The 60,948-nt window shown below is 39.1% G+C and overlaps 1 protein-coding gene across 1 annotated transcript; it reads left to right on the forward strand.

Annotated features, from left to right (window-relative positions):
- The first annotated feature begins 11,753 nt into the window (after positions 1-11,753).
- LOC126273021 (uncharacterized) lies at positions 11,754-60,697 on the forward strand. Its single transcript, XM_049976398.1, has 2 exons — positions 11,754-11,990; positions 60,324-60,697. Exons 1-2 carry the CDS (start codon positions 11,788-11,790, stop codon positions 60,463-60,465), a joined length of 345 nt encoding a protein of 114 aa, XP_049832355.1. The 5' UTR covers positions 11,754-11,787; the 3' UTR covers positions 60,466-60,697.
- The last annotated feature ends 251 nt before the right edge of the window (positions 60,698-60,948 follow it).

Genomic DNA, 60,948 nt, shown 5'->3' on the forward strand with positions numbered 1-60,948 from the left:
TGCACTTTACCTGTTGCAATTTTATAATTTACAGCACTTACTAATACACACTCCACTGCATATTCAAGTTTTCCTGCAGAAGTAGATTATCACTTCAAGATCTGTAATTGTAGCAGTGCATATCTGTATTGCCCTCCATATCTGCCTTTTTTAGATTTATGTGGTGATTGCCAGTACAGTCACTGAGTTACTGATCAGATGATTTTGATCTGCTTGTTGACTCTGCATAACACCAAAATTTCCTATGGAACTTGGCCACACCAGTTGGCAGACTATTTATTTTGAATTTGTCAGATGCTTCTCAGATTTATCCCCTAATCTCCATTTTGGCTTTGTTCAGATTTTGTTTGTCAGTAAGATTTTGACATTGCTGAAGCCGGTGGTGAAGATCTCTATACCTTTGTAACAGCTTTCTAAGACAATTATTAAATTTTGACAGGTCTTCCCTCCCCCTTCCCCCCTCCTTACAAATTTGCTTGTCCTATACTGAACTAAGGTGTATTGTACAGTTCCTTTGAGGTTAATCTACTTAAACTCTGTATCTTCATCCCCAGAGCTGAATATTTGATGTTAACTACTCAGTTACTCTACAGTTTGTTTCCTATCACTCTTTTCAAACAAAACTAATTTCCTGTGTTTCATATTATTCCTTGTAACATCAGTACTCTTTGATTTTATGACAGCCATATGCCTACTGATGCACTCCTCCAAATTAACTGATTCATAAAGTTCAACTGGGTAAGTTACTGAGAGATTTAAGACACTATCCTAATTAGTCTATTGTCTAACTAGCTGCTTGAAGTATTTTTCAGAAAGAAGCTCATAACAGTTTCACATGAATTCCTTCTCTGGCAACAGCAATACCCCATTCTGTACCAGCCAAGTTCAAGTCTCCCTCTATTACATAACATGATGTGGTAACATCCTTGCAATCTTCTCCAAGTTTTATTGGAAGCACTCTTCCACCACCACACCAGTAGCAGATGGTCTGTAAAAGGACCTGTTAACCAAGTATGACCATTCTTTGATTCCTGCTTCCATGTTTTTATATTCAGAAACTGTAGTAACTTCTCTATACATTATCAAGTTGTTCAAGGCTACAAATTTCCTTTCATGATGGGTGTCTATCCTTTGCTGCCACTCACTTCCCATTTTGGACAGCTTTCTGTTCCTGAAGCTAGACATTTTTTATTACCTGCAATAAGTAATACTAATGGTGGGAACTTAATGTGGATGCTCCTGCTGTTTGTTACTGCCATTTAAATGCTTTGAGCTTGTCTGGCCTTCATAGTGAAACTGATCACTAGTCCAACAGGCAAGGCGTCACATGGTACCTCATATGTGTTATCAACACTGGTCAGCACCTCATACAGCTACAAATGTATTAGCAGATAGCTGTGCTCCTGGTACTGCATTCACCTTCTGTCTATAAATCCATCACTCACGTTTGAGAAAGTACAAATCAGTCAGATATTGTCACTGGAGGCTCAATGACAGCAGTGTTTCCAGAGGATTCCAGTAGCATCAGATGTCTCACAGCTTTTGTCACAGGTGCCCCAGTATTGGTGCAGCTTAGCTTGAAGCTGTGTCATCCATGGCAAACACAGTCCCTAGATGTTAATGGAAAGCAGCTAACTCTCAATATGACCACACACAACAAACCCAGTCCTTATCTATTTCCTACTGTGCAAAACTATATAATATAACAAAAATGTATCGGTCAGGAATACAGATGTACTGACCACTTAGTAATGAAAGAAATAGGAAATGCAGGAAATCTCAGGTGAAATGGATACATGAAAAATGAAGAAACTGAAAAAGAAATGATTGTCAGAAAGACTGACTCAACACATGAAGAAACCAAAACAACCTTAGGTGAAGTTAATAGCAAGGGTGGTAACATTAAGAGTTCAGTGGAAATTCCACAGATAAATGCAGAGGAGAGAGTGAATAGGTGGAAAGAGTACAGCTCTTGTGCAGAAAGGTGCACAGTATACTGCTGCATCCATTTTCAATAAGCTGCCACAGGAATTCAAAAATCTTAGCAATAATCAACATGCTTTCAAATCAAAACTGAAGAGTTTCCACATGGGTCACTCCTTCTATTCTACTGAGGAGTTCATTGAAAAATTAAGCTGATTTCTGTGTTATATTGTTGATTGTGTTTACGTAAACTGATGGCTTGACTTTTTTTGGGTTCACAAACATTTTATTTTGTCTGTTATTACTTCTATACTTCTACATTGCAATTTCATGCACTAACACATTCCCTGACATTGGAGATTTGCTCCTCAATTTGGTCCTACAGAACTAGACGTAAATAAATAATTAAATAAAAGTACATTGAGGGCCTCTATGAGAAGGAGGACATATCTGATGACATGGTAGAGGAAGAAACAGGAGTTGATAGGAAGAGATACCATATTCAGTATTAGAATTGGAATTTAGAAGAGCTTTGTAACTGTAATTGTAATTTTATGTATCCTGTAGATCATACATTGTGTGGAGAGATGCACATGATGATATTGGACAAGATTTGGACTTGGAATACTTACAATCAAATAAGGCTGAAGGGATGGATAACATTCCATCAGAATTTCTAAAACCAGAGTGGAAGTAGCAAAAAACAATTACACCATCAAAAAAAGTTTTGCATCACCTCAATTCTGAGGTTTCCAGAACCTGTACATAAAATTGGAATAGATATGAACACAAACTCATTTCTGCCCTTTTTATTGCTCATGAAAACCACACATAGAATGTTGTACCACCATACAGTGAGACCTTCAGAGGTGGTGGTCCAGATTGCTGTACACACCGGTACCTCTAATACCCAGTAGTACATCCTCTTGCATTGATGAATTCCTCTATTCATCATGGCATACTATCCACAAGTTCATCAAGGCACTGTTGGTCCAGATTGTCCCACTCCTTAACAGCGATTTGGCATAGGTCTGTCAGAGAGGTTGGTGGATCACATTGTCCATAAACAGCCCTTTTAAACTTATCCCAGGCATGTCCAATAGGGTTCATGTCTGGAGAACATACTGACTCTAGTCGAGCAATGTTGTTATTCTGAAGGAAGTCATTCACAAGATGTGCATGATGGGGGCATGAATTGTTGTCCATGAAGATGAATGCCTCACCAATATGCTGCCGATGTGATTGCACTATCGGCTGGAGGATGGCATTCACATATCATACAGCCTTTACAGCACCTTCCATGATCACCAGCGGTGTACGTCAGCCCCATATATTGCCACCCCAAAAGAGTGGGGAACCTCCACCTTGCTGCACTTTCTGGACAGTGCGTCTAAGTTGTTCAGCCTAACCTGGTTGCCTCCAGACACGTCTCCCAAGGATTGTCTGGTTGAAGGCATATGCAACACTCATTGGTAAATAGAACATGATATCAGTCCTGATGGCCCATTCAGAATGTCGTTGGACCCATCTGTACCACTCTGCATGGTGTCATGGTTACAAAGATTGGAAATTCAATTGTGCATCATGCAACCCATTGTGCAGTTTTAGTCGTAACATGGTGTCCTGTGGCTGCACAAAAAGCATTATTCAACATTGTGTCAGGATTCCTCTGAGCCATAATCCATAGGTAGTGGTCACTCACTGCAGTAGTAGCCCATGTGTGGCCTGAGCGAGGCCTGTCATCAACAGTTCCTGTCTCACTGTATCTCCTACATGCTCGAACAACACTGCTATGGTTCACTCTGAGATGCCTGGACTCTTTCCTTGTTGAGAACCCTTTCTGGCACAAAGTAACAATGTGGACATGATCAAACCACAGTATTGACCGTCTAGACATGGTTGTACTTCAGACAACACAAGCCGTGTACCTCCTTCCTGGTGGAATGACTGGAACTGATTGGCTGTCAGACCCCCTACATCTACTAGGCTCTGCTCATGCATAGTTGTATCCATCTTTGGGCATGTTTAGTGACATCTCTGAACAGTCAAAGGGACTGTGTCTTTGATAAACATCCACAGTGAACATCTACCTTTAGGATTTCTGGGAACTGTGGTGATGCAAAACTTTTTTTGATGTGTGCATTTACATTGGTCTGTAGAATGTATGACACTGGTGATATACCACCAGACTTTTGGAGAAACATCATCCACACAATTCCCAAGGTTGCAAGACCTGACAAGTGTGAGAATTATTGCACAATCAGCTTGACAGTTCATGCATCCAAGTTGCTGTCAAGGATAGTATACAGAAAAAAGGAAAAGAAAATTGAGGATCTGTTATATAATGACCAGTTTGGCTTAGGTAAGGTAAAGGAACCAAAGAGGCAATTCTGATGTAGCAGTTGATAATGGAAGCAAGACTGAAGAAAAATTAAGACTTTTCATATTTTCTGTCAACCTGGAGAAAGTGTTCAACATTGTAAAATGGTACAAGATGTTTGAAATCCAGATAAAAATAGGGGTAAGCTATAGGTAAGAGGGATAATACAATGTGGACAATAAAAAATAGCAATAAGCTACAGGTAAAGATGGATAATACACAATTGTTAATGCATCAGGATTGGCCAGGAGGCGCTGAGGCTGAATGGGCTGCCACCAAAGAGAGCAGGAGAGGAGAACATCTGGTCGGGTCGGAAGCTACCAGGAGAAGAGAGCGGACACCGTGTCTGCTCCTAGCAGCTGGCCACGGTTCCACTCCCACATGACTGCCGCCAACCCTTCCTATTGTACAGCCAAGTTGTAGTTTGGTAGTGTCACCTTGTCAGCAGCATGTGAGATTAGCTGCTGATGGTTCAACACGTGAGTTTCAAAGTGGTTGTGTCCAGTTTTGAGCAATGTGACTGATATGCTGCAACTTGCCGCCAGGCAGAAGGCACTGGCGAACATCAAGTGAAAAATAAAAATCAAATTTCATATTATTAAATCCATTTAGTAACAGCCCCCACTGTACACCCTTCTCCCCCCCAGGTGCAGGAGTGAAAAAGGGGAGGGGGACCGATTGACAGTTACTATGGGGCTCCTGTGAAGGACAGCCTTACATAATTTTAACAATAAATTTTGGATTTTTTAAAATTTGCATTGAAAAAATTAGAATAAAGTAGAAATGAAATATTGCGTGGCAAAATTTTGGCAATGGCGGATGGTGTGGTGGTGGTTTGAGGCACTGTGAATGGCGGCACAAGGTGCTGCAATCAGCTGTTGGTGCTGGCAGCAGCAAAGGTCACTGGCCGTGGTGGGCACTGAAACTTATGCTGGAGCATATAAGTGGGGTGTTCCAGAAGGGATGATGCACAGATCACAAGGGGCGAAAGGGGGTTAACATTTTGCATCACTTCACACACATAAGCACTGCATCACTTACTTCCTTACTTCTAGAGGAGGGTCATGCTCCCTTTTGATTTTTTTTTTTTTTTTTTTTTTTTTTTTTTGGGTGGATTTTAATTATATTTTAATTATTTACCATTTATTCTCTATCCACATGGTACTCATACCATCATTATTTTTCTACGTTATGGGGCAACAAGGAACATTCCTGATCCCATTACAAGACTTAAGTGTGATATTCCCCATGAGGTTGCTGTCCAGGGGCAACCAAAGTCAATTTCTAAATGCTACCCATAGGGATCAACCAATTAGGATAATTATTAAACGGGTACATACAGAACTGGGAATAACTACATGACTGAGGTGGTGTCAATCTGTGATATGTGGGTGGCAAGGGCTAGCATAATCTGCCCTGGTTCTTTGTTTATCAGGTCAGTTAAAGACTGGACCAGCTGGGAATGAGAGTGATTGGGGAGAGATGGCCAATTGTCAGGTGACAGTAGTACCATCAGTTGCTCTGGTAAATGCCACAGGAGAGGAGCTACCATTAAGTAACACACGGTAGGACTGGGTTGCTCGAAAGTATTCATAACACATGATAGTGGCTGTTACTGGGTGGGTTACAGTGTATAAAATGCTGTTGCCTATAGCAACGATCTAATCTTGTTAGCTCCAGCTGGTAGTTATGTTACAAATGGGAAGTATTACAGTAGATGAAAAAATAGTAAGTAATTACCTGAGGTGGTAGTGACAGATAAAAAGTCGATGGTTAACTTAAATGCCAAATGTGCGCTATGTCACTGGGCAGGCCAAACTGGCAATTCCAAAGAACAGAAGAGGTATAAGTTGGTGGAGATAGGGTAATGGGGGTTAGTAGGGGAGGGGGGGGGGGGGTATGGTCATGCTGAAACGAGGCTTACTCATCATGAGTGCAAAAATGTGGGGTTGCATAAATAGGTGGAATTCATAGTATTTAGTGTTTTTGTAAGTGATTTGCTGAATAAGAAGCTTTAGTAATGGGTGTTGTGGCTTAGGAGGAAAAGGGATTTGGCCAATGGGAAAAATCATACTGCATTTAGCGCAGTTTTTTCTGGGTATATTCGCCGACAGCTGTCTGCAATCGCAACGCCAGGGTAGCCTGACATATTGAGCATTTAGGCCAAGTGGCCCACCAGTGGCGAACCAGAAGGGAGCTCATGTTAAAGAATAGGGAATTGGGTATAATTGGGAACAAGTTCAGGTAACGGGTTTCAAAATAAGATTGATTCAGTGGTGATATATCCACTAATCGCAGGGTACAGAGATACGAGATCAGACACACACGTCTACTGGGTGATCGGATACTTGCTCAGAAGACTAGCCAAGAAACAGGTTTTCCCCTATGGTAATACCTCAGAAAGTAGCTAATGGGCCACTGCAATCAAGGGAGGACTAATACCTTTATAAAACGGCTGGAAAAGCATGTCTAATATACAGTGTTATATTAGCTTTTGTGTTCCTACCAGAAGGCTGTGCTAAGCTACCCTTCCCTGACAAAAGAAAGGAAGAAAAACAGAATAGGGACATTAGCAGGAGGGTAAGAGAAAGAGGGGAGGACAAAAGAGAGTATCTGCAGCAACTGATATGACAGTGGGGCGCACTGTCCACAGGGACTTCCACAACAGAATCGGTCGCCTACCACTGGCCTTGCGGGAGAGTAAGGAACTGAGTCAACGTTATTTGGCCTCTACTAAACTGAGTTTACCATGGGTCAAAACAGGTCTGGTCTTAGTTAAATGGCAGTGAATTGACTACATAGTGCCATGGGGGGGGGGGGGGGGGATTTCCTTAGAAACAGACACAAGATAGATGGGGCACAGGTGTGAATCACTTGTGATGTAACCACCGTGTAGCAAATTTGCTCATGGGTGCAAGTAATTACTAATACTAAATGAAGATGGGTGGTGGAATTTTTGAGAAAACTTCCCTAGAGGCTTGTGAGTCATACAGTAAAATCAGTGACAAACCACGTCCTAGCTGGTTTGTAGGTGGGGCATCTCATTGCCCAAGACTATGAAACTTGCATAGCCTCGACAGTAGGAAGTGTTAATATGAGAGGAAAGTGTTAAATATTCGGGGCTGCTAGTGTGTGAATGTATGTTTGTGTTAACGGTCGAAAAACTGCTCTGCTTAAGTCCTATGCCAGGGAAAAGTAGAGGGAAGCAGTGCTGTAAAACAGCTCTGCTTAGCCCTCATGCCAGAGAAAAGTAGGGGGCAGGTGGGGATGAAGCCATATTGTTGCAGTTGTATCATCACTAAGTAAGTCTGTAACTAGATGGTACAGACAAGTTTCCATATAAGGGCCTTGGATTGGAATGGGTGGCTAGCCTAATGGCAGGCAGGGTGCAGGATGAGTGCTGCTAGAGGAGCCCAGTCACCAGCTGAATGTGATGACAATGGAGAGCTTCTGACTTTATTAGCCATGTTGGAATATAAAAGGCATCCTTCCTCCTCCCTTTGGGGGGGAGGGAGTGATGCATAGATAAAGAGATAGGTGGGCAATCGGTTTACGAAAGCAAAAACTGAAAGAATAAATCGATTAGCTGGGCACTCTGTGGGCACTAACCGCAACGTGTAAGGCACATGGCCCTGGAGGAGGGAGGTACAAAGTAATGATAGAGTCTGGAACAAATAAACGAGTGACTCAAAGTAATGGTAGTAACCCAGTGCAATGCATGGGCGAGGAAGGCACTGTGCTCTGTTCCAAAGGGCAATTACGTCTCGTGGGGGTTAACTACTACAAAACACCCAAAATCCCTGAAGTAACAGGGTGAGCTACAAAAAAGGGGGCATGAACTACTGCGACATTTTACAATAAAGCTTTTATTCATTTGCGTGGAAATCTCTTGTTAACTAAGTTTTCAACAAGATAACGCATTACTGCTCTTGGGAGATTACGTCACATCATCTGTGCTAATCATCAACAATCTAGTGCTTATTTCAGTGGGTGCTTCAATCATATTATGTCATGGGTGTGTTTGTTTGGACAAACAAATGAGTGTCTTTCACTTCCTAAACGCACGTCGGGGCACGGTACCCAAATGGTACCAGTGGCGACTTCCGTGCTCCCTCGTAACAGCTTCACTTCATCAATAAATTACTTTTTAAGAAGTAGGGTAAACAATAATGAAACCTGTATTCGTCTGGGTGAAGTCTTAAATGTGAAACATGCACATGGGGTGCTAACTACTATTCTTCAGTTACTTGGGTGAAACTTTATTACTTTTTACTACCACAAAATCTGTCTCACTGCTCTACAGCAAGAAGGTAGCACACTTCTTCTCATCTTCAGGGGTGCATTCAACTCTTCTCTATTGGGTTATTTTATATAACTTGGGTGCTTTACTCTCTTCTAAACATACCAGTCCGGCTCCAAGCATGAACATGGTGCATAATAGGATTCCTGAATCGCTATCTCATAAAGTCATGTATCACAACTGAAGGGGAATCTTATGTAATTGGAATGTAGCTGTAGTGCAAAATATCTACAATCCAGGACTGTGGTGGGTCTTACATACTGGAGTCATAAATATAAAATACATTTATGCAACACCAATGGCATACATTATAAAAAAACATGCATGACATAACATATATGATATATGAAGAGCGTTTCTGCACAGGAAAATGACTATGAAATGCTTAAACCTAACATAAAACCATAAGGGGAGAAAAATACAAGTTATTGGGTATCAATTATTAATCAGCTTACAACTGGCAACTCATAGTCGGTCAGACATAACTCAACACTTCTAATCATACAAAATGCACATAATACTGAGCCTCTGATATGTATCTGGGTGGAGAAGAAAGGGTTAGGTCTCTTATTGGTGGAGAAGCACGTATGGTAAGTATTTTTAGGGTGCTGCCAAAACTGAGTGGTAAAACAATTTATCAAACCCAGCACATGGTGAAGCAGGTAGTGTTATAAAACTGGCGAGAGACACAGGCAAACGTGCTGCAACAGCGGCAGGTTTCAAGTTAATGCTGAGATTGTGAAGCAGCAGCACAGCGAGTGCAGCACTGAGATAGCAGAACAGCTCCAGCATGTTCTAAATGAATGACTCCTTGGTGTGTTTGAATTAACCATTTACAAAATGCAGTTCACATAAATTAGTAATATTAGAGTGGCTTTAGTGATTGTTGCAAATAGTATTCCAACTCCTTTCTCCAATGAATAGATATATATGGGCTGAATAGGCTGTGATGAGCACATAATGGTGAAGCCATTTATGAATTTGGGAAAGGAGCAGGTAGTTGGTTCTTAAGATGCATCAAATGAGACGGAAGGTGGTAAGGTGGGACTATACTTCATAGGAGGCCACCAAACTAAATGATGGTGCACTGGAAGACACCCCATAATGGCGTTCTTCATTATTGCAATGTTTTTCCACTTCCTGTCCATCAGCTGGAGGTTGCTTGCTTCCAAACTCCCCTCAGAATTATAGTCTAGTCAGCAGACATGTTAAGGGCTTAGGTGTGCAAATAAGTCTACATATGGGACCTCAAGGTTTTGAAGTTAGCCAATTATTGAGATGGAAGGATGGAAGAAATCACATTTGAAATAGTTATTACGTAAGACAATGGTAAAGTTCTGTGGTAAGTTGCTATTAATTGGTTGATAGTGGAGATAGTATGTTTTAATACGCATAAGGTATGTGGCAGGCAGATGCACGGTCAGTGCGCGGAAAGAGGGGCAGGGGGGAGGGGAGGGGGGGATCAGGCAGTGACAGCCGGCATGACTAGTGGGATGGTGCATGTTGGGGAGTGGAGGGGAAGTAGCAGTAGTGTCAGGTGTTTGAAATGACTCCACCCTGCACAAAATGGCTGCTGTACGCACAACTCCCAGTTGACGAGTTGACAAATGACTCTGACAGGCAGAGCACATGTGTTTACCAGTATCAGTGTTCAAATGGGTAAATTACTTAACACAATCACTTCTTTATACACTATTCTTATTTAGAATTAACTGTATTGATACTGAACATAGAGCTGCTGTCCGACCATTAGGCAGGTCATAACACATAAATAACATAAATAAAAATAACATAAGTAAAATACTGGTTAGAACTAGGAGTTAATTAGGCTAGGCCAGCATTGCAGAACAGGCTGGGTGGGTAAAGCACTGATAATCTCTTTCAGAGAGGGGGGCTAGGATGACATCTTAGTTATGGGAGCATAAAATACATATTGTATGGGTAGAATGTTCATCTGCAATCGAAAATAATAAGGTGGTTACTTGAGCCTTGTTACTTTTTATTTTGGTTGATAAAACTGGGAATAAAATTATAAATAATGTAGCAACCAATCATGGAAACATAATTTATTTATCTTGCAGCAAATCAATTTTGGCTGATATCAGTCATCATCGTTGCATTTTTCTAGCTGATACAAGCCATAAGTTGAAGTACTGTCCTTGGCAGATTTCTATCATGATCAGTGTTAAGATTCACTGATGGAAATGGAAATGAGCATTTGGCATGATTGGCCAGGAGGCCCCTTGAGGGGCAGGTCCGGCCACCTTGGTGCAGGTCTTATTACATTTGATGCCACATTGGGCAACCTGGATGAAATGATGATGAAGACAGCACAACACCCTGTCCTGAGCAGAGACAATCCCCTACTGGGTATCGAACTTGGGCCCATAGGAAGCAATCGGTTATGCTGACCACTCACAAAAATAAACATTGCACATTCCCAAATGAGCATTAACTTCCTGTACACAAATGCAAAGCACACAGACAGACTAGAGCTCATAAGTTTTGTACGTTTACACTATAATGAGCGAAAACATTAACCTCATATGAGAATGCACTCCTTATATATTCTGTCAAGCTTTTGAATCAGTTCGTGTTGTATATTTCTTCACAAATTTAGATTCAGCATCATTCTGAAAGGTTTTATTATTATTATTATTATTTTGCACCAGCTGCAATTTACCTTCTTTTGTTTTTTTTATTCACAAGATAAATAAATTAAATTGTAGCTACTTTGGAATAGAAGATGTCTCTTTCCAAATTTATTAACCTCAACATAGAGAATTTATTAATTCTGATAACTAATAATTTTGACATAGACTGGTATCCTCTTTAACAAAAGAAATGAAATTTTGTAATGAAGTTAAACAAAATACATTACTGTAAATTTTTCTATATGTTAGATAAATGTACTGTATGCCTAAGATAGCAGTAACACCTTAGTTCTTCACATATTCTGATTCTTATTAACAGCTGAGCAGAAATGAAAATTTATTTCATTACTATATTTCATTTTTTACAGGTTGAAGTACCATGCAATATGCCATTTAATACATTTATTTTAGTTGATGGCACTAGCAGTGAAGTAAAAGCATTTCCATTGTTGCATGAGACTGATACAAGATCTGAACTCTACAAACTATCTGCTGATGAACCAACTAGCCAGCAATTACCACATAATCTTATGGCTTATATCAGATGCCAGTGCTCAGATTTCCTTGTGCCTTTTTTCCCTTTGCCATATGCAAATGACTCATTTCATCTAGAAGCTTTAAATGGAGAAAATTTTCAGGAAGATATCCCTGCTATAACATACAGAATCATAGATTTCATCAAACTACAAGCTGGATTGCAAGAAACTTCAGGCATTCGAAGAAAGAAGCAGAGGTAAACCACACAATTCATTGCTCATAACGTACTGTACTTTAGTTATTGGTACTTTTTATAAAATTAGAGACATAGTTTATAAATGTGCTGCTAAAAGTGATATGATCTCTTACAAATCGTGACCAAGTGATACTCAGCTAAAACCAACACAGAATTGTTAAATGTGGACATCAGTGTTACCATGTAAAACAGAAGGTTCCTCTATCAAAATCTGAACAAAAGAGAAAAGTCATAGAAAAAAGGTCACTTAAAAAGATGGAAAAATAAGCCGTTACTTTGATTGAATTTCTTTGTGGAGAGTAATTATTTTTAGTGTCAGTGTCTTGTGCCTAGTGTAAACATCATCTAAATACCACCACATTTCAGTTTTCAGTTGTTGCTTTCATGTCTTTTATCTTTTAGTTCAAGTTCTTAATAGTACAGATTTGCATTTGAGACAATGATTCTCATGACTACATGCTCTTTTAATGTTTTCTTGCCACATCAGATTGGAGTACAAGCTTAATATTTCTACAGTAATCTCCACTGTCTTTATCAGGAACAACTGACTGCCACAACTGCTAATTAATAAGTAGCCTACAGTTGGTTGACATACATCTTCTTGCTGCAGGAGGCTGTTTCAGTGTCAGTGATGATTACTGCTCTCATTGGAACATAAAATGCTCATTGAATTTGTATGTGGTTTCTCAGATTAGAGAGCCCATGCATTATTCAGATTAAAGCAGTTGTCCCAGTTGTAATTATTATTGTATCTTCTGATGATCACTTGCTCTCTGTGCTCAGCAGCTGCTGACTTTTCTGTATCTTAACTTTCTGTGTGCTCTTGGAGTTCAGCATAACATTCAGAAACTGTACAGAATGATTGATTGATATAATTTCTGGAGTTCAGCATAACATTCAGAAACTGTACAGAGTGATTGATTGATATAACACTTTAAACTAATTTATTACGTTAATTATAGTGCTCTGCAAGCGTACCATTAAAGGTTTTTGTCTTACTCGCGTATTTTCACAGTAATCACGTAAAGTTCGTTTTGTTTACATATCGCGGCCAGGCCGAACTTTTGAGTTTTCAGATTAAACTTCATACCGCAATCTTAAGTGCATTTACTGATAGTTTAGTGTGCTAAATACGTTTGCTGCCCCTTTATATCTGTAGAGTATCGTCATCTCTTAAGTAATTTCCAGTAAAAAACTTCTGAACCACTGTTTACATAGTCGCGAGTAGGCCTAATTTTTCGTACACCTATTTTCATTGTTTTCCGGTAACTTAATTGTCTTTCTGTCACTAAAATCGATTTGTACCATGAGTGTAAAGTGCCTGACATGCCGTAGGATCGTTAGCTCCGGGGTCTGGTGTGATGGATGTAGTAACTTTTTTCATTGGGGCGACTGTAGTGGCGTGGGAATTGGGAAAATGAGCGAGACTCATCAGTGGTTCTGTAGGCTATGCAGTAGAGATAGGAAGATTGTGGAACAGGAGGGGAAAATTGCTGCCCTTCAGGCTGAGTTAGATGAGGCTAGGCGAGAACTGGGCAGGTTAAGGGGGGAGAAGGGTAAACAGGGGTGGGAAGTGGCAACAGGCATGAGGAACAGGCCAAGAAATTCTTCTGACAGCTTTGTTATTAATGTACAAAATAGGTTTGACCTGTTGCCTCAGTCAGAAACTGATGAGCCTCTCACAGAAGTAGATGTAGACAGGGCTCAACAAGCTTTCAGCAGCAAATTGATTAAGAATGTAGGGAAGTCTGCAAAGAGAAAGAAAGTCTTGTTGCTAGGTAGTTCGCATGCTAGGGGTGTGGGCCAACTTCTGCAGGATGAATTAGGGTTGGATTACCAGGTCACAAGTTTTTTCAAACCTAGTGCTGAACTTGGGCAGGTTACAGAGGATTTAGGTTCACTATGTAAAGGTTTTACTAAGGAAGACACCGTGGTTATTGTGGGTGGGCCGGGCAACAGTATTGACAGAGATCCGGGGTACAGCATAAAGTGTGACCTGGCAAAGATTGCATCGGCATCGAATCATACAAGTGTTGGGTTTGTGTCGGTTCTGGAGCACCACGACCGACCTCATTTGACCTCTTCTGTCAGGAGAGTTAATTTGGAGTTGGAACGGCTACTTGGATCTGGTGCAGGGTCACACATTGGTGTGGTTCCTGTTGATTCACTCTGTAGGTGGGACTATACTAGACATGGCCTACACCTCAACAGGAAAGGGAAGAATAAACTGGCTGGGCTAATAGCAGGAAATTTAAAGGGGGGAGGAACTACATCTCATGGTGGAAACTCTTTTTTAGTGTAAGATCAGTGTCCAGTGGGAAACTCAGCCAGGCAAGTACTAAAGATGTTAAAAATGTTCAAGATACTCACAAAAGTAAAGTGAAAAATAATGTTAGTATATTTCATCAAAATATTGGGGGATTGAAAATAAAAGTACTAAAGATGTTAAAAAAGTTCAAGATACTCACAAAAGTAAAGTGAAAAATACTGTTAGTATATTTCATCAAAATATTGGGGGATTGAATAATAAAATTGATGAGCTTCTGCTTTGTTTAGAAGATATAGAAACCAAGAATGTAACAGATATACTATGCCTGTCTGAGCATCACATTGTCACTGATATGCAAAAGGTTAGCATCAATGGGTACAAATTAGCTGCACATGTAAGTAGAGATAATATGATGAGAGGAGGAGTTGCCATATATGTCAAAAGCTTCCACAGTGCAAAAAATTTAGAAACTAAGAAATTTTGTGTAGAGCAACATGTGCCACTGAACTTAAACTAAATGATGGCACTTTCATAATTGTAACAGTGTATAGGTCCCCCTCAGGGAATTTCCAGCTATTTCTAGATAACTTGGTTGCTTTGTTGTGCTATCTGTCAGACAGGGGAAGCAAATTATCATTTGTGGGGATTTCAATGTTGATTCCCTGAAAGAGTGTAATAGGAAGAATGACTTTTTAGTATTACTCAGTTCTTTCAATTTGAGCTCCGTCATTGATTTTCCTACTCGGATAACAAAGAACAGCAGTACATTGATAGATAACTTTTTTATAGACCAAGATAAGTTTAAGGACATAAATGCTTATCCTGTTGAGAATGGTCTTTCAGATCATAGTGCACAGCTTGTTACAGTACATGACATAGCTCCATGCAGTATAATAAATCAGACTTTCAAAGCAGTGCGTTCAATTAACAATATAAATATTGCAAACTTTAGGGAAAGCCTACAGCAGCTAGACTGGGATGAAGTGTATAAGTAACCCGATGCAAACTTGAAATATAACTTATTTCACAATACATTTTTAAGGGTATTTGAAAATTGTTTTCCCAAGAAAATAGTTAAACATAATTCCAAGAAAACATATAAAAAACCTTGGCTAACTAAAGGAATAAGAATATCTTGCAACCGTAAAAGAGAACTGTATCTAACAGCAAGAGGGAGTACTGACCCCGAAATTGTTCAATATTATAAAAACTATTGTGCGGTACTAAGAAAAGTTATTAAAAAGTCCAGAAGCATGTGTATCATGTCTGAGATCAGTAACTCTGATAATAAAATTAAAGCAATTTGGAATATTATTGAAAGGGAAACAGGGCAACCAAGAGCACAGGAAGACTTTAGTGCAATAAAACTGAATGACAAGTGCACTAACAAACAATCAGAAATTGAAAATATTTTGAATAATCATTTTTTAAATGTTGTGGAGAAAATAGGATCTAGATCTTCACTAGAAGAGGCAAGGCTATTAATAGAAGGGGCCATACCTGCGCAGTTTGAAACAACTGTAATTCCACCAACCTCTCCCTCTGAAATCAGTAAAATAATAAACTCACTGAAAAGTAAAAGCTCTTACGGAATTGATTGCATTTCCAGCAAAGTACTTAAAGCTTGTTCCCCACAGATAAGTAGGATTCTCAGCCACGTATGTAATAGCTCTTTGGAGCAGGGTGTTTTCCCTGATAGACTGAAATATGCCATTGTAAAACCATTGCATAAAAAGGGGGATACATTGGATGTCAACAACTACCACCCAATCTCTCTTCTGAAAGCGCTATCAAAAATTTTTGAGAAAGTAATGTATTCAAGAGTAGCCTCCCATATTTGTAAAAATAAAGTACTAACAAAATGTCAGTTTGGTTTTCAGAAAGGCTTTTCAACAGAAAATGCTATATATGCTTTCACTGATCAAATATTAAATGCTCTGAATAACCGGACATCACCCATTGGTATTTTTTGTGATCTCTCAAAGGCCTTTGATTGTGTAAATCATGGAATTCTTTTAGATAAGCTAAATCATTATGGTTTGAGTGGGGCAGTGCACAAATAGTTTAATTCATACTCAACTGGAAGAATGCAGAAAGTTGAAATAAGTGGTTCGTGTAATGTTAAAACAACAGCTGATTCCTCAAACTGGGGTGCTATCAAGCACGGGGTCCCACAGGGTTCGGTCTTAGGTCCTTTACTGTTCTTGATATACATTAATGACTTACCATTCCACATTGATGAAGATGCAAAGTTAGTTCTTTTTGCTGGTGATACAAGTATAGTAATAACATCCAAAAACCAAGAACTAAGTGATGTAATTGTAAATGATGTTTTTCACAAAATTATTAAGTGGTTCCCAGCAAACGGACTCTCTTTAAATTTTGATAAAACACAGTATATACAGTTCCGTACAGTAAATGGCAGAACTCCAGTAATAAATATAGAATTTGAACAGAAGTCTGTAGCTAAGGTAGAATTTTCAAAATTTTTAGGTGTGTCCATTGATGAGAGGTTAAACTGGAAGCAACACATTGATGGTCTGCTGAAACGTCTGAGTTCAGCTACGTATGCTATTAGGGTTATTGCAAATTTTGGTGATAAGAATCTCAGTAAATTAGCTTACTATGCCTACTTTCATTCACTGCTTTCGTATGGCATCATATTCTGGGGTAATTCATCGTTGAGTAGAAAAGTATTCATTGCACAAAAACGTGTAATCAGAATAATTGCTGGAGCCCACCCACGGTCATCCTGCAGACATCTATTTAAGGATCTAGGGATCCTCACAGTAACCTCACAGTATATATATTCCCTTATGAAATTTGTTGATAATAATCCAACCCAATTCAAAAGTAATAGCAGTGTGCATACCTATAACACCAGGAGAAAGGATGATCTTCACTATGCAGGGTTAAATCTGACTTTGGCACAGAAAGGGGTAAATTATGCTGCCACAAAAGTCTTTGGGCACCTACCAAACAGCATCAAAAGCCTGACAGATAGCCAAGTAACATTTAAAAATAAATTAAAAGAATTTCTAGATGACAACTCCTTCTACTCATTGGCTGAATTTTTAGATATAAACTAAGTAAAAAAAAAAAAAAAAAAAAAAAGAAAAAAAAAAAAAAAACTTAATCATTAGTGTCATGCAATATTTTGTGTAATGTAATTTCTTGTACAGACATCTTTTATTAACCTGACACGTTCCACATCATTACGAAGTGTCGTATTCATGATCTATGGAACAAGTATTAATCTAATCTAATCTAATCTGTGCACTGGCAAAGGTTGTTACAAATGCCAGGGACCCTAAGGCCAAGACTGTCTTTCATTTGGCACAACATCTCTCTTATTTTCATGTGTGGAAAATGGTGTCATACCATGGTTAGGTAGTTTGAACATCATAGACTTGAGTGCCATTACTTAAATTTGTCTGCCTATGTACAGTGCAGTGCCTGCTTAGAAGCTTGCATTTGTGCTTGTTTGGAAGAATCTCTTTGTTTGTAGTTAATATTTTCAATGGTGTAGCTTTGCTCTACCTGCAGAAACTAAATTATGTACTTCCACCTCTTGTTACAGTTGTATCCCTGTTGGCTTCAGTTCATCTCTATTGCTTCCATTCTTACTTTTCTATTATTAGATAACTGTATTTGGCAAATGATGGATGGGGGACAGTGCTACAATGCTTACTGTATGTTTGTTTTTGTTGTTGTTGTGGCCTTCAGTGCTGAGACTGGTTTGATGCAGCTGTCCATGCTACTCTATCCTGTGCAAGCTTCTTCATCTCCCAGTAACTACTGCAACCTACATCCTTCTGAATCTGTGTAGTGTATTCATCTCTTGGTCTCCTTCTACGGTTTTTACCCTCCACACTGCCCTCCAGTACTAAACTGGTGATCCCTTGATGCCTCAGAACATGTCCTACCAATCGATCCCTTCTGCTGGTCAAGTTGTGCCACAAACTCCTCTTCTCCCCAATTCTATTCAATACCTCCTCATTAGTTATGTTATCTACCCATCTAATCTTCAGCATTCTTCTGTAGCACCATATTTCAAATGCATCTATTCTATTCATGTCCAAACTGTTTATCGTCCATGTTTCACTTCCATACATGGCTACACTCCATACAAATACTTTCAGAAATGACTTCCTGACACTTAAAACTATACTTGATGTTAACAAATTTCTCTTCTTCAGAAACGCTTTCCTTGCCATTGCCAGTCTACCTTTTATTTCATCTCTACTTTGACCATCATCAATTATTTTGCTCCATAAATAGCAAAACTCCTTTACTATTTTAAGTGTCTCATTTCTTAATCTAATTCCCTCAGCATCACCCGACTTAATTCGACTACATTCCATTATCCTAGTTTTGCTTTTGTTGGCGTTCATCTTTTATCCTCCTTTCAAGACACTTTCTATTCCGTTCAACTGCTCTTCCAGGTCCTTTGTTGTCTCTGACATAATTACAATGTCATCAGCGAACCTCAAAGTTTTTATTTCTTCTCCATGGATTTTAATACCTACTCCAAATTTTTCTTTTGTTCCCTTTACTGCTTGCTCAAAATACAGATTGAATAACATTGGGGATAGGCAACAAGCCTGTCTCACTCTCTTCCCGACCACTGCTTCCCTTTCATGCCCCTTCACTCATATAACTGCCATCTGGTTTCTGTACAAATTGTAAATAGCCTTTTGCTCCCAGTATGTTACCCCTGCCACCTTGCGAATTTGAAAGAGAATATTCCAGTCAACATTGTCAAAAGATTTCTCTAAGTCTACAAATGGTAGAAACGTAAGTTTGCCTTTCCTTAATATATTTTCTAATATGAGTCTTATGGTCAGTATTGCCTCACGTGTTCCAACATTTCTACGGAATCCAAATTTATCTTCCCCGAAGTCAGTTTCTAACAGTTTTTCCATTCGTCTTTAAAGAATTGGTGTTAGTATTTTGTAGCCGTGGCTTATTAAACTGATACTTTGGTAATTTTCACATCTGTCAACACCTGCTCTCTTTGGAAATGGAATTATTATATTCTTCTTGAAGTCTGAGGGTATTTCGCCTGTCTCATACATCTTTCTCACCAAGTGGTAGAGTTTTGTCAAGACTGGCTCTCCCAAGGCTGTCAGTAGTTCTAATGAAATGTTGTTTACTCCCGGGGCCTTGTTTTGACTCAGGTCTTCCAGTGCTGTGTCAAACTCTTCACTCAGTATCATATCTCCCATTTCATATTTGTCTACATCCTATTCCATTTCCGTAATATTGTCCTCAAGTATATCACCCTTGTATAGACCCTCTATATACTTCTTCCACCTTTCTGCAATCCCTTCTTTGCTTAGAACTGGGTTCCCGTCTGAGCTATTGATATTCATACAAGTGTTTCTCTTTTCTCCAAAGGTCTCTTTAATTTTCCTGTAGGCAGTATCTATCTTACTCCCAGTGAGATAAGCCTCTACATCCTTACATTTGTCCTCTAGCCATCCCTGCTTAGCCATTTTGCACTTCCTATCAATCTCATTTTTGAGAAATTTATATTTCTTTTTGCCTGCTTCATTTACTGCATTTTTATATTTTCTCCTTTCATCAGTTCAATTCCTTATTTCTTCTGTTACCCAAGGATTTCTACTAGCCCTCGTCTTTTTACCTACTTGATCCTCTGCTGCCTTCACTACTTCATCACTCAGAGCTACCCATTCTTCTTCTACTGTATTTCTTTCCCCCATTCCTGTCAATTTTTCCCTTATGCTATCTCTGAAACTCTGTACAACCTCTGTTTTAGTCAGTTTATTCAGGTCCCATCTCCTTAAATTCCCACGTTTTTGCACTTTCTTCAGTTTTAATCTACAGTTCATAACCAATAGATTGTGGCCAGAGTCCACATCTGGCCCTGGAAATGTCTTACAATTTAAAACCTTGTTCCTAAATCTCTGTCTTATCATTATATAATCTATCTGATATCTTCTAGTATCTCCAGGCTTCTTCCATGTATACAAGCTTCTTTCATGATTCTTGAACCAAGTGTTAGCTATGATTAAGTTATATCTGTGCAACATTCTACCAGGCGGCTTCCTCTTTCATTTCTTCCCCCCCAATCCATGTTCACCTACTACGTTTCCTTCTCTCCCTTTTCCTACTAACAAATTCCAGTCACCCATGACTATTAAATTTTTATCTCCCTTCACTATCTGAATAATTTCTTTTATCTCATCATATATTTCATTAATTTCTTCATCATCTGCAGAGCTAGTTGGCATATAAACTTGTACTACTGTAGTAGCCATGGGCTTCTTGTCTATCTTGGCCACAATAATGAGTTCACTGTGCTGTTTGTAGTAGCTTACCCATACTCCTACTTTTTTATTCATTATTAAACCTACTCCTGCATTACCCCTATTTGATTTTGTATTAATAACTCTGTATTCACCTGACCAGAAGTCTTGTTCCTCCTGCCATCGAACTTCACTAATTCCCACTATATCTAACTTTAACCTATCCATTTCCCTTCTTAAATTTTCTAACCTACCTGCCTGATTAAGGGATCTGACATTCCACGCTCTGATCCGTAGAATGCCAGTTTTCTTTCTCCTGATAACAACATCCTCCTGAGTAGTCCTTGCCCGGAGATCTGAATGGGGGACTATTTTACCTCTGGAATATTTTACCCAAGAGGATGCCATCATCATTTAACCATACAGTAAAGCTGCATGCCCTCAGGAAAAATTACGGCTGTAGTTTCCCCTTGCTTTCAGCCATTTACAGTAGCAGCACAGCAAGGCCGTTTTGGTTAATGCTACAAGGCCAGATCAGTCACTCACCCAGACTGTTGCCCCTGCAACTACTGGAAAGGCTGCTGCCCCTCTTCAGGAACCACACATTTGTCTGGCCTCTCAACAGATACCCTTCTGTTTTGGTTCCACCTATGGTACAGCTATCTGTATCGCTGAGGTGTGCAAGCCTCCCCACCAATGGCAAGGTCCATGGTTCGTGGGAGGGACTGTGTGTTTATGCAGGAGAAATTGGGCACTGTCTTGGAACAGCTATAAAAGCTGCATTGGCTACGATCATGAATCTATAAACAGAAACATGTGAGTACTGGCTGCATGGCTGCCCCCTTGTACCTTAGCAACTGATACAATTTTTTCCCATTGATGATAATATATCTGAGCGAGCAAGTGATGCTCTACTGTTGGTACAGTTGATATCTTCTGAAAAAACTAAACAAGTGCAGGAAGACTGTGTGCTGCTGATAATTGGGAGCTCCAGTATTAAGTCCTTAATAGACTTTCCAGGGAACAGCTTGCAGCCAAGAAAGTCAAGTTAGTTTGACTTCTCACTCAGTAATGTTGATACCATTCACATAGTACCAAAAACATTCCAGGGCATTTTTATTTTTATTTCTATTGCTGTCGATCAAGTCACTGGTTTTATTTCCGGTATGTTAATTTCACTTATTTTTGATCTTGTTACACTTGAATTTCAGACTTATTTTCAAAATCTTCCTATTTAGATCTTCTATTAGCTGTAGACATTTATGTGCACTAGGGGCAAACAGTACAGTGTCTTTAGCAAAATGCAGGTGGTTCAGATAGCTTCTGTTAGCACATGTTCTCTCTTCCATATTCTATTTTGCAGCTTAAGGATCTGAAAATTTCCTTGGTGGCTGCTCAGAATAGTTTTGATGATAAAGCACTTCCTTGCATGATTGCCATGTGTTAATTTCTTGTTATGCTGGTGGAGTTTAATGGAAACTGTAGCACTGACATAGGTATACTTCTGTAAACTAACATAGTAGAACCAGTGCCTGTTTCCTAGTAGTAATAGTAGTAGTAGTAGTAGTAGTAGCAGTAATTTTTACGTACATGAATCACTTTTACAGACATATTGGACTTGAAACTTCCTGGCAGATTAAAACTGTGTGCCCGACTGAGACTCAAACTCAGGACCTTTGCCTTTCATGGGCAAGTGCTCTACCATCTGAGCTACCGAAGCATGACTCACGCCCGGTACTCATAGCTTTACTTCTGCCAATATCTCGTCTCCTACCTTCCAAACTTTACAGAAGCTTATTGAGCATTACAGTCTTAAGAACAGTAAACATAATTCACATACACCCCAGCATTCCTACAGAGGTATTTTTATACTTACAGTTCTTTTATGGAACAGGTTGTCAGTCATGGCCTTACAGTAAGAAGCAACATGATGGTTTGAAACTTCCTGGTAGTTTGAAACTTTTTGCTGAACCAGGAGTCAAACCTAGGACATTTGCATTTCATGGGCAAGTACTAACCAATTGAGCTATCCAAGAATGACTCACAACCCACACTCACAACTCTACTTCTGTCACTATCTCTTCTCCTACCTTTTGATCTTCCCGGAAGTTTTCTGCATACTTTGTAGGGTTAGCACTTCGTGGAGAAGAGAGTTGGTGGAATAAGGAAGTGGGAAGGTAGAAGAAGAGGTATTGGTCAAAATGAAGTTGTGAAGTTGGGTGTGGATTGTACTTACATTCCTCAGGTGATGAGCACTTACCCACAAAAGGCAGGTTCAAGTCTCAGCCCAACACACATGTTTAATCTGTCAAGAATTTCAAATCAGTGCACAGACTGCATAAAGTGAAACTTCATTTAGATTCCTACATTTTTAATTAATTTGTGGAAACCACATAAAACCTATAACAGAATGGCAGGATGGAGAAAACAGCCTCCCTCCTCTTAAATATAAGGTCAGTATGATTAAAACACTGCAACTCCATTTGATTTATCCCTTATGTTTTATTTGGTCAGAAAGAGGATAATCTATTGGTATTTTCCATTGTATAGTTTTGGTGTGAAGTTTGACAAAAACAAAGAAATAGTAGTGTGAAATATCAAACGCATTCTATTTTTATTTTCATATATTGTTTATTTTTCTTTATTTTTTTTTTTTTTACCAAGCCCTGCTCTGTGTTCCCTAAGATATCATTCACTGTTTGTTTTAGTATTTTCTTTAATGTCTTTATGCAGTTCGTTACACAATTTTGTTCCTTGGTAGAAATATTGTTTTCATTTTGACATTCACTCTTTCTTTGGAAATGTAAATGAGTCTAGATATTGGTCCATTGGCATATACAGAGATGTTTGTGCTATAATAATCAAAAGTTATTTTTATGGTCATTTTTGATTAGGTAATATACTCAAATGGTGTGATAAGTATTTCCATTGATGGAGCAGATCTTAACAGTATGCTGGATTGATATTTTTTGTTAATATTCTTATGACGATTTGCTGTAGTTTAAAGATTGTGTTCATTATTTGTTTCCAAGGAAAAAAATCAATTGCAAAAAAATCTGAGTGAATTTATGGATCATATACAACTAAAATGCACTTGCTGTAACACACTGTAGACAGGACTATAAGGTCATAACATATTGATTTCATTCTGTTTTTGCATGATCCTTATTGTAAACTTGTTTAAGGGTTTCATATCATTTTCGGCATGGAATTCAGTTGTTTTTTCAGTGACTGTAGTGCCATCATCAACAAAGAGAAATTTTTCCCCATGAGCTGTTTGTGGGCTATTTAGAGGAATCCTTTTTAGCCATCCAGAATCACAAACTCTTCATTGGGCTCAGATCTGTTTATGACATCTTTATGATCTGAACTGAGGATGAGGATTCCCCATCCACATTTCTTCATAACCTCAAAGCTTTCTCACCCATTTGCTTCACTTTGTCCTCCTCAGCCCAACAAACCACCTTCCTCAGGATTGACTTCCATGTCATGGATGGCACCCTGTCCTCAACAAACCTAACAGGTGCCAACAGTACCATCATTTTGATAGCTACCACCCATTCCATACCAAGAAGTTCCTTGCATACAGACTAGCCACCTGTAGTTGTTGCATCTGTAGTGATGAGCAGTCCCTCTCCAAATATGCCAAGGGTCTCACTGAGGCCTTTTCAGACCTAAAATACCCACCTAACCTTGTTCAGAAACATATCTCCTATTCATTGTTTATCAGTCATCTACCATCCCCCACATACCCACTGTCTGGCCACAAAGGAGCACTCCTTCTCATGATTCACTGCTACCAGGACTGAAGCAACTGAATCACATTCTCTGCCAAGATATTGACTAACTCCTGTCATGCCCTGAAATGATGAATATCTTAAGAACTATCCTCCCCACCCCTCCCGCATTGGTATTGCATTGCCCACTGACCCTAAGCAATATCCTTGTCAATCTCTACCCCAACCCCGCTCCTCACCAATTATCCCATGACTCACATCCCTGTAAAAGACCTATATCAAACAATGGAAAATCTACACTGTAATAATAATGACAATACTATGAAAAGGATAGATCACTGCTCACAATATAGAGGAGCTGATGTGCCTATTTGTGACTCAATATCTCCTCTAATATTAACTAGCAATCTGTCCTTTCATAAAAGATCTATATGCATGACCTGTCCCGCACATCATCCCCCTACCACATCCTCTAGTCCTGTCAGACATTTCCTACCCCACAAAAGGCAGGGCCACCTGTGAAAGCAGCTGTGTGGTGTATTAACTTAGCTGTAACCACTGGACAGTTTGACAGTATGTGGGCATGACCACTAATAAGTTGTCTGCCCACAAGGATGGCTACTGTCAAACTGTGACTTAGTGACAGCTGGACCATCCAGTTGCTGAGTGAACTGCACAACATGGTAGGCTTGACTTCAACCACTGCTTCACTGGTCAGGTGGGAACTCTTCCTGCAACATATCCTTCACTCCTGTCTCACTTTCAGCCCTTCACCAGTCTTTGTCTTCTACCTGCCTCTATGCCCTTCCCTGATCCCATCTGTACCTCAGACATGTCTTCTATCTCTCCATATCACCTATCCCCTCCCTACAGGACTACTGATAATGGTACTACATGTTGTAGTCCACCATCCTCCTCCCATCATGTTCTACACACACCCACAGAGAGCACTACAACATACTCTCCCACTACTACCCTGCTATGTATCACCTTTCCTGTGCCACACCTCTTCTGTAGCCCCACAACACATACCAGCCAAGATGGCTGCTCATCACATTTGGGAATCAGGTACCCAAAGATACATTTTAGTCTTCTTTTAAACATGCCTGTCTGCTGATCAACACGTCCCCTATGTGGTGAATAGCAATCTATTCTAATCCATATTGTGTTATTCCATCTTTGATTTTTCATTGTTTGACTTTTAAGAGTCATTGATGTATATCAGGAACAGTACTAGCCTAATGTGTTACATTGAGAAAGTCTCAGCTCCAAGTATTTTGCTTCCACTGGGCATTTCTTGGGATTTGTGTCATCTCTACTGATTTGACCCTCCCTGCTTGATGTGACCAGACTAGTCATTAGATAAAGCTTTCTTTCCTAATGATTGCTGCTAATTTAGTAGAATCTTATGGCCAGGAGTGTCAAAAGCCTCATACAGGTTTAACAAAATTCCTTCAACATAGTCACCCTTGCCAAGTTCATCATCTACTATTATAGAAAATTCTTCTATGGCAGACTGTACTTTTACCTCTTTGGAATTCAAACTGCCATGGGAGATCTGAATGCACATGTACAGAGTGAAAGACAAGGGTAAGAAAATGTACTGGGAGTAGAAGTACGGGGAAGTAGAAGTGAAGAAGGAAAGAGATTACTGGAATTCTGTAAGAAAAATGGTTTTGTGATAAGTAACTCATGGTTTCAGAAGAAAGAAAGCCACAAAATAATGTTTTGCAAAAACAGACATAATGTCTTGTGGGACAACAGCAATCAGTGAAATTATAATGTTACTTAAAAACCGTCTTGATTGCAAATATTTTTATTCATATGACCAGTTTCGGTTAATTCAGAACCATCTTCAGATCTGTAAAACTAATGATACTAATTTACTATTTCACAGAAGCAAATCTTTTTCATCTTATCTAATCAACATCAAATGTACCAGAGCGTACCTGATATTTCAGTTACAGGAGTAACCCGTCCAAATCCAACAGTTTTCACATGCTACGTCACATAAAATTGGTTGGCAGAGTGCACGTCATTTATATTAATTATAACACTATTACCGACAGGTGGCGTCTGGTACATTTGTTACGTTCCATTTGCACATACTATATTCAGTAGATCTTTTTTGTATTAATTAAAAATACTTAATTAAAATATGTAGATGTCAAGGTTAAAATCTGTACTTGTCAGCATTAATAAAAAAACATTAAAATTATCATTTTTCAGGTGTATATAAGATCAAATGTAATGACTGATGTAAACAATATATAGGGCAGACTGGTAGGAACTTTGAAACCAGATTCAGGGAGCACACCTACTCTCAAAACAAAACAGCTTTTGGGGCGAATATGGCTGCGACAAAGCACTCAGTCATGAACATTTAACACAATTTAGACATCCTGCATAGAGTCCATAAGGGACGGTTTCTTAACATTTTGGAAGAAATTGAAATATACACCCACAAAAATAAAGATCCGGATTTAATTCTCAACGAGCAAAGCGAATTCAATCATAATGCCTATTTTAGCATTTATGATGACCTACTAAGATGACAATTGTTGCGTGTGGAGAACCAGCCCAAGGGATGAGAGATGGTGCGCGGTGGAGAAGCCGGAAGACGCGTGCAGTGCCTGGCATCGTTGATGGGGCCCTCCTGTGCGGCCCTCTTGCCCACGGCGATGGACATCAGACGACTGAGTGGACCGCGGCATAACACCAAAATGGCGTGAAATACGGAAGCAGACCGTAGAGGAAAACAAGTTCACACCATCACCATAGATATATAAATCGCCCTATGTTTTTTTAGATCGTATAAAAATGATAATTTTACTGGTTTTTTTTTTTATTAATGCTGACAAGTACAGATTTTAACCTTGACATCTACATATTTTAATTAAGTATTTTTAATTAATAAAAAAAGATCTACTGAATATAGTATGTGCAAATGGAATGTAACAAATGTACCAGACGCCACCTGTCGGTAATAGTGTTATAATTAATATAAATGACGTGCACTCTGCCAACCAATTTTATGTGACGTAGCATGTGAAAACTGTTGGATTTGGACGGGTTACTCCTGTAACTGAAATATCAGGTACGCTCTGGTACATTTGATGTTGATTAGATAAGATGAAAAAGATTTGCTTCTGTGAAATAGTAAATTAGTATCATTATTTTTACAAATCTGAAGATGGTTCTGAATGAACCAAAACCGGTCATATGAATAAAAATATTTGCAATCAAGACGGTTTTTAAGTAACATTACAAAATAATGTGGTACAGCAGGAATCTAATGCAGACATCTTTGGTGAGTTACTACATATTCTATGATGGGGAAACAAAGAGGATTGTAACTGATATAAAGGTACTAACATTTGAGACATGGTATAGTGGCTACCAGCTACTGGTTATGAGCCTGAGAATCATGAAGAAATGGAAGAAGGCAAAGAACCAGGAAAGGAGAATTAGAGTAGGAATACTGAAAAAAATGGAAGTCAAAGAAGAATATAAGGAGATTATAAGGGAAAGGTTACCAAAAAATCAACCAAAAACTGGGGAAGAGGAATGAGGACAATTTCAAAATGCTATGGTAGAAGTTGCAGTGGTTATATGCCGAAGGACAAGTGGTAAATAATGGTGGAAGCAGACACTATGGTGGAATGAAAGAGTCTACAGGTAGTGCAAAGGAATAACAAGGCCTTCAGACTGTGGTTCTGAGAAAGGACCAAACTAGCAAGAGAAAAGTATAAGAAAAAGAAGACAGAGGCAAGCAAGAAAGACAAAAATGAGAATTATGTTTATGACAAAGGCACACCGAAGATAGTGTGTAAGGAGTACCTTGAGCATTTGCTAAATCCAAACACACTTAGAGATGATGATAACAGGCCAAAGGAGGTACAGGGAAATTGGGTGGGACAAGACTTGACATGGAAAAGACTGGAAATGGTGTTGGACAGGATAAAAGGAGGAAAGGTGCCAGATATGGATGAACTCTTGTAACTACATTTGTTTGTGTGGTCATCTTATGCAGCAGCTGTTAACATCTGTTATTATAGGTTATCTGACTTGAGCTGACTGCAAAGTAATTAAAAAGAATTACACCAGATGCATTTTACTTTTATTTACAAAGCATCTTCTGTGGTATACTGTAAATTGAATACACACATTTGTACATTAATTTTTTGATCCTTTATGGAGTTGGCCTACAAGCTACTTATGGTGTTTCTTTACATAGTCTACACCTTCCCCTCTTGCCAGCAGTGGTTGGTGTCAACAGGCTTCATTTCACATCTGAAGTTTTTGGAATTTTGCATTATTTCCTGTGCTGCACTATTTATAATTGACTCTTAACTGTTTATGAGTGTTTTCAACCACTGAAACAATTTTGTGTGTGTGTGTGTGTGTGTGTGTGTGTGTGTGTGTGTGTGTGTGTGTGTGTGTGTGTATGAGAGAGAGTGAGAGAGAGGTGAAACTGTCTTGCATGTAGATAGCAACATGAGAGGGGTGTTTTTTTCCCTCTGGGCAGGGGAGGGGGGGGGGAGGGGGGACACGACAGGGATGGCCTGGACAGTGACTATGGGACAGATCTGGGAGGAAATGGTAGTGGTAAATAGATCCTGTGGTTATATTTGTACTTTCAATGTTATATTAAGTGGCCAGTTGGTTTGAAGTGTATGCAGCTTGCCAAGTTGATCTGATCATTTATGAGTTGTTTCTTTTCTGTTATGGTTTTTTGGATGTGGTAGTTTTCTTGTAAGGTGAGTAGATGGTTTTTGTTGTTGTTTATCCTTATGATTTCCATGTCTGTGTCTCTGGTTGTAATTTTATGTTGGAGTTGGTGTAAGTGTTCCGCAAGAGTTGAATGATTTGTCCTAATTCCATGCTCTTACATGTTCTTTGTATCTAGTGTCAAATGTCCACCTGGCTTGACCTATGTATCTTCCATCACATGTATTGCATTTTAGTTGATATATTCCTGATTTCTGATACAGATCAGTTTTTCCTATTGCTTTTGGGAAGTATTTCTGAATTGAGTTGTTAGTTTGGTGTGCTATTTTTTGCCTCTCTTTTTTTAAAAAAAATATTGTATGGTATTCTGTGTGTGTATTTGTGGTTGTATGTCATTGTGTACCATCTTTTACTTTCTATTTCTTTCACACTTCGTGTTGTTTCTATTCCTGTATTTTGTGTATTTGTTTGTGTGTGATTTTGTCCGTGTGTTGGTGACAGTTGGTTGATTGTTCTTTTCAGTTCCTTGATTTTCTTGTTCAGCTTTGTTACTAATTCTCTTTGTATCAATTGTTTGTGGCTATTTGTATTAATATTCATTTCTTTTTTTAAAATTATCTTTATCTTACAGTACTGTGTGTAGTCTGTGGAGCATGTATCTAAGTGCTGCCTGCTTTTGGGAATTGGGGTGTTGTGATGTCTCATGTGCAATCGTGTCTGTTGTTGTCAGTTTTCAGTATATGGCAGATGTGTGTTGGTTGTTTTGAATATTTATGGTGATACCCAAGTAGTTCAATTGTCTATTTTGCTCATTCTCTTGTAAAATGTATCTTATCATGAACAGAATTCATATCAGTGTGTAACTGGTCAATTTTATTGTTTGGTTCATCTATCACACACAAAATATCATGTATGTATCTAATCCAGTATAGGATGTTGTACCTATTTGGCACAGTTTTGTTAAATTTAATCTGTTCTATATGGTTCATAAATATGTTTGCTATGGTTACAGACACTGGAGATTCCATTGGTAATCCTTCACTTTGTAAATAGAATTCATTATTGAACTGAAAATAACTCAGTTCTGTTATTAGCTCTAGAAGCCTGATTGTTTTTTTTTTTTTTTTATGTATTCATGTGGAAGTGTACTCAGTGTCTTAAGATTTTGTTCTATAATGTTTATTGTTTCAGTTGTTGGTATATTGGAATACATATTCTCTACATCAAATTAGAGGAGGGTGGCTATGTCTGGAAATTGTATGTCTTTTATGTACTGAATCAATTGTGTGGTGTTTCTTATAGTCCTATTTTCTTGTAATTTGTAGTTTTCTGATAAGATTTTGAACATGTATCTTGCTAGTGGGTAAGTGGGAGCAGTTCTATAATTCACAATAGCTCTGATGGGAAGATCTTTCTTGTGTAGCTTCCCTGTCTGGACTTTTCTCATCCCTTTCTATTTCTCTTTTCTTCTTTCCATCTCATTTACTAATCTTACCCTATTATTTCTCACTCTTTGTCTGAGAAGTCAGCAACTTCATCTTCACACTGATTCCTTCTACACTGTTGTCATATGTTTCTGTTTGATGTGACTACTCACATTTGACAAGAATAAAATGAGAATATGGTTTAATGTTAATAAGACTGACTATTTCTTAAAAATCCACAACTTTATTACTATAGATTATTATTATTATTACTATTATTGTGATGTTTAAAGCTTTCCTGGCGTACTGATTGTTCCATAAAAACACGGGAGAACTGCCGGATGTCAGTAAAGTCCTGCCACAATATTTCGGTGCAGAGTCTTCTGGCCATCTTCAGGTGAGTGCAACTGTAGTAGTACTACTACCCCATCCAGTACTACTACAGTGGCACTCACCTGAAGATGGCCAGAAGACTCTGCGCTGAAATATCGTGGCAGGACATTACTGATATCCGGCAGTTCTCCCATGTTTTTATGGAACAATTATTATTATTATTATTACTACTAGCTGTGGACCTGGCTTCAGTCAGGCTTTTGATATTAGATTGTTTGTAGTCGGAATAAAAGGATAAGCATAAGAGGTAAAAAAAAAATTATTGAAAACATGTTCTATCTATTTACAATACTTGTTAAAGTATAAGAGGTAAAAAAAAATTATTATTGAAAATATAATGTAACTATTTACAATACTTGTTTATAAATAACATTTTTCATTTTGTTATGTGAGGTATATATGAACAATTTTTTGGAATTTCCTACTCGAGAGCAACCCACATGTAGTTGACTGTGCGAGAAGTAGGAGTCTTTGAGGTTGATGCTGCAATATTTTAAAGTTTATCATTGCTCTTTTTTAATTATAAAACTGTAGGCTGATCTGATGGGAAATTGCATTCTTTCAAACTGAAATAACAGTTCAGTAGAGATCAGTGGTAGTCTGGGGATAAATAATGTGTGTCCTTTGCACTTTCCAGTCATAATTTCGGTTTTGATGATATTATTCGAAAGGTTTTTGATGAACATCCTTGTTCATTACATAGTTTTGGAATTGTGCATTTGTCCCAGAAGATAATTTTAGCTTGCTTTAAAAGTTCACCCCATCCAGATGCTCTTGAGGTTTTACACACTGGAAATTGTTCTTTGGCTATATAGATTGGTAATTGTAGGATGGAATGGGCAGTTCATCATTCTTCCATAAGTGTGGCTGCAATGCCAGATGATGCCAGTGTAATGCGTTGTTTAGCATGTACACTCCTGGAAATGGAAAAAAGAACACATTGACAACGGTGTGTCAGACCCACCATACTTGCTCCGGACACTGCGAGAGGGCTGTACAAGCAATGATCACACGCACGGCACAGAAGACACACCAGGAACCGCTGTGTTGGCCATCGAATGGCGCTAGCTGCACAGCATTTGTGCACCGCCGCCGTCAGTGTCAGCCAGTTTGCCGTGGCATACGGAGCTCCATCGCAGTCTTTAACACTGGTAGCATGCCGTGACAGCGTGGACGTGAACCGTATGTGAAGTTGACGGACAATGAGCGAGGGCGTATAGTGGGCATGCGGAAGGCCGGGTGGACGTACCGCTGAATTGCTCAACATGTGGGGCGTGAGGTCTCCACAGTACATCGATGTTGTAGGCCAGTGGTCGGTGGAAGGTGCACGTGCCCGTCGACCTGGGACCGGACCGCAGCAACGCACGGATGCACGCCAAGACCGTAGGATCCTACGCAGTGCCGTAGGGGACCGCACCGCCACTTCCCAGCAAATTAGGGACACTGTTGCTCCTGGGGTATCGGCGAGGACCATTCGCAACCGTCTCCATGAAGCTGGGCTACGGTCCCGCACACAGTTAGGCCGTCTTCTGCTCACACCCCAACATCGTGCAGCCCGCCTCCAGTGGTGTCGCGACAGGCGTGAATGGAGGGACGAATGGAGACGTGTCGTCTTCAGCGATGAGAGTCGCTTCTGCCTTGGTGCCAATGATGGTCGTATGCGTGTTTGGCGCCGTGCAGGTGAGCGCCACAATCAGGACTGCATACGACCGAGGCACACAGGGCCAACACCCGGCATCATGGTGTGGGCAGCGATCTCCTACACTGGCCGTACACCTCTGGTGATCGTCGAGGGGACACTGAATAGTGCACGGTACATCCAAACCGTCATCGAACCCATCGTTCTACCATTCCTAGACCGGCAAGGGAACTTGCTGTTCCAACAGGACAATGCATGTCCGCATATATCCCGTGCCACCTAATGTGCTCTAGAAGGTGTAAGTCAACTACCCTGGCCAGCAAGATCTCCGGATCTGTCCCCCATTGAGCATGTTTGGGACTGGATGAAGCGTCGTCTCACGTGGTCTGCACGTCCAGCACGAACGCTGGTCCAACTGAGGCTCCAGGTGGAAATGGCATGGCAAGCCGTTCCATAGGACTACATCCAGCATCTCTACGATCGTCTCCATGGGAGAATAGCAGCCTGCATTGCTGCAAAAGGTGGATATACACTGTACTAGTGCCGACATTGTGCATGCTCTGTTGCCTGTGTCTATGTGCCTGTGGTTCTGTCAGTGTGATCATGTGATGTATCTGACCCCAGGAATGTGTCAATAAAGTTTCCCCTTCCTGGGACAATGAATTCATGGTGTTCTTATTTCAATTTCCAGGAGTGTATTTCTGCCAGCAATAGATTTATTAAAAACGTTCTCTCGCTGCCTGGTGTGTCCAAGTAAATAATTCTGCCAGTGTTGTTGTCAATTCAGTCTATGATAATGTTGTAAATTTCCTTTTGATTGTTATTGAGGAGTGGTTTGTTATGAGCAATGTATTGAATAGTTCATTGATGCTGTAGCTTTTTTTCTTTGTAATTTCAAAATTTAGCACACTGATAGCATCCTTTCATGGTACTTGCATCCTAAGTCGTACTAAGGTCCAGTTGTTTATTGTTAAACATTAATCTTCTAGGTGTATAAGTGTTTCATTGAAGATGGTGTTGTTGAATCTGATGGGCAGTTCAGGATAAGGTTGTCAGATTTGGTACAGTATGTACAGTACGTCTTTGAAGGAGTCCAGTACCAGTTTTAGATTCGACGGGTTACATGTTAGAATTATGGTGAATAAGTCTCTCATTTGTTCAGCTGAGCTGTGAGTGAGGCTCCTTGTAGTGTTAATTCCACGTGACTGTTGTTTTCCAGTAGTGCTAATGTTGGCATGCTTCTCTGTACCTCTGTCATAGGTGAACATCAACAGTTTTGCAATCTGTGAAACGTGTTAGTTCCTGTATTTTGTATTGCGAAACATGTTGATTCCCGTATTTTGTGTAGAAACACCCGGAGATAAAAACATTTGGCATTATTTGGATGTACAGTATATACTTGGCCTAGTGCACCAGTTTTCATGATTTTTGGATGATCTCCTACTGGAATTGCCTTGTTTTTGTCACTGAAAGTTTTTCTTGTTGTGTTCCACGTATCATAGGTAGGGATATTGACATACAGTAATGTTTTTCCCAATGGATATCTTTGGCACAGTTGATAAAAAGCTGTAATGTTGTGTTCTGACCTGGTTTACTTGCAAATTTTCTGGTGGTGTCTTTTGTGAAGTAAACTCTGTCATTTCTTCAAATCTACTGTTACATGTTGCACAGTTGGTTCACGTTTGTGTATGAAAAACCAAAAACCAACCAAGCTGCTTCATTAATGTTAGTATATTTTCCCATTTGGTACATGAGGATCTCATAATTTCTTTTTTGTTGTTCACTGTCTCGAACTGTTTTAAATACTCCCATATCACTGCCTTTGTTCACATACTTACAGACATATCTGATAGATTTCACTGAATTGCAGTACTCTATGTGTGTTTGGAATATTTGAAAAGTAGTGTGTCATATGCCACTACCCACTGATTATCTGTTTCCATTTCATTGCTGCCTTGTATGTGTATTTTTGCTTTGAAGCCACACTCTTTGGGTGATTGTCTTCTGTATTTGGGACAGCCATCAACTCCAGTGTGTGTTACCCAAATACAGTTTTTTGTACATTTTCATCACTCATACAAGGATAATAGGAGTTTTATAGCCCACGTGGTTCGTGAGTCACATTTTTCACTACTATGTTATACAGTTATGGATCTTCTTGTGGACTGGGAAATTCAGCTGGGACAATTTTGTTGATATCCTCGATATCCTTGTGATGAAGTCTGTCGTGGGACCATATTAGATTGTGAATAAGGCAGCCCTTTTTTTTTTTTTTTGCAATTCATTGTGTACAGCTAGCATCTAAAAGTTACAAAGATCTACATCTACATCTACATCCATACTCTCCAAGCCACCTGATGGTGTGTGGCGTAGGGTACCTTCAGTACCTCTTTCGGTTCTCCCTTCTATTCCAGTCTCGTATTGTTCGAGGAAAGAAGGATTGTCGGTACGCTTCTGTGTGGGCTCAAATGTCTCTGATTTTATCCTCATGGTCTCTTCACAAGATATATGTAGGAGGGAGCAATATACTGCTTGACTCTTCGGTGAAGGTGCGTTCTCGAAACTTTAACTAAAGCCCGTACCGAGCTACTGAGCGTCTCTCCTGCAGAGTCCTCCACTGGAGTTTATCTATCATCTCCGTAACGCTTTCTCAATTACTAAATGATCCTGTAATGAAGCGCGCTGCTCTCCATTGGATCTTCTCTATCTCTTCTATCAACCCTATCTGGTACAGATCCCACACTGCTGAGCAGTATTCAAGCAGTGGGCGAACAAGCATACTATAACCTACTCCCTTTGTTTTCTGTTTGCATTTCCTTAGGATTCTTTCAATGAATCTCAGTCTGGCATCTGCTTTACCAATGATCAACTTTATATGATCATTCCATTTTAAATCACTCCTAATGCGTACTCCCAGATAATTTATGGAATTAACTGCTTCCAGTTGCTGGCCTGCTATTTTGTAGCTAAATGATAAGGGATCTGTCTTTCTATGTATTCGCAGCACATTACACTTGTCTACATTGAGATTCAATTGCCATTCCCTGCACCATGCGTCAATTCACTGCAGATCCTTCTGCATTTCAGTACAATTTTCCAATGTTACAACCTCTCGATACACCACAGCATCATCTGCAAAAAGCCTCAGTGAACTTCTGATGTCATCCACAAGGTCATTTATGTATATTGTGAATAGCAACAGTCCTATGACACTCCCCTCGGGCACACCTGAAATCACTCTTACTTCGGAAGACTTCTCTCCATTGAGAATAACATGCTGGGTTCTGTTATCTAGGAATTCTTCAATCCAATCACACAATTGGTCTGATAGTCCATATGCTCTTACTTTGTTCATTAAACAACTGTGGGGAACTGTATCGAATGCCTTGCGGAAGTCAAGAAACACAGCATCAACCTGTGAACCCTTGTCTATGGCCCTCTGAGTCTCGTGCACGAATAGCGCGAGCTGGATTTCACACGTCCGTCATTTTCGAAACCCAATCTGATTCCTACAGAGTAGATTTCTAGTCTCCAGAAAAGTCATTATACTCGAACATAATACATGTTCCAAAATTCTACAACTGATCAACGTTAGAGATACAGGTCTATAGTTCTGCATATTTGTTCGACATCCCTTCTTGAAAATGGGGATGACCTGTGCCCTTTTCCAATCATTTGGAACACTACACTCTTCTAGAGATCTACGGTACACTGCTGCAAGAAGGGGGGCAAGTTCCTGCGTGTACTCTGTGTAAAATCGAACTGGTATCCCATCAGGTCCAGCGGCCTTTCCTCTTTTGAGCGATTTTAATTGTTTCTCTATCCCTCTGTCGTCTTATTTTGATATCTACCATTTGGTCATCTGTACAACAATCTAGAGAAGGAACTACAGTGTAGTCTTCCTCTGTGAAACAGCTTTGGAAGAAGACATTTAGTATTTCGGCCTTTAGTCTGTCATCCTCTGTTTCAGTACCATTTTGGTCACAGAGTGCCTGGACATTTTGTTTTGATCCACCTACCTCTTTGACATAAGACCAAAATTTCTTAGGATTTTCTGCCAAGTCAGTACATAGAACTTTACTTTCGAATTCATTGAACGCCTCTCACATAGACCTCCTCACACTACATTTCGCTTCGTGTAATTTTTGTTTGTCTGCAAGGCTTTGGCTATGTTTATGTTTGCTGTGAAGTTCCCTTTGTTTCCGCAGCAGTTTTCTAACTTGGTTGTTGTACCACAGTGGCTCTTTTCCATCTCTTACGATCTTGCTTAGCACATACTCATCTAATGCATATTGTACGATGGTTTTGAACATTGTCCACTGATCCTCAACACTATCTCTACTTGAGACAAAACTTTTGTGTTGAGCCACCAGGTACTCTGTAATCTCCTTTTTGTCACTTTTGCTAGACAGAAAAATCTTCCTACCTTTTTTAATATTTCTATTTACGGCTGAAATCATCGATTCAATAACCGCTTTATGATAGCTGATTCCCTGTTCTGCATTAACTGTTTCAAATAGTCCAGGTCTGTTTGTCACCAGTATATCTAATATGTTATTGCCATGAGTCGGTTCTCTGTTTAACTGCTCAAGGTAGTTTTCAGATAAAGCACTTAAAAAAAATTCACTGGATTCTTTGTCCCTGCCACCCATTATGAACATTTGAGTCTCCCAGTCTATATCCGGCAAATTAAAATATCCACCCAGAACTATAACATGGTGGGGAAATCTACTCAAAATATTTTCCAAATTATCCTTCAGGTGTTCAGCCACAACAGCTGCTGAGCCAGGGAGCCTATAGAGACATCCAATCACCATGTCTCAGCCTGATTTAACTGTGACCTTCACCCAAATTATTTCACATTTCGGATCTTCGTCAATTTCCTTCGATACTATTGCACTTCTTATCACTATAAACACACCTCCCCCTTCACTGTCCAGCCTGTCTCTGCGGTGTACATTCCAACCTGAGTTTAGGATTTCATTACTGTTTACGTGTGGTTTCAACCAACTTTCTGTCCCTAGTACTATAAGGGCATTGTGACCGTTTATTAATGAGAGCAGTTCTGGGACCTTTCTATAGACACTCCTGCAATTTACTATTAGCTCATTAATATTGTTATTCCCTGTTGCATTTTACCTACTTCTACCTTGCCGCGTCTCAGGAGGTGTCTTGTCGGGCCTAGGGAGGGAGTTCTCTAACCTAAAGAACCCACATGTGCACTCCACACGTACTCTGGTACCCTTGTAGCCGCTTCCGGCGTGTAGTGCACACCTGACCTATTCAGGGGGACCCTACATTTCTCCATCCGTTGGCAGAGGTCGAGAAATTTGCACACCAGATCTCTGCAGAATCGTCTGAGCCTCTGTTTTAAGCCTTCTACTCGGCTTCAAACCACAGGACCATGATCGGTTCTGGAAATGATACTACAAATAGTTAGCTCAGATTCCACCCCATGAGCAAGGCTTTCCGCCTTCACCAATTCCGCCAACCGCCTGTACGAACTGAGGATGACCTCTGAACCCAGACGGCAGGAGTCATTGGTGACGACATGAGCAACAATTTGCAGTCGGGTGCACCCAGTGCTCTCTATCGCCACCGGCAGGGCCTCCTCCACATCTCGGATGAGACCCCCTGGCCAGCAGACAGAGTGAACACTGGCCTTCTTCCCCGACCTTTCCGCTATTTCCCTAAGGGGCTCCATCACCCACCTAACGTTGGAGCTCCCAATAAGTAATGAGTGTTATTTTGTGATAACTTCAATAAATCTCATTTGTTTTTGTGGGAAAATTTATGCTATTATGTCGTGTCAATGGATGGGGGCTTGGCTGTATCTTAATTGTTGTTTGATTCCTGGCCATGATGAGTGGCACGTGAATGTTTTGAAGAGGTCAGGTCAGCCATATTTTCTTATGTATTTCATGTCATCTTGAGTGTATTTGTGCAGGTTCTCAGGCTTCCTGTGTATGATAAGGGTAAGATTACCAATGGTCACATGTCATCTGTGTTTCTGTGTAGTCTTTCACTTCTTTATTGCACAGTTATGTCACAATTGCAATGGTGACTTTGTGTATCTGAGGTGCATTAAACTGTTGTTCATTTTCTCCAGGTGGTCTGTACATATTGGACTACTTTTTGTCTCAGTTCACTGATATATGTGCATCATTGATCAGTTTCTGTTTCTTCATTTCTGATGAAACATACTTGTAGAAATTTACGGTCATTGTCGAGTAGTAATAATAATCATCCCATGTTGTGATAGATTTGTCCTTGGCTGGAAAGAATGTAATGAGTTTCATCTACTTTAGTGTTGATCCAAGCAACTCCAAAAGAAGTCATTTGAAGGCAGGAGTAGTACACTTTTATATTTTGAAGAAAGTATTTTGATTCTGGGGTTTACCTGGTCATGTAATGTAAAAATTCATGTGGAGGTGCTTCCAGTTGTGATAACCGAATTTTTCCATTCATGCAGCTGAATCCTGATATTTCTCTACTGAATTTTTTGTGTTGCAAAATTGACAGATATTATCTATCTTCCCAAATGTTCCTAACTATTCTTGAACATTCCAGAACATCCCGGCTTAACATTCTCCTCAGAACATTAACACTTAACTTAAATTTCATTGCCTGGGATTCATTGATGATTGAAAACAAAAGTTTCAAGCTTCACAAAATTGATTGTCTATCAAACTACACACTCCACACATAAACAAAACAATGACTGACTCACCTTCTTGCAACATCACTGCATTGCTTTATATAGAATTTTAACAGTAAATTTCAAAATAACCAATTATTAATATTGTACAATTTTGATGTTACAATTAAAATTTACAAAACGTTAAGAAACTGATGTTGCAGCCAAATAAGGTAGAAAATACAATATCGAAAGACATAATTTTTTGTAGTAATATCTGTAGTTTTCCATAAGAAAATCAAAGAATTTAGCATTTTTACATAAGTTTGTTAATGACAACAGTCTATTGACAATTATGACAATTTGCATCCTTCCAGAATATTTTATATGTTTTCACAAAAACATTCAGTGTTTTAACAAATTGGATAGATTGGTACCTATAAAGATACATATATGAGGGGTGTTTGAAAAGTCCGTGCAAAAATAAGAACTACTTACGTGTTTGGGGTAAACCTTTCTTATTTTTCAACATAGTCTCCTTTTAGACTTATACACTTTGTCCAGCACTGTTCTAATTTGATGATCCCTTCTAAATAATAGGAATTATCCAACTCTGCAAAATAGCTATTGGTTGTGACTTTTCATGTTTTTCCTATGGATCTGTTGCAAATACGCTTCTCAGGTTTGCCGCTGGATTGTATTGTGTAAATCACACAATATTTCTTCGGTGCAACTGCTTGACATCATCAGGTGGTGGTAGCTGCTGCTGTCACTGCTGCAAGGCGCGACTGATGATAATCGCGCTATTAGTTGGTCCAATCACCTCCTTGTTTGAATAAAATCTTTGTCCCACCAGCCATTTCTTCAAACTGGGAACAAATAGTAGTCCAAGTGAGCCAAGTCTGAAGAACAGGGGGGAGGTGAAACGAGTTGGAATCCAATTTCCAATAATTTTGCAACCACAACTGCTGAGGCATGTGCTGGTGCATTGTGTGATGGAAAAAGACATTTTTGCAGTCCAGTCGCTGGTGTTTTTCTTGCAGCTCGGTTTTCAGGTGGTCCAATAATGATGAAAAATATGCACCTGTAATAGTTTTACCCTTTTCCTGATAGTCAATGAGGATTATCCCTTGCAAATCTCAAAAGATAGTCCCCATAACCTTTGTGGCCGAAGGAATGGTGTTCGCCTTTTTTGGTGCAGATTCTCCCTTGGTAAAACATTGTTTAGATTCTTGTTTGGTCTCAGGAAATTAGTAGTGTATCCATGTTTCATCTACAGTGATGAAACAATGGTTAAAGTCCTGCAGATTCTTCCTGAACAGCTGCAAATCATCCTTGCATCACTTCATATGAACTTATTTTTGGTCAAGTGTGAGCAATCACAGAACTCATCTTGCAGATAGCTCTCTGATGTCCAAATGTTTATGCAAAATATTATGTATCCATTCATTTGAGATGCCCACAGCACTAGCAATCTCATGCCCCTTAACTCTTCTGTCATCCATCACCATATCATAGATTTTATCAATGATTTCCGGAGTCATAACCTCCACAGGCCATCCAGAATGTTCAGCATCACTTGTGCCCATATGGCCACTCCGAAAATCCTGGAAACCACTTATAAACTGTCCTACTCGAAGGTGCAAAGTCATTGTAATGTTTATTAAGATTCTCTTTAGTCTCTTGAGGCGTTTTGCCTTTCATAAAGTAATGTTTAATCACCACACAAATGTTTTTTCGGCCCTTTTTTGACTATCACTTGACTTCCTTGATTCTCACAAATGCCGAACACAAACAAATAGACCAATATGGCTGAAACTTGGTGTGCATTCTTTCCAAAGATGCTACTAACTAAACACAACCTTGATATGCACCAGTGGTGCCATCTCTTGGACTGCACAGACTTTTCAAATGCCCCTTGTACAAGGTCTTAGGAAGCAGGGTATCGTCCAGTAACTTAGATGCATATAAGAAAAGGTGGTACCAGACACTTCATATCAATCTTGGGGAAGGCTGTATCATTAAACCAGACCATTTTGGAACATTCTGAAATGTTGTGGAATGTTCTTGAATACCGGTACTTTTGAATGTTCTAGAAATTTCTAGAGCACGAAACTTTCCAGCCCTTATATCTTCAAAAGCACACAATTCTGGTGAAAACAGGAACCTTCTTTATGAATGGAAAATAGAGGGCTTTCAACCATATAACTCCCTTGATTGTACCGTGACTTGTTTCTGAGTTCTAGTCGCATGCATATTATACACTTACTTTTATAATATATATTGATTATTATTCATCATCAGCCAGTTCTGCCACTTAATGATGTGGCCTCTTTGAGTTGGCGTGTAACAAAGCATCCCAGTAAGATCTTCCATTTCTTCTGACCCTGAGCTTCCCATTGTCAATTGAACCCACTGTCTTTCTTATGTCTCTGTCCCATCTGTCTGGTAGTCTTCCTCCAGGTCTTTTTTGGTAAATTGGGCTCCAGTCCAGAACTTGTTTAGACCATCTACCATCTTTTGATTATTATTATTATTATTAAACTATATTGTTTCACCCTCTAAGGAGGACATGGAACCATTACTTAGCACTGGCTTTCTTGTTCTTATCATTGGCCCAAAATTTCATCATCCTTTCACTTTGGACCCCTCTACTTTCTCGTATCCATGCATTTTTACATTTCAATGGTCTTCTTGTTGGGTTCCTGGGTATGACATTATGTGTATTGATTTTCTGCCTGTATGTAGTCCAGATAGTTGCCAGTGGGTCAATACCTGTCTCTGTGAGATCACTTTGGGTGTCTACCAGCCAGCATTTTTTGGATTGTTGGGTTCCAACGACAGTGTGGAAGATCTCCTTGGTTGAGCAAAATTTGTCCATTTGTGTTACATGCACTTAGAATTTTATGTATTTTCCATGAATACAGTGAATACAGTGGTGCTGAGCTTCCACACATCTAAATACCATCTTGAATTCTGGGTCCAAATATTTTGGCTCATATGTGTCATTCCATTTCCTCAATGTCTTTGACATTTGTAGTTATCAATGACATCTCCATTGCATAAAGTGCTTCTGTAAGAATGACAGTGTGGTAGTGACCAAGTTTGGGTTTGGTAGACAATTATTTCTTGTTGTACATATTCCAGGTAATTGTGTAGGCTTTATGCAGTTTTTCTGCATGTATTTTGTTAGCTACTCTTTCATTGCTAGTGTTCCCAATAATTTAACCTAGATACTTGAAGTGTTAGGAAATGAGACACTTAAAGTAGTAAAGGAGTTCTGCTATTTGGGGAGCAAAATAACTGATGATGGTCGAAACAGAGAGGATATAAAATGTATACTGGCAATGGCAAGGAAAGAGTTTCTGAAGAAGAGAAATTTGTTAACATAGAGTGTAGGTTTAAGTGTCAGGAAGTCATTTCTGAAAGTATTTGTATGGATTGTAGCCATGTATGGAAGTGAAACATGGACGATAAATAGTTTGGACATGAAGAGAATAGAAGCTTTCAAAATGTGGTGTTACAGAAGAATTCTGAAGATTAAATGGGTAGATCACATAACTAATGAGGAAGTATTTAATAGGATTGGGGAGAAGAGAAGTTTGTGGAACAACTTGACTAGAAGAAGGGATCGGTTGGTAGGACATGTTCTGAGGCATCAAGGGATCACCAGTTTAGTATTGGAGGGCAGTGTGGAGGGTAAAAATCGTAGAGGGAGACCAAGAGATGAATACACTAAGCAGATTCAGAAGGATGTAGGTTGCAGTAGGTACTGGGAGATGAAGAAGCTTGCACAGGATAGAGTAGCATGGAGAGCTGCATCAAACCAGTCTCAAGACTGAAGACCACAACAACAACAACTTGAAGTGTTTAACACCTGTGATGATACCATACAAGGTTGCAAGTGATGCCAGGTTTGGGAGCTTGGAGTCTATGTATTGTATTTTTTCCGTAAAAGATTTAGAATCTGGTCTTGATGGTGATCTCATGAAGCTTCTCAGTGGGGTGACTAGCTGTGTCAGGAGGGTGTGTAACAATGATAGGTCATCAGCAAAAGGAAGGCATTTAATGTATACTCATTTTTTTTGTTCCCAAACGTATTTCAGGCACTTCTTTCTCCCAAGTTTTGATGATATTATCAAGTACTAGGTTGAATAGGAGTGAGAGCAGTCTACCACCCTGTCTTACTCCAGTTATAATTTGATAAGTTTCAGAGATTTTGCCCATAAATTTTACTTTAGAGAATGTGTCTGTCGAAGTCTGTTCAGTTTACATAGTTGTTTTATTAACCACACAATATTCATGAAGTATATCAAACAGATTGATGCAGTTAATCATGTCATAAGATTTTTTGAAATCCTTGAAAGTGTCAACTGTGTAGTTTGACATTCAGTGTTACAGTATGATCTTAAGGTTCCAGATCTGTTCTGCACATGACTGGTTGGTGGAAACTTGCCTGGTATTCACCCATCAAAATTTCTATTTCTTGCTCAAGTCTGGTAAAGAGGACATGTGGGTAAACTGTGTAAGCAATTAATGTAAGTGAAATATCTTGATAATTGGGTCCATCTTACCCCCTTTTTGTGTAATGGGTGGGTCAAAACATTTTTCTAGTCTTCTAGTACAGCGCTATTTTCCTGTATATTGACAATGATGGCTTGTAATCTGTCACTCAAGAGTTCACCTCCGATTTTGAGCATTTCTGTGACTACATCATCTTTCCGTGGCATTTTGTTGTTTTTGAGGTGATGTTTCATATTTCCTCATGTGTAGGTGGAACAGAGTTTTGATTTGGTGCAGTTAAGGGAAATTGGGATCTATCTGCAGGTGGTTCACAGTTGCGTATTTTCTCAAAGTAATGCTTCAAGTTTTCACATTTGGCCTGTGTATGAGAGTCATTCAATAATTAAAGAGACAAATTGGTCTGGAGAAAAAAGTGTTTATTTTTACAGAACAATACTTTCTCTACTTTTTGACATAATCCTCTTGAACATTTGCAGCTGCAAAGAAGTCTTTATCTTGATGTTTGAACCAATTTCCCACAAACTTTTTCATGTGCTCGCTGTCCTGGTACCTCTTCCTGCATAATGCCTCCTTCAGTGCACCAACAAATGGAAATCACTAGGTGCTAAATCAGGACGTTAAGGGGGATCAGGCAGTAATTATGAGCCCATTTTGTTGATGTTTTCATGGGTTAGATGAGCAATATGAGGACGTGCATTGTCTTGCTGGAGAATCACACCTCTCCTCTGAGATCCATGACATCTCTCTCATGGGTGGCTTCACCTTGTTTAAAAGCAAATCCAAGTAGTATTTGCTGTTCATTGTACACTGCTCTTCAAGAGAATCAGAAAAAACTGGACCTTCAGATCCAAAAACATCGTCAACATGACTTTTCATGCTGATACTTGGGTATTGAATTTTTCTTTACAGGCATGTGGTGTGCTTCCACTCCATGCTTTGTCTTTTCATTTCTGGCTCATAATAGTGAACCCAAGTTTTTTCACACGTTAAAATGTTGTTGAGGAAGTGCTCACCTTCTCTTTCATAATGTTCCTTTACCTCTACGCACACTCTCAACGTTGTTTCGTTGTGACCCATCCTGCACATGTTTTGCAGTACTTCAGCTTGTTGCAGATAATGTTATGAACTGTACCAGTACTAACTTGAACCTTATCAACTATTATCTCGACAGTCACATGGCGGTTGGCAAAAATAATGTCATCAATTTGACTTCCAAGAGAGGGAGTTGAAACTGCAACTGGTCAGCCAGAACGGTGTTCATCGGTCACTGAGTCATGACCATTTTTTAACTGCTCTACCCACTTGTAAAAATTTGCACAATTCCTACAACCTTCACCATCAACTTCAGACATTCTACAGTATATATTCACTGGTTTCTTGCCTTCAGTAAGTAAAAAATGAATAACACAACATTGTTCAACTACTGAGGACGTTTGAAACGCACTTGCAATCTTGAACGTAAATAAAACAATGTTGATACATCAGCTGATCAGGTCTCATCCCAGTGATGCTGACTTAAAGGCATAAAATTACCAAACTTACCCTACTAACAGTTTTTTCCCCAGACCAATTTGTCTCTTTCATTATTGAATGACCCTCATATTTATCTTAAAGAGTTTCATAGAATGATGAAAACAAAGACTAGGTGGCTTGTAGTTTGTTAGTTCTCCCCTAAATATCCTGTAAAAATTTCATATTTTTCCTTTCAAAATCATTGTCAGTTTCCTCTAATCTTTTGTGGTGGTATACCCATTTAATACATCAGGTTGTTTTAGATGTTTTTCTTTGCATTTATAAAAAAAATATACACCAATTCTATGGAAATTGGGGGCTGTGCCAAGTCTGTTTTTGATATGGTTTTCTAGGGCTGTGTTGCAGCCTGAGGTCCACCATCAGTTTTTCCATTTCCTTGAAGCTTGAGCAAGTTTTCTTGCTGATTGTCGGATGATTTTAAAGTTTGTTCCATTGTTGAGTGTTGATTTTTAGTGATTTTGTGAACTTCTCTGCATGTTCTTTTAAGTATTCTGGGTCTGTACATGTGTGTTTAGATTTTTGGCCCCTGTTTCTTCCACGGTGCCTTCTGAAAGTGTGCGCAGACATTACTTGGAGAGTTGCCATTTTACATATGTTGACTAGGTGTCTTTTTGTGTGCCAATAAATTTCCAGTGATGTGCCTGTGGTCCAATTTTGTGCTTTTTGAACTGAAATATCCAAGAATGATGTTGTATAACACAAAAATAATCAGTTATAGACAATATAATGTAAATGGATAAATAACAGTTCACTACTGTACCCCTTTTTGCTAAACCTCTCCAGTCCTTTTCCTTCACGCCTCTTCCTTCCCCTTCAAACCTTCTACTAGAAGAAGGATCCATTGCCTCTGAAAGTCTGTAAAAGTTAAATCTTTTTGTGTGTGTTTGTGTGTGTGTTTTCCTGCCACCACTTGGTGAGTAAATTTTTTATTGATCCATTTACAAGAATGATCTTGACATGACTTGAGGGATCTTGGTGAGTGTCTGTTCAAGTATTGATGAGCCTCCTCAACTTTGCTCTCATCAGTGTCATGTGCATTGACAAATGTGTAGGCTTTGTTGGTGCATTTAACTGTGAGTATGGAGAGGCATCCTAATGCTGATGTGAAATATATCAGAGCATTCTTGATACTGTTGTGAACTAGAAAAATGGTTCCCCAGATATGTAATTTACTCTAAGTATGGTTGCAGATTTTGCTTTATAGATACAATATCCATAAGAATCAAAGTGATTAAAGTCATGAAATTGTACAGCAAGTATTTGGATTTCAGATTTATCACAGGTGTCTGTCAGCGTCTTCAGTTTTCCTGTTTTGGTCAGCATCTGTATGTTGAGAGTGCCAATTAACCACCTTCCCTTTGGTTAGAGTAGTTTTGGGAAGCTCCAACTCTTTCCAGCATGATGTCTGGTCCCCCAGGAACTGAACAACTGGGTTTGCCTTCATTCTTCTCAGCTTGGGCATGGGGTAGTCTGTTGCTTTTATTATTATTATTCTTTCTTTTCTCAGACATTACGTCTGGTCAAAAATGGAAAGTGATGCGGACTTTGATCAAGCGTGACTTCCTTTTAACTGTACAGTATATGTTACATTGCATTTAGGAACTTTTGGGTAATTGAACATGTATCAATAATTACATATTTCTGTAGTTGTATATATAAGTTTGGATGTAGCTGTATTGTGTTGATGTACTGGTGGATATTGTGTGGTATGATTCCTGTAGTTGATAGTATAATTGGTATAATGTCAATTTTATCCTAATGCCACATGTCCTTGACTTCCTCAGCCAGTTGGATGTATTTTTCAATTTTTTCTCCTGTTTTCTTTTGTATATTTGTTGTATTGGGCACGGATATTTCGATTAGTTGTGTTAATTTCTTCTTTTTATGGTTGAGTATGATGTCAGGTTTGTTATGTGGTGTTGTTTTATCTGTTATAACGGTTCTGTTCCAGTATAATTTGTATTCATCATTCTCCAGTACATTTTGTGGTGCATACTTGTATGTGGGAACATGTTGTTTTATAAGTTTATGTTGTAAGGCAAGCTGTTGATGTATTATTTTTGCTACATTGTCATGTCTTCCGGAGTATTCTGTATTTTCTAGTATTGTACATCCGCTACTGTTTCTATTTGTTGTTTGCAAAGTCTGCATTTATCTGTTGTGGTATTGGGATCTTTAATAATATACTTGCTGTAATATCTGGTGTTTATTGTTTGATCCTGTATTGCAATCATGAATCCTTCCATCTCACTGTATATATTGCCTTTTCTTAGCTATAAGTTGGATGCATCTTGATCGATGTGTGGCTGTGTTAGGTGATATGGGTGCTTGCCATGTAGTGTTTTCTTTTTCCAATTTACTTTCTTCATATCTGTTGATGTTATGTGATCTAAAGGGTTGAAGAAGTGGTTATGAAATTGCAGTGGTGTAGCCGATGTATTTATATGAGTGATTGCTTTGTGTATTTTGCTAGTTTCTGCTCGTTCTAGAAAGAATTTTCTTAAATTGTCTACCTGTCCATAATGTAGGCTTTTTATGTCAATAAATCCCCTTCCTCCTTCCTTTCTGCTTAATGTGAACCTTTCTGTTGCTGAATGTATGTGATGTATTCTATATTTGTGGCACTGTGATCGTGTAAGTGTATTGAGTGCTTCTAGGTCTGTGTTACTTCATTTCACTACTACCTTTATTATTATTATTATTATTATTATTATTATTATTATTATTATTATTATTATTATTATTATAGTATATTGGCTGTGTACAGATTGTAATGTTTATGTACAGAAAAAGTCTCATTAGATGTAAAGGATGAGCAGAAGTTTTAAACTTTCCAGGTGAAATAAATGCATAAATAAATACAAGTAAAAGTAATCAAGGTTATATGTATATAATACACTCCTGGAAATTGAAATAAGAACACCATGAATTCATTGTCCCAGGAAGGGGAAACTTTATTGACACATTCCTGGGGACAGATACATCACATGATCACACTGACAGAACCATAGGCACATAGACACAGGCAACAGAGCATGCACAATGTCGGCACTAGTACAGTGTATATCCACCTTTCGCAGCAATGCAGGCTGCTATTCTCCCATGAAGACGATCGTAGAGATGCTGGATGTAGTCCTGTGGAACGGCTTGCCATGCCATTTCCACCTGGTGCCTCAGTTGGACCAGCGTTCGTGCTGGACGTGCAGACCGCGTGAGACGACTCTTCATCCAGTCCCAAACATGCTCAATGGGGGACAGATCCGGAGATCTTGCTGGCCAGGGTAGTTGACTTACACCTTCTAGAGCACGTTGGGTGGCACGGGATACATGCGGACGTGCATTGTCCTGTTGGAACAGCAAGTTCCCTTGCCGGTCTAGGAATGGTAGAACAATGGGTTCGATGACGGTTTGGATGTAGCGTGCACTATTCAGTGTCCCCTCGACGATCACCAGAGGTGTACGGCCAGTGTAGGAGATCGCTCCCCACACCATGATGCCGCGTGTTGGCCCTGTGTGCCTCAGTCGTATGCAGTCCTGATTGTGGCGCTCACCTGCACGGCGCCAAACACGCATACGACCATCATTGGCACCAAAGCAGAAGCGACTCTCATCGCTGAAGACGACACGTCTCCATTCGTCCCTCCATTCATGCCTGTCGTGACACCACTGGAGGCGGGCTGCACAATGTTGTGGCGTGAGCGGAAGACGGCCTAACGGTGTGTGGGACCGTAGCCCAGCTTCATGGAGACAGTTGCGAATGGTCCTCGCCGATACCCCAGGAGCAACAGTGTCCCTAATTTGCTGGGAAGTGGTGGTGCGGTCCCCTACGGCACTGCGTAGGATCCTACGGTCTTGGCGTGCATCCGTGCGTCGCTGCGGTCCGGTCCCAGGTCAACGGGCACGTGCACCTTCCGCTGACCACTGGCGACAACATCGATGTAATGTGGAGACCTCACACCCCACATGTTGAGCAATTCGACGGTACGTCCACCCAGCCTCCCGCTTGCCCACTATACGCCCTCGCTCAAAGTCCGTCAACTGCACATATGGTTCACGTCGACACTGTTGCGGCATGCTACCAGTGTTAAAGACTGCGATGGAGCTCCGTATGCCACGGCAAACTGACTGACACTGACGGCGGCGGTGCACAAATGCTGTGCAGCTAGCGCCATTCGACGGCCAACACCGCGGTTCCTGGTGTGTCCGCTGTGTCGTGCGTGTGATCATTGCTTGTACAGCCCTCTCAAAGTGTCTGGAGCAAGTATGGTGGGTCTGACACACTGGTGTCAATGTGTTCTTTTTTCCATTTCCAGGAGTGTAGAAAGAAACATTCCACATGGGAAAAATATATTAAAAAAGATGCTGTGACTTACCAAACAGGAAACCGCTGGTAGATAGACACAATAAAAAACACACACACAAATATCAAGGTTTCGCAACCCACGGTTGCTTTGTCAGGAAAGAGGGAAGGAGAGGGAAAGATGAAAGGATGTGGGTTTTACAGGAGAGGGTAAGGAGTCATTCCAATCCCAGGAGCGGAAAGCCTTACCTTAGGGGGAAAAAGGTACAGGGATACACTCGCACACACATACACTTATCTATAGGCACATATACAGACACCAGCAAACATATGTAAAGGCAAAGAGTTTGGGCAGAGATGTCAGTCAAGAAGGAAGTACAGAGGCAAAGATGTTGTTGAGTGACAAGTGATGTACAAGGGGCGGCAACTTGAAATTAGCGGAGGTTGAGGCCAGGTGGGTAATGGGAAGGTTATATGTAGGCATACATACTGCAAATTACAGAAATTACCAATTTTGTATGTTGAAGTTCAAGTATTCACTAGCTGAATAGAAATAGTGGTACTTCAGGTATTCTCTAATAGATTTTCAAAATGCATTTTTATTTAGTGTGTATTTTAAATCATGTGGAAACTTTTTTAAAGGATTTCATCTTGCTTTCAGCTTTAAAAAATTTGTAGAAGCTTCAGACCCATATTACAAAAAAAAAAAATCTTGAAACTTGTTGAAAAGTTTTACTCCCACATAGCATGTGCCTTTGTATCACAAACTTGTGTTAGCAGGGATTAAATCTAAGTTTCTTGTAATTCCAGGCTGCTTTGCTTCTTTCTCTTCATAGCATGTTATAGTGTCATTAGATTGATTTAAATACTTTCTCAATATCTATAAAACCCAAAAAATCAGGTATTCATTCCCCTTGCCCCGTTCTATAATTTTGTTAGTGGCTCATTGATTGCACTGCATCTGCAGCTAATGCCAGTTTACTGATTAAAATCCAAGGTTTTCTTGCTTGCAATTGGCAATAATTTTAATGTATATCACGTAAATCATGGAGTGAAACCTAATAAATTTATTTTTCCTCTCCTTTCAATTGAGGTTTAATAATTCAGCATTGATTCAATCTGGGAATCATATTCCTCCACAGCTGTCTTACAAACAAGTTAGCAAATTCCTCTCAATTGATTTGCCATTTCTTTTTATACATGATCAACTTTTATCACATTTATTTTTCTTACAAATCAACTACCTGTATATATCTCTTCTGGAACTTCATCCAGAACTCCATTGTTATCCGAGTTTCTGTTTCATCTCATTAACATTATAAAGATTTAAAGAAATCTTCACAGTTTTCTCTTCACTGTTAGTTACTAGAAAATGGTATAGTCAGTTTTTTACATGCTAGTAATTGGTTGGTAACAGTTTATCTATTTCCTGTGTTTAGTAGTGCTTTTTCAGTTCTCTTTTGTGTATTTATCTTGCTAGTATTAATATAGTTTTATCTGGCTTTAAATCATAGTTTCATAAAGTAAGTATCACAGCTATACAACTAAATTAAATTAGTTGCTATTGATATTCAGTAGAATTTCAGTCCCATAACTGAGTGTGGACAAGGGGCCACTAGCATTACCTGAGATCACTGATGTAGCACTTTCCAACACCTCTGACCAAGTTGGTTCAGCCTCACCTGAGGGTGAATGGCAAACAATGATGGGCATGTGAATCTCTTTGCAGAAGATGGAAGTGGTCATTTGGAGTTCTAGTGTTAGGCAAGTGAGCCTGTCAAAGACTGGCATAACTAGAAGGAAGGCCAGTGTTTGTTCAGTATGTTTGCTAAGCAGTTTCATAGAAGTTGTGAAGAAGATTCTGCTGGTTGCTAGTGGGGCATCTGGCCACTTCTGACTGTAAATTCTGGCACATTTTGGCATGAGTGGCATCTGGTACTTGAGTTCAGAGGCCATTCGTAGTTCCTACAGATGACTGGCTGAACTGGTGAAGACAGTTAGCTTCATGTGCAGGGTAGTAGCTGTACTAGCATTTTACAATGTTCATCCCAGAACAAGCAACAGGGCTTAAACTGGCTGAATTGGTAAAGACAGTTAGCCTCAATGCAGGGTGGAAGCTGTTCTAGCATTTTGCAATGTTCATCCCAGAAAAGCAACAAGGCTTAAACTGGAGGTTCAAATGATTGTATGGTTATTTTGGGTACAGACTGCTTGGCATACACTGCTGGTGGAGAGTAATATGACTTCCCTTAATATACAGCCAGGTGCAAAACATAGTAAATTGTTATGAGAGGGTCAGAGGTTGGCATAGTGAGTATTTCATGAACATATTACTATTTTTAGTGTAGCTAAATGCCTACACAGACCAAAATGGGGGAAAAAAATATTCTTATTTTTGAGAGCATAGAATATCAGCTTCATTAATAACAGATGGTACCATTCCTCATTAAAATGTTGATAAATGAGGTGTTTTTAAATAGTAAATACTGTTACATTGTAAAAAAAATATATTATTGTTGTGATACTTGGTCTGAAGACTGGTTTTATGCAGCACTCCATGGTAAGCTATTCTGTTCAAGTTTCTCCATCTCTGCAACACCTATTGTAACTTACAACTATTTGAACTTGTTTACATCCTCCATCCCATTACAGGTAGACCCTCTCATCATGGAATTTGAGTGAACTGCCCTTCCTTTCTAACCTTCCCCCAACGCATCCCCCTCTCTTCCCTGGGGAAGGATCTAACAGTTTCAAAGGCTAGAATTGTGTTGTCACTTTTACTTTTGAATGTGCCTATTGGCAGTACTACATATTTTGCCTCCTGAAGTAAGTATTTGCTTGCAGATCTTTACGTTCTTCTGGAAGTCTGATGGTATTTTGCTGGTCTCATATTCCTGCATACCTTTTGGAATGGTTTTCTCGTAATTGGATCACCCAAAGATCTCAGTTCTGAGGGAATGTCTTCTACTCCAGGTTCCTTGTTTTGACTTATGTTTATCAATGTTCTGTCAAATCCTTCTTGTGGTGTCACATTGGCCATTTTATCTTCCTATGCCTTCTCTTATCTTTCCCTAATATTGTCTTCATGTTTATGTCATTTCTATAGCCCTTCTACATATATTCTTTTCAGTTTATCCTTTGCTTCCTACTGGCTTGCCAACTGAGTTCTTGATAATCATACAGCTGCTTCTCTTTCCACAAAGTCTCCCCACCTCCATACATGCAGCATCTGTCTTTCCCACAGTCATGCATGATTCTACAACTTTGTATTTCTACTCTAACCATTTTTGCTTTGTTCATTTTCTCATAATTTCTTTAATACCATGTCCCTTCAGTCTTCAAACATAAACACCATGCCCTTCAAAAGTTGCCACTCTTTTATGCTACCTGCCATTCAGACTTAGTAAATACAAGAAATCTATTCTACAGTAACATTAAAGGGATATATTGCTGCTCAACACATAGTGGCGACATTAAGTCACAATAGTTGTGCAGTTTGCGACTCAATGCCTCCTCTATGTGGTTGGTAGCAATCTGTGTTTTTCACATTCTACATCTACATTTACATCTATACTCTGCAAACCACTGTGAGGTGCATGGCACAGAGTGCATCCCATTGTGCCAGTTATTAGGTTTTCTTCCTGTTTCATTCACGTATGGATTTCAGGAGGAATGATTGTCTGAATGGCTCTGTGTGTGCAGTAATTATTCTAATCTTATCCTGACAATCACTATGTGAGTGATACATAGGGAATTATTGTATATTGCTGGAGTAATCATTTAAAGCTAGTTCTTGAAGCCTTAGTAATAGACTTCCTTGGGAAATTTTATGCCTACCTTCAGGAGTCTTCCAGTTCAGTTTCTTCAGTACCTATGTGACACTCTCCCACAGATTAAAGAAACCTGTGACCATTCATGCTTCCCTTGTTAGTAAATGTTCAATATCCCCTGTCAGATCTATCTGGTTCAGGGCCCAGTTGATCAATATTTGATAAATGGCCACATGAGTGATTTGTAAGCAATCTCCTCTATAGATTGATTGCACTTCCACAGTATTCTACCAATAAACCAAAGTCTAACACCTGCTTTACCCATGACTGAATGTAAGTGATCATTCCATTTCATATTCCTGCAAAGTGTTACACCCAGGTATTTGTTCGAGTTGGCTGATGCCATCAGTTATGCATTGATACTATAGTCAAACGATACTGCATTTTTTCATTTTGTGAATTGCAAAATTTTATATTTCTGAACATTTAAAGCAAGTTGCCAATCTCTGCATCACTTTGAAGTCTTATCAAGATCTGACTGAATATTTATACAGCTTCTTTCAGATAGTACTTCATTACAGATAACTGCATCATCTGCAAAAAGCCTGATTTTGCTATTAATGTTGTCTGCAAGGTTATTAACACACACCATGAACATCAAGAATCCAATAATCCCTGGAGCATAACTGAAGTTATTCTACATCTGATGGTTACTCTCGTTCTTGCTACCAAAAAATCCTCAATGCCGCCACAAATTTAATTTGATACCCCATATGATCATACTTTTGACAATATCTGTGGGTATAGGTGTGGTACTGAGTCAAATGCTTTTTGGAAATCAAGAAATACAGCATCTGCCTGATTACCTTGAACCAAAGCTTTCATTATGTCATGTGAGAAAAGTGTAAGTTATGTTTCATGCGATCAATGTTTTTGGAACCCATGCTGGTTGGCATTGAGGAGGTCATTCTGTTCAAGATACCTCTTTGAGCTCAGAATACTGTCTAAGATTCTACAACAAACTGATGTCAAGGATCATCATCGTCAGTTATCTGCTATATTAGCAGGTCCTTTGCATCTCCATTTTCTGCGATCCATTGCTTCCTTCTTAAGACTGCTGTATGTAGTACCATCGATCATGTCATCCAGTATCTGGAATCTCTTCCTTCCTCTCTTCGTTTTCCCTTCTACATAACCTTCTAAAACTGTTTTTATCAGTCCGTCATTCTTTCTTAATATATGCCCAATGTCAAGGATACTGGACGGTAATTTTGTGGATCACTTCTACTACCCTTCTAGTAGACGGATGTGATATATGCCTTTTCCCAAGAACAGGCCACAGTTTTGTGTTCAAAGAATCTGTGGTAGATTATAGTTAGAAGATGGGCCAACTCAGCCACAAATTCAGTAGAAAATCTGAAGAGATTTCTTTGGGCCCTGGGTCTTTGTTCAGTTTTAACCATTTCAACTGTTTCTCAACACCACCAACACTAATACTAATTTCATTCATCTTTTCAGTGATACAAGGATTAAATTAGGGCACTACTCCTGGGTTTTCCTTGGTAAAGGAACATTTTAAAATGGAGTTAAGCATTTCAGCTTTTGCTTTGCTGCCCTAATACTAATTTCATTCATCTTTTCAGTGATACAAGGATTAAATTAGGGCACTTCTCCTGGGTTTTCCTTTGTAAAGGAACATTTTAAAATGGAGTTAAGCATTTCAGCTTTTGCTTTGCTGCCCTCAATTTCAGTTCTTATCTCATTCACTAAGGTTGGACGCTAACTTTGATATCACTAAGAGACATTCCATATGACCTTAATGTCTTTGGATTGACAATAATCTGCTATGATAGTCATTGAGGGCCTCATGTATTGCTCTCTTGACAGCCAAATGCGTTTCATTTGTCATTTCTCTATCTCTAGCCCTATGCTTCATTTTACACCTCTGTTTTTTTTAAAAGTTTCTTTACAGTGACTGTATACCATGGAGGTTCCCTCCCATTATGAACTGTTCTATTGAGTACATATCTATGCAATGTGTGGCCAACTGTTCTTTTATAAACTTGAGCTGGAGTCCCTCTACATGCTCCTGCACTGTGCTGAAGTTTCAAGTGCCTACTGATTTTTTATCTGGTTCACTGAACATGCAGGGTGTATCAGCACTCATCTTTTTGTGTTTCCCACGCTGGTCTCGTCGTTAGATCATGGCTCAGTCATTGAAAATCTAGGTGGTTATGATTCCAAGCTCGGATGCAAAGACGCCTAGGTTCTATCATGCTATATTCAAAAGTTTTGTATATGCGCTTCACAAACCATTCTTGGAGATTAAACCTTTCAAACTTAGCACAATAGTGAAGTAAAAAAAAAGTAATCAGCACTCCAAAATTAAGTTACACTTCCTTTTAATTGTTTTTATTGCAATATCACATAAACACAAAACATCACTTCACAATACAAAACTTGAAAACATCTTCCTCACATTTTATAAGCCAACTACAATATGCATCTTTCCAACATGACGTCCAAGGCTTGACTTTTTCAAGGTCCAACTCTCTAACATTTTAACAACTAACTAATTATTGCTTACGTGCCCAAAAATCAGAGTTACAAGTACGTCAAAGATCATAGTGACAGAAGAAAGAATACACATAAGAATAATATCATTGCAATATAAACATATTGAAGTATCACAAATGAAATCAAATCTGAATGTTGTCTCAGAAATATGTCAACTACTTTGCAGAAACACAGTAGAATATTACTGGTATCGAGAGGTTCAGGTGAGCTGCCGTAATGGTTACGTAATTCAAGTACCATTACAACCATCATGCATGAACCACATGTTCAAGTGTTGGTTCAGTGGGACATCATCATGTACATCTGGAAGTACAGTCCACAGAAACCACATTTACTGCTGTCCAGTTATTCTCTGTGATAGGAAGTGTAGTCCAGTTATGTGGTCTCCGAGCAGTCCTGCCCAGATGTTCAATGAATGAGATTGCTGATGTAGTGATATGTGTGTGGCATTAGAATTAACATTGGCCCAAATGTGACCATTATGTTATTTAAAATTACTGTCATGGGTAAATCCAGTCTCATCCATGAACAAAATACTGCTTTCAAAGAGGGGATTCAGGATACACTGTTGTTGCACCCATTGCCAGAAATTCTCTCTGGGAGGTAAGTCTGTATTGTTGAATGCTACTTGTATTTCTTTGGGTTCTGTGAAAAATCACTTGTCAGTATTCTGCTACAGTAATCCTTGAGGGGCTCACACATTGCTCTCTTCACATCCAAATGCATTTTATTCATAATCACACTGTCTCTAGTCCTACGCTTCATTTTACACCTATTATGCAGTACTTACTGATGTAAAATCCACCACTCACTGGTATGACTCAGGACACATTCTTGGATAGCAATCGTCCTTGCTGAAGTACTCGGACATTTGTGTACAATGCATAACAACCTTTCCTTAACACTTGGTGCTATGGATCTGGGTCAACCTTCTCACACACAGTGTGCAAATCTCCTAGTTTCTCTAAGGTACTGATGTAACCAGCAAAATGTATGCCTGTCAGGCTGCCTGCAGAGAGGAAAAGCTTCTTCATAGAATAGTGCACCTTCAAGGGCACTGCCATTCCCTTTGCCACACATGGAGTTCTTGTCACCATACTCTCTGCTGGTGTAACCTCTGTCCAAGGTGCATTAATGTTCATAATTGATTGAGAGGTCAGTATGGCACAGTGCATGGAGAGGGAAAGAGAAGTAACTGCGCATGTGTAAACAAACAGATAGCCAATCCCAAACCTTGAGATACCAACGGAAATATTGTGATACCCAGAGGTACCACAATATTTACTCAAATTTTTTTTGATACTTCAGCAACAGTTGATTTGCAGACCCACATTTATTGGAGCTGCTCAGCTACTTTTGCCTGTACTTTCCAAGTGTGAATTATTGACCATCACTTCCAAAACACCCTGTATATACCTTTCTGCTTGTTTTTGCTGACCTTTGTACTTTGGTAACATTGTTGCCACAACCATGTTATGATCACTGATACCAGTTTTGATGTGTACATCCCCAAAGAGGTCAGGTCTATTTGTTGCTGTTAGATCCAATACATTTCTATCTTGAGTGGGGTTCATAACTATCTGTTCTAGGTAGTTTTCACAGAAGGCATACAGCAACATTTCACAGGATGTCTTATCATGTCATGAAATGAGATCCATTGTCTCTGAAATTTTGCCCACCACACCTAGAATAGCTTTTTGTCACCCTCATAATCTCTGAAATTTTCTTGTCAGACCCTATGCTACTTCTGCACCCATCTCCCTACCCTTTGGCACCTACCTCTGTGATCATCCCCACTGCAAGACTTGCTCTATGCACCCTCCTACCAGCACCTATACCAGCCCTGTAACTGGAAAAACATATAATATCAAAGGGAGAACCACCTGTGAAATAATATGTGTCATGACTACCACCAAATTATCGACTAGGATGAACGGCCATAGGCAAAAGGTGTATACCAGCAACCCGCGGTATCCTATTGCAGAGCATGCTCTACAACATGACAATCACGAACTTGGTGCCCATTTCACCACACACGCCATCTGGGTTCTTCCCCCAGATACCAGTTTCTCAGAACTCAACAGGTGGGAACTAGCACTGCAACATATCCTTGTTTCTCGCCACCCACATGGCATTAATTTACACTAATTTCTTCTCTCTCAGCATTTCTTCACAGTAACTACTCTTCTCTTCACACTGTTTTAGGTTTCTACATCTTTCATTGTCTTACTTGTCTATTTTTCAGCATCCCCCTCCCACCTGTGTTATGTACAATGCACTTAAGTTTTCACTCTTAACAACTCATGCACCATGTTTAAGCAATGATCTCTGTCTTGTGTATTACCATTTCTTGCATCCTTTAGGTCTCATGTTTTCAAATCTCATCCAATATAGTCCCAACAGTCAGTCTTTCCTTCTCATCCTGTGCAATAAGTCTCCCCTGACCCACAGTTTTGGGTGACTTTCCCAAAATCTACCCCTTTTCCTAGACCTCTTCAGTCCTTGTCCTTCACCCTTCTTCCTTCCCCTTCAGCCCTTCTGCCTGAAGAAGGAGCCACTGGCTCCAAAAGCTTGACTAGTTATAACCTTCTTTTATCTGTGTGTTCAACAAGTAGATTTTTTTACCTATCCTATTACATTTTTTTAGGAAAAATTGACCGTTTTCATTGTTATAATTTATTGCTAGATGCTCAGATCCTTTATACATGTTTTCCAATCTAAATTCTTAGCTTCATTCTGATCCATTACCTTAACAGAATCCATTTTTGCTCTGTCTTAATTTTTATGATGTTTTAGTTTTCAGCATTATGATTGTAAATTCTGAATTATTTGGGTTTTTACAACGTTCAGATTCAGCTCATTCAGCTGGAATTACGTTGTTTTTCTACTGAGTGTTTTTATAACTTGGTCATGAAACTTTTTCTATGAAGGTTTTTACTATTACTCGCGTAACAACTAATATACGAGATAAAATATGTTGCTACGAAAAGAGCCCTGAAATACCTTTTAGTGATGCTGTGCTGTGACTTTCTTTGGATCATTAATTTTCAACAAAACAAAATATATTATGTTCTTATTGTTCTGGATCTGGCTTTCTATTAAAGGAACATTTTTTTTGTTACTGTAACTCACCATAAAGTTCAACATATCTTCCTGACTTTACAGTTATTGATAAGGTCACTGAAAATTATTTCATTATCAATACTGACGTTACAGTATGCAATGTTTGTTCAACATCAAAATTTTGCAGTGGATTTTTGTTAACAGTAAAACACCAATAAGTACCACAACTAACACGAAAACATGAGACTATTATCACAGAAAAATAAAATTTTACTATAAGGTTTGCCAGACCGGAACTACGCACAGCAATATTTCTTTTATGTTCTGAAGGTAAATTATCTTTTTGCACTTTTAATGATATAATATCAGCAGCCCAAGTCAACCTGTAAAACACATCATAAAATCTGCTGCTCTGCTCTGCAATTCCAGAAGCTGAAAGAAATAATTTTAGCTCACTATTACCTGTCCGCTTCTTTGCAGTACGATTGGTTTCATTTAATGCAGTTTGAATGTGCTGCAACAGCAGCTCGTTAGATCGTAGCACAGCTCTGCACCATGAATGATATTTAAATAACTGAAAATGTCTTAACGGGATGGGATAAAATGCCAGGCAAGCTTATTACAAATGCAAGTTTTCACTAAGTAACTCTATTCAAAACATTTAAACAGATTAAGTTATTACACACCATTCCAAATCAATGTCTAATGGCTTTCCTCTCTCAATCTTGACAAAAGAATGTTACACAAGAGTACAATATAATGCCACAGGCTCTTCCTACTCACGTAGCTACAAGGAGATGACAGAAATTAATGTTCGTTCTTTACTATTTATACTAGTCACACATTCTCTTCTCTGTTTGATATTTAATAAGTATCGTCTGTGGCAGTTTCAGTACTCACCGACACAGATATTATTTTAAAACATCAGTAAATAATTCTATACAAGAACAAAACATGACACATAATGCTTTCTCTTTATTACATAAAGTTCACACAATCTTTGTCCGCACAATTACAATCATGCAGTTCAATTATTCTTTTCTCCTTTTCTGTTTTTTACCACATATTAGATGTCTTTTGCTAAGAGACATTACAAGCTCATTCAGCTGGAATCACATTGCTTGGCTACTGAGTGTTTTTATAACTAAGTCATGAAACTTTTTCTATGAAGGCTTTCATTCACAGAGATTTATTAGCTGTATATAAAACCAGCATATGTTAACATCAAATGCTAACAGAATTAGTCCTACAACATAATTTTTGGAGAAACATTTTTATTTATTGTCTCCTCTGTTGACACAGCCACCATATTGATTGTTGCAGTTTCATCCAATTCATTAGTATGCCTACCGCTCTAGAGTATGTATTTGCAATAGCCACTTTTATAAAGTATTGTTCTACAATAGGTAGCTTCCTGTATTTCTCAGCTGTAACTGATCTTAAAACTGTGCTTAATTTTTGCAGGAAACACCGTTCCATACCTTCGAAACAAGCATCAGAGGGCAGCACAGCGACATTGTTGATACTGCTCTCTGAGCTGTTCAATGAAGTTGAAGAAGAATATTCCACAAAGGACTGTCCATGTAAAAGAAAAAGATTAGTATGATAAAGAAAACCTCAGACAAGTAGTCTTTCTTGATTTTTTCCACTTGTGGTTTATTAACAAATTAAAAGAACAACAACAGAAATTAAAATTGTGCATGTTTTAACTTTTCTGTACATCAAACACAGCAATATTTTGCCCAGAAGAAGTTCTGTTGGGTGAACTGAAACTGAAGTTTTTACTAAAAACTGTCTTTGTAACTGACTTAACTAATATTTTAAGTAACATATGGAGTGAGCATAATATGTCAAACTTAAATTACTTAGCAACTGAGATGTGAAACAGTTGTACATCTGTTCAGCTATCATTTTGACATATGTCAGTTTGACATTTGTTGTGTTTAATACTCCTTTAAAGTCCTTTGCAGATTAATTATGTATTTTTTATACTTATTCAGCATGACACACAAGAGTAAGGCAATATGAAAATAGCTCTGCTGAATAAATATAATTATTCATTTAACAACATCTACCTTAATAGCTGGAT

The sequence above is a fragment of the Schistocerca gregaria genome, chromosome 5 (assembly GCF_023897955.1).
Source record: "Schistocerca gregaria isolate iqSchGreg1 chromosome 5, iqSchGreg1.2, whole genome shotgun sequence".
Taxonomy (NCBI): Eukaryota; Metazoa; Arthropoda; class Insecta; order Orthoptera; family Acrididae; genus Schistocerca; species Schistocerca gregaria.

Coding starts and splice junctions, on each gene's coding strand:
- LOC126273021 (XM_049976398.1), top strand. CDS start 11,788: ATGGCTTATATCAGATGCCAGTGCTCAGATTTCCTTGTGCCTTTTTTC. Junction 11,991..60,323: donor ATTCGAAGAAAGAAGCAGAG/GTAAACCACACA, acceptor TAATTTTTGCAG/GAAACACCGTTCCATACCTT.